The sequence below is a fragment of the Vigna radiata genome, unplaced genomic scaffold (assembly GCF_000741045.1).
Source record: "Vigna radiata var. radiata cultivar VC1973A unplaced genomic scaffold, Vradiata_ver6 scaffold_153, whole genome shotgun sequence".
NCBI lineage: Eukaryota > Viridiplantae > Streptophyta > Magnoliopsida > Fabales > Fabaceae > Vigna > Vigna radiata.
The window spans coordinates 19,708-89,840 of record NW_014542917.1 but is presented as its reverse complement, the minus strand read 5'-3'; the positions used below and the strand labels follow the sequence as shown (position 1 = coordinate 89,840).

General features: G+C 33.6%; 9 protein-coding genes across 18 annotated transcripts; 5 read left to right on the top strand and 4 right to left on the bottom strand.

The window, feature by feature from the left end:
* The first annotated feature begins 162 nt into the window (after positions 1–162).
* LOC106752624 (cell division control protein 2 homolog C) lies at positions 163–3,789 on the top strand. The gene is made up of 5 exons (XM_014634335.2): positions 163–307; positions 411–1,065; positions 2,217–2,286; positions 2,424–2,562; positions 3,324–3,789. The coding sequence occupies exons 2-5, from the start codon at positions 423–425 to the stop codon at positions 3,414–3,416; spliced, it is 945 nt and encodes a 314-aa protein (XP_014489821.1). The 5' UTR covers positions 163–307; positions 411–422; the 3' UTR covers positions 3,417–3,789.
* Positions 3,790–10,305: 6,516 nt separating this feature from the next.
* On the bottom strand, positions 10,306–20,394 carry LOC106752653 (T-complex protein 1 subunit theta). Of its 3 annotated transcripts, none has more exons than XM_022777205.1 (14): positions 20,176–20,394; positions 19,377–19,547; positions 18,765–19,027; positions 18,523–18,669; positions 18,275–18,436; positions 15,793–15,870; positions 14,841–14,974; positions 14,648–14,720; positions 14,493–14,570; positions 14,163–14,285; positions 13,661–13,755; positions 12,458–12,664; positions 12,138–12,195; positions 10,306–10,677 (listed from the first exon to the last, which is right to left on the bottom strand). In XM_022777205.1, the coding sequence occupies exons 2-14, from the start codon at positions 19,522–19,524 to the stop codon at positions 10,609–10,611; spliced, it is 1,635 nt and encodes a 544-aa protein (XP_022632926.1). In that variant the 5' UTR covers positions 19,525–19,547; positions 20,176–20,394; the 3' UTR covers positions 10,306–10,608. The 3 variants fall into 3 exon arrangements, with proteins under 3 accessions (XP_022632926.1, XP_014489865.1, XP_014489866.1); XM_014634379.2 differs by having other exon boundaries at positions 19,377–19,561; positions 20,176–20,393; XM_014634380.2 differs by having other exon boundaries at positions 19,377–19,556; positions 20,176–20,393.
* LOC106752596 (vegetative cell wall protein gp1-like) lies at positions 19,723–20,334 on the top strand. Its single transcript, XM_022777177.1, has 2 exons — positions 19,723–20,052; positions 20,158–20,334. Exons 1-2 carry the CDS (start codon positions 19,723–19,725, stop codon positions 20,332–20,334), a joined length of 507 nt encoding a protein of 168 aa, XP_022632898.1.
* Positions 20,395–21,075: 681 nt separating the features above from the next.
* LOC106752594 (aspartyl protease family protein At5g10770) lies at positions 21,076–23,411 on the bottom strand. The gene is made up of 2 exons (XM_014634307.2): positions 22,975–23,411; positions 21,076–22,645 (listed from the first exon to the last, which is right to left on the bottom strand). The coding sequence occupies exons 1-2, from the start codon at positions 23,138–23,140 to the stop codon at positions 21,378–21,380; spliced, it is 1,434 nt and encodes a 477-aa protein (XP_014489793.1). The 5' UTR covers positions 23,141–23,411; the 3' UTR covers positions 21,076–21,377.
* A 7,037-nt stretch (positions 23,412–30,448) lies between these two features.
* On the top strand, positions 30,449–33,496 carry LOC106752646. Of its 3 annotated transcripts, none has more exons than XM_014634363.2 (7): positions 30,449–30,743; positions 30,876–31,121; positions 31,223–31,396; positions 31,505–31,611; positions 31,702–32,024; positions 32,474–32,595; positions 32,788–33,496. In XM_014634363.2, the coding sequence occupies exons 1-7, from the start codon at positions 30,621–30,623 to the stop codon at positions 33,280–33,282; spliced, it is 1,590 nt and encodes a 529-aa protein (XP_014489849.1). In that variant the 5' UTR covers positions 30,449–30,620; the 3' UTR covers positions 33,283–33,496. The 3 variants fall into 3 exon arrangements, with proteins under 3 accessions (XP_014489849.1, XP_022632904.1, XP_014489848.1); XM_022777183.1 differs by having other exon boundaries at positions 32,746–33,496; XM_014634362.2 differs by having other exon boundaries at positions 32,474–33,496.
* Positions 33,497–33,647: 151 nt separating this feature from the next.
* LOC106752648 lies at positions 33,648–36,335 on the bottom strand. 4 transcript variants are annotated; one of them, XM_014634365.2, is made up of 4 exons: positions 36,198–36,335; positions 35,992–36,101; positions 34,207–34,586; positions 33,648–34,107 (listed from the first exon to the last, which is right to left on the bottom strand). In XM_014634365.2, the coding sequence occupies exons 2-4, from the start codon at positions 36,083–36,085 to the stop codon at positions 33,904–33,906; spliced, it is 678 nt and encodes a 225-aa protein (XP_014489851.1). In that variant the 5' UTR covers positions 36,086–36,101; positions 36,198–36,335; the 3' UTR covers positions 33,648–33,903. The 4 variants fall into 4 exon arrangements, with proteins under 4 accessions (XP_014489851.1, XP_022632905.1, XP_014489850.1 ...); XM_022777184.1 differs by having other exon boundaries at positions 34,207–34,550; positions 36,198–36,334; XM_014634364.2 differs by lacking the exon at positions 36,198–36,335 and having other exon boundaries at positions 35,992–36,191.
* Positions 36,336–38,539: 2,204 nt separating this feature from the next.
* LOC106752636 lies at positions 38,540–39,462 on the top strand. Its single transcript, XM_014634348.2, has 2 exons — positions 38,540–38,733; positions 39,044–39,462. The coding sequence occupies exons 1-2, from the start codon at positions 38,607–38,609 to the stop codon at positions 39,307–39,309; spliced, it is 393 nt and encodes a 130-aa protein (XP_014489834.1). The 5' UTR covers positions 38,540–38,606; the 3' UTR covers positions 39,310–39,462.
* Positions 39,463–41,561: 2,099 nt separating this feature from the next.
* On the bottom strand, positions 41,562–42,476 carry LOC106752595 (uncharacterized mitochondrial protein AtMg00810-like). The gene has a single exon (XM_014634309.1). The coding sequence runs from the start codon at positions 42,474–42,476 to the stop codon at positions 41,562–41,564; it is 915 nt and encodes a 304-aa protein (XP_014489795.1).
* Positions 42,477–46,076: 3,600 nt separating this feature from the next.
* Positions 46,077–54,014, top strand: LOC106752662 (probable protein phosphatase 2C 21). Of its 3 annotated transcripts, none has more exons than XM_014634393.2 (11): positions 46,077–46,221; positions 46,677–46,799; positions 47,477–47,540; positions 48,424–48,532; positions 49,230–49,383; positions 50,629–50,754; positions 52,137–52,260; positions 52,412–52,488; positions 52,987–53,039; positions 53,174–53,228; positions 53,345–54,014. In XM_014634393.2, exons 2-11 carry the CDS (start codon positions 46,683–46,685, stop codon positions 53,552–53,554), a joined length of 1,089 nt encoding a protein of 362 aa, XP_014489879.1. In that variant the 5' UTR covers positions 46,077–46,221; positions 46,677–46,682; the 3' UTR covers positions 53,555–54,014. The 3 variants fall into 3 exon arrangements, with proteins under 3 accessions (XP_014489879.1, XP_014489880.1, XP_014489878.1); XM_014634394.1 differs by having other exon boundaries at positions 46,088–46,229; XM_014634392.2 differs by having other exon boundaries at positions 46,089–46,225.
* The last annotated feature ends 16,119 nt before the right edge of the window (positions 54,015–70,133 follow it).

The following is a 70,133-nucleotide window of genomic DNA, read 5'->3' as shown; positions in this document are numbered from 1 at the left end:
ATGTTACAAAATTTAACTAATTTTCTAAAATATGTTTAAAATATCAAAATTAATTTTTAAAACAAAAATATAAAATTATCATTTTAAATATTATAGTTTTTTTTTATATTATATTGATGGAAAGATACAAATATGGTAAACTAAAAAAGAAAAAAAATTTGAAAATCAAAATGGCGCCTCTTAGACTGGATCTGGAACGTTACCTTACACCCTTTCACATTCAAATTTGCTTTTTCCCCAATCATCTACCCTAATCTGCTTCCGCGCCTCTCTCAAACTCTCTTATCATCATCAACAACACTCTCAGGTTTGTCCTCTCTCTCTCTCTCTCTCTATCTTTCGTCTCCATAGTTTCAATTTGCATATTCTGTGGATTATCTGTTTGATGAAATGCACGATCGATGATGAAGTGAGTAACCGAAATGGAGAAGTACGAGAAGCTTGAAAAGGTGGGGGAAGGAACGTATGGGAAAGTGTACAAGGCACGAGAGAAAGCGAGTGGCAACGTGGTGGCGCTGAAGAAGACGCGTCTGGAGATGGACGAAGAAGGTGTGCCTCCCACGGCTCTCCGAGAGGTCTCGCTTCTGCAACTTCTCTCCCAATCCATCTACATCGTGCGCCTCTTATCCGTAGAACACGTCGATAAGGTCCCCAAAGCCCAGAAGGCCTCTGCCAATCCACTCACCAAGCCCATCCTATACCTCGTTTTCGAGTACCTTGACACTGACCTCAAGAAGTTCATCGATTCCCATCGTAAGGGTCCTAACCCTAGGCCGCTCCCTCCCCAACTTGTTCAGAGCTTTCTCTTCCAGCTATGCAAGGGCGTGGCGCACTGCCACAGCCACGGTGTCCTCCATCGCGATCTCAAGCCCCAGAACCTTCTCCTCGATCAGCAGAAGGGTATTCTCAAGATCGCTGATCTGGGCCTCGGGCGTGCCTTCACGGTCCCTCTCAAGAGCTACACGCATGAGATTGTTACTCTGTGGTATCGAGCGCCTGAGGTTCTCCTTGGCTCCACGCATTACTCCACAGGGGTTGATATTTGGTCTGTTGGCTGCATCTTTGGTCAGTCCACAACACTTCCTCTCTCACTATCTTTATTCTAATTTGTTTTAGTTTGGATGAATGAGTGCTTGCAAAAGAGATTTTGAATTGGATTTTTGTTAATAAAATCTGACTTTTGTGAAGTAGTGTGCTAAATTATGGTTGTTTCAATGCTTTTTTTATGAAATACACAAGTTATCTAAGCTTTTTTAGTATGTAATTGTATTTGAAGATCTCGCAATCGACCATATCAACTTAGAAATAGATCAAATTATAGTATATAACTAGATGTTAGTTTCATTTTATTGAATTAAGTTAGGTTTCAATTCTACTATTATAGAAGTATTATAGGTACAAATTGTTAGAGGCAATTTCTCTCTAGGATTTAAATCTGTATTATCAATCGTCAATGCTAATGATATAGCTAATATTATGAGAGGAAGTATTCTTCTAGTGAACATGTTTGTTTGTATTTTTAAAAATGTTAAGTGTATTTCATTAAAACAATGGGGAAACAAAAAAGAAGAAGAAGAAGAAATGTCTAAAGGAAAAAGTGGGAAAGGGTAATTATTATAGAAAATAACATTCATTTTATGTGAATGCAGATACTCGTTCTTCATAATGGAAATGGGAAGTATGACAAACATAAGTAACTTGTATTATAAGGAATCAATTATTCCTGGAATTTTTTTTTCAAAGCTTGTAACAAACATAGTAATTTGGCATTCCTACGTTCACTCTTACGAGAATCTTTCTAGATACGTTGAAACAAACACAACCTTTTATTGGGTATTTTTCAAGTGCGTTTCGTTAAATTTGAATATTCTCTGGAATATTTCCTAAAATCTACAAGAATTGAAAACGGAAGTTAAATGTGCATTAGACTGTAACTTTTCATATTTTTATGGAAATTTCATATTGTATACTCATGGAATAGAAATATAAAATAAAGCGTGCTAATGTAACTTAGAGATGTACTTTTGGACAAACTTACTCAAAATAGAACTCCAATTAGTCACATCCGAAAATATGCAGAACCAAACACGTTTATTAGTTGCTCAATATTATGTTAACTAGTATTTCAATACGATGATTCTGGATTATCTAATGTAAATCCCAACACTCCTTTCTAAATTCCTCGACATTTTTTTTGTTTGTATGTTTCTATGCAGCTGAAATGGTGAAAAGGCAAGCGCTTTTTCCTGGGGATTCTGAGTTCCAGCAGCTAATTCACATATTCAAGTATGTCTGAAAACTTTTTTTTTTAGTGGAGTGGAATATTAGAACTTAGAAGCTAGTCACTTTTTTTATCTGTCTTTTCTTTTCATACCTTGTTTGTTGATTCAACTATGCTGTTTACTAATTATTGATCCCTCAAGGATGTTGGGGACTCCAACGGAGGAGCAATGGCCAGGAGTTACTTCTCTGCGCGATTGGCATGTGTACCCGCGGTGGGAACCTCAGAGTCTGGCAAGGAACGTACCTACCTTAGGACCCGATGGAGTGGACCTGTTATCGGTTAGTATTTGTATTTTTCCTCTCTTGAATTCTCTACCTTCTGAATTCATAACCATCCAGTCCTTCACATAAATATATATATATATACATATACATACATACATACATACATATATATATATATATATATATTTGTACAACATAACTTCCAGTCACGTAAATGCTTCCTGACGTGTTCTCTGTTCCGTAAAATCGAAATATGTCTGAGACAGTGACATAGGTGCTCTGCTTCATTTTTTTCTCAAAGTATCTTTTTCCTGGTGATGAAGTAATCTCGATGTAGTATGTATTGATAAAAAGAAAATTTACGTGCAATAGCAAGGAATGCTGTAAACCGAGGCGGGTTCCTCATGGGTACCAGGTGCCTATAAAGAAATTTTGAAGCCAATTAAGGTTGCCTTAATACTTAAAATAGCATAATTCCATTTTATTTTTGGGTGGCACGGTTTCTAGTCCTATAAAAGTGGATAGGAGTTCAAGAAAATTATTAAAAAAAACATTAAGTATATTTGAATTAGTTTTTAGAGTGATCTATGTAGCTTATCTCACATGGCTGGAGTTTGTTATTATCATACACTTAACGTGGCTTATCGCACTTGATTGGAGTTTCTTGTATACTATCACCTGATCCAGCTTTTAGATTCAGCTAGTTTGCATCTTATCGTGTTATGTTGCTAACCTCCCTCTCTTTAGTTTTTACGCACTACGTATACATATAGAAAACCCCCTTTTCAACAATATATATTTTCTCTCATCTGCAGAAAATGCTCAAGTACAACCCTTCTGAGAGAATATCTGCCAAGGCAGCACTTGATCATCCCTACTTTGACAGTCTCGACAAGTCTCAATTTTAGTTTTGCCTCTATGTCGAAAGTTTCCGTGCAAAAGTTCTCTTCATTCAGTATTATATAGCAGTCGATGAAAAGTATTCATGGCATGGAGCTTATATATATACATATCCAATTTAGTTTGTGTGTAATATTTCGTCATCATCTTGGTGATATATGAACAGTTCACTCTTAAGGGCAGTTCATGGTTGCCAAAGTCTTTGTAGGACCCTTGAAAAACTTAATGCTCCTGAAAAGTTGTAGTTTCTGTCGAAATTGAAAAGGATAGTCCATTATTATGGTATTAACTATCCCAGTGCTTAATGTCTAATCGTTTTAGGGTTGGTTGTATTTTCTGTTGAATTTGAAAGGAATAGACCATGACCATACTCTTCTTATACGTGTGTTTATGAAAGAATAAACCATTCGTTTCATTCTTCCTGAAGTCAAAAAGTTTATTAATTAACTTCCAAGACTAATTATGTTGTGTAGTTTTTAAAATTTTTAATAAAATCCTCAAATTATATTTTAGCACAACAAAAATATTTCAGAAGTTAGTGTTTAGAATATAAAATCGGTTGTTATTGTTTGATTGCTATTGTCCTGCAATGAAGTTGCCTGTTTCCACATGGAAAACCAAAATTAAAGGTTAGGTAATGAAACGTCAACACAAATATTTTATGGTCTACTTGCCCTACTTTTAAATATCATAATCGATACCTCACTTGTGTGATTGAATTGCAAAGAATGCGCAACTTCTTATTAAAATTTATTTTAGTTTTTTATAAAAAAAAAATTAATAAAACAATCTTAGTAATAAATCTCGTTTCTTTTTTTTTTTGTAATTTTTATGCACAAAAATATTAAAATAAAGTCATGATAAGGGCAAATGTTAATATAAGAACAAGGTTGTTGTAAAATCAACAATTTGTGATTTCAAACATTAGTGCGATTATATGTTCTTTTGGCATAGGAAAAATAATGGATATATTCTTTTTTTTTATTATTATTATTATACGTAGTTTTACTTGGACAGTTAAATACTGTTTTATAATTGAGACAAAATAGAAAGAATATTTAAGGCATTATTCATGTTTAATGGAAGGGTAATTATAATTTGACACTTAAAATTTGACAAAATTTTGACACGTCACATGTCAAATTCTGGGTGGTTCACGTGTTTAATGAAAAAAAAAAGAAGATGAAATGACTATAAAGTGGGAGGGATATGAAGGGTTGGTTTCATTTTCAGATTTGAAATTGACATTGAGAGAATTGGAACGAAAACCTTAGAGAAAAGCTCCCACTCCAGCGACAACAGCTCCCACGTCGTTTCCACCGTCACGCGCCGTTCAACGGTTACCGGACTACCATTCGTCGTTGTGCCATCGATTGAAAAGTGCTCAGCCACTGATTGAAAAGTGCTCAGCCCCCGAAAATGCCGATTGGAAAGTGCTCGCGTCTCTTCCCACCATTTAACGGAAACACATCGTCATTTGAATGTGCGGCGAAATGAAGTCTTGCAACATTTACGGTTGTTCTATTAGAATTGATAAAAAAAAAATGTATTGTTAACATTTATTAGTAATGTAATTTGAACATACGAATGATGATTGTGTTACATTTGGTAATCATTTTGACACGCTTCAATACAACAATGAGCATTATTTGCCTACAATCTTTGTTGCTTGCGCAATGTCCAGGATTTGTATTTCATAATGTGTGTTTGTGTGTTTAAGGTGCTTTTCACAGGTATTATTTTTTCACTTAAAATAAATATGTCCTTTTTGTGCAAAAAGTTAGCCTAAACTACTCACTTATATTGCCTAAACTACCACTTATATTGCTTTTGCTACCACTTATGTTTTTGCACCATCAATTTTAACAAAAAGGTTTCTTTGGGGATGAACTTGGATATAAATGTGTTATTAAATGATAAATAATGAATTTTATTCAATATAATTGGTTAACAATAAAGTGTGGAGTTGAAAATAAGTGGTTGATTCAAAGATATCCTCTTTGTGCAAAAAGTTAGCCTAAATTACCCACTTATATTGCCTTTGCTACCTCTTTTGTGCACCATCACTTTTAACAAAAACGTTTCCTTGGAGATGAACTTAGATATAAATGTGTTATTATATGATAAATAATGAATTTTATTCAATATAATTAGTTAACAATAATGTGTGGAGTTGAAAATAAGTGATTGATTCAAATATGTCCTCTTCGTGCAAAAAGTTAGCCTAAACTATCCACTTATATTACCATTTACCACTTTCGTTTATGCACCATCACTTTTAACAAAAATGTTTCCTTAAAGATGGACTTGGATATAAATGTGTTATTAAAGGATAAATAATGAATTTTATTCAATATAATTGATTAATAATAATATAATTGGTTAATAATAAAGTGTGGAGTTGAAAATAAGTAATATATTCAAATATATTCTTTTCTTGCAAAAAAATTAGCCTAAACTATCCATCATATTGCCTTTACTACTACTTATGTTTCTGCATCATTGTTTTTAACAAAAATATTTCCTTTTTAACAACATATTGCATGAACTTCTCCAAAGAAAAATTAATATCAAATTTTAACAACAGAAATAGTTCTTTTTTAAATAGTGATGATTACTTGTGTCTCTATTTTCTATTATTTTAAATTTTTGAAACTAAAATGTAACTTTGTTCTTTTTTACTACTTTCAATTCACATTTCTGTCTTCTTATTTTAAAATAAAATATTTTAGTTATATAATTTTCAAAATTGGTGATTTTTAAGCCAACAGTTAAAAATAAGATTTTCAAAATTTAAAATATTTTGGCACACTTTAACGAAATGTTTTTCTCTCTTTTTATTAATAAATAAAAGAAAAATAAATAGTGTGGAGATTCATGTTAAAAACACTACGGTCACCTTAAAATGTAATCATAGTTGTGTCAGATTTGAATCATCTAGTTACAAAACCAAAATTACTATTTCTTTTTTTTTTTTATTAGGATTAAGAATTTAATTTTAAAATAAGAAAAATATGCAAGGATCTAGAAGATGAGAAAGAGCAGTAATTATTTTTAATAGATGATTCTCGATTATATTTATTAATAACAGGTTGAAGTTATAAATGAATCTTTTATTAATAAAGTTTATTTTATAAAAATAATTATCTCTTTTGGAATTTTCTTATAAAATACTTATCTGCTTTTTGTTTAAAAATTCCAACTCTATTTTTATCCTTTTAAAAATAAAATAAAATCGTAGAATTAATCTTTGTAAAGAGTATTTTACAAATTACTATCATAAGTTCATTTTTTACTATTTTTCCTCTTGCATGTTACATTCTTTTATTGCATGTGACCTACATATACTCAATGTTGATGTGAATCTTTATCTGTGATCACAGTGTTACACTTTTAATATTGATCAATAGTTAAAATAACTTTAAGTATTGGAAATGGAGATGAAAACAGGTAAGGTCAAACACAAATAGTGTTCACTCATAATCCAATTTGCATGTTAAAAGGTGTATCAATTATCTGTTTCGTTATCTATTGGATACTTGTATCAAAAAATCCGTAAATTTTTACAACCCGTAAATACTAGATGGATACTCGTTTTTGACCCACAAATATTTAAAAATAATAATATTTTATGATATAAAAATAAAATAAAATTAAATTGAAAAAATTAAATAATATTTAAAACATACATCTAAGGTATAATGTATGAACAAAAATCAAAATGCATTTTTATAAGGTAATATATGAACAAAAATGAAAATTGAAAAGATAAATGAAAAAAAATATATATGAAAAAATAACGTGAAAATTGAATGAATGTCATTATGTCAATATTATCAAACTTTACTTGCAAGTTGCCATTATTATACACAAGATATTTTTCTTGTCATCACTTTAGAGATCACATTGCGGAACACATATGACATTAGTTTGGAAGAATTCAATGTGATATTTTTGAAAAATGTTACAGGATTTATATCAAAGAATTAAATGAGCATGATCATCTTTGTCACACCCCATTTAATACCCTCCTTAGTGGGGGACACTTGTCAAACCGTCTGGTCTTCCCTTGTAAGTGGGAGACCAACTCTGCCAAGCTTTAATTTCCCTTCCCTCGTGATCCGTGCAGTATCAGCATAGCAGTGAAACCCCAGGGAGTGGAAGTCAGGTGTCACGTTGGGAGTTGGCCGACCGTTGGATTGGAGGCAGTATATAAGGTAAGAATGAAACCTGACGCCACTTTTGCATGCAATCTTCTTCTTCTTCTTCCTCAAACTCAACTTTCTGAAATCTCAAATTCTCCTCCTTCTCTCTAAACCTCCCTACCTTCTCTCTAAAATTCTAACCAATCTACTGTTCCGATCACCCTTCAGATCACACCTGAAGACTCCTGGTGGTCTCCTCTTTCACTTGAACCGTCCGGTTTCGAGTTTGCACCTGACCTTGGGAAACTTAGAAGAATAGTTCATACCAACCTACTTTCCAAGACTTAGCTGGAATTAGAGGTAAGGGAAGCTTATAAAGTTTAATTTTAATTTCCCTGTATGGTTTGAATGTATGCCTGATTTAATGTATGTTTGATTTCTTATGATTGAAATATGGTATGTTGTTGTATGAGTTGTATGATAAGTATAAAACTATGAATTCTGCACTGATATGAGTATGTATGAAACTTAGAGAAAATATGAAATTGAGATCGAAGGTCATTAGGACCGTTCAGTCCTCCCTTTTCCGTTCGGTCTATTGAGACTGATCGACCTAGTGTGATTACTAAAATTTAGTTGGTTTCCTTTAATTGTTTTATTGATAGCTAATTAAGAATGCTGGTCATAAACCAAGTGTTCGGCCTTCCAAGTGTTCGGCCTTAGGTTGACACTTAAATTATAAAACTTGTAAATCTGATATTCTTCCTTTGAAACCGTCCGGTCACTTAAATGACTGAATGGTCTAGTGAGACTCTATTTATTGAAACGTCCGGTTTACTTGACTAAAGTCCTTCCTTTTAAAGAGTTTCTTCCTTCTCAATTCGTTCGGTCTGATGAGTGTTTGGTCATAGACCAACCTTCGACCATTATTAGTGCCTATTTTATAATACTCTTGCCAAACCGTTCGAATGACTATCACTTATAGTCAACCTTTGAGTTATGTCTCATTCTTTGCCAAACTATCCTATCAACCATTTGACATTTTCTGTTATTCAGCCTCACCTTTGATGTGACCGTCCGACCACTTACTTGAACTCTTGATACTCAGTTTTCCCTTTTGATTAACCTTTCGGTCACTATTAGTTATGATTCGGTCTTGGGTATTTGGTACTCTTCTCAACACCCTAACAGCTTGGAAGTAATAATGAACATTGGTTGAATTTGACTAAGTAAGAGAATTCCACTGGAGGAATAACTCATGAATTTGTGATGATTGGTAAAGTATGAACGTGGGAATGACTCAGGTGTCGTCCTGATCCTGACATTCCGTGAGGGCATTTTCCTCAGGTAGAGGAAGGTCACTCATGTGTGGGAATGGCAGGAGGTCCGCGGTTATATGAATAGATAATCGTTTGAGGACTAACCTCGGGTGGCAGCTGATAAGGAAATACAGTTACTACACCACACCGGGTGCTAGGGACGACCGAGCTACATATTCATACCGTCCGGACAGTGTCTTAGTGGTCAGTCATGATTTAAGGAATGTAGTATGCTTGTATTGAAATTGTATGCTTGCATGGTTGACTGGTTTGAGTTTGTATGTTTACTTGTATGACGAAATGGTAAATTAAATTTACATTAGCTTACCCTTATCTGTTCTGTTTTTATCTATGTTGTCGTCCGGTTTTCTCTTCGCTGCAATGATCATCCTTTTGGGTGTGAGTAGAGGGTACTTTGGAGGATACCTTAGAAGCCACTCTGGAAGATGCTGTGGAAGCCGTGCCCGAGAGTTATGCAGGACCGTCCGGTCCTTAATGTAGTTGTTCTCTTTGTCTTATATTTTGTAGATGTTCTGTATAAGAACCTCTTTTATGTTGGCCGTTAGGTTAACGAACCATATTCCAGACGTTCGGTCCATTTTGTAAACATTGTAATCTATATTCCAATTGTACAGTTTTAAACTCCAAGTATATTTTATACTCTAAGCTTATTCTTCACTGTTCTCACTTATTATTCATGTTAACTCCGAGCAATGAAGTGTAACTTATGTTATATATTTATTGAAATGTTACAATCTTTATAAAAAGAAATACCGAAAATGAGAATGAAACATTGAAATGAAACATAAAGGAAAAAGAACAAGAACAATGACAGAAGAAGAAACAAAAAGAAGTAAATAGTTATGTGTATCAAAATAATAAAGTTTCATATTTCATTGTGTTTCCAAATGAACATAATTTTTTCATTACTCTTAACGCTATTCACTTGATATTTAAAAATATTACATGTATAAGTTTCAATTATTTTTTATGAAACTCCTTTATTCTCTTTCTCTACACAAGATGTTAACTTTGTCTAACAAGTCTTGCATATGCCTTTAGCTTAGCCTTTTGTATGTCCAATTCCAAACACGGTTTTGTCCTCTCTCAATAATACAACTTCCTTTCATCAACCTAATTCTTAGATATATTTTTTCATATTCTCTTACCGTCTCTCTTATACATTATATCTAATATACCCAAATTATTATAAATACAAGATCCTGACAGGAAAATTCTTTTATATTTCTTAACTGACGAGAAGATTCTAATCTTATAAAATACCACGATTTCTGTAACTAGTCATAAAATTTTGCTAATAATCTCACAATGAAGAAATAAGGTACCACCATGAGATGGCAGTAGTTACACACAGAAGGCCACAACAACCTTTAGAGGAAGAACATAAATTTAGGCGCTGTTTGCTTTCACTATGAAAAACCCAATAAGTTTTCTTTCTCAATAATGGATAAATTTCAAGTGTAACAGCTTTGATACCCGAAAAACCTTACATACATGACATCTCAAACAAAGGCCAGGGTGATAATGATCAGTAAATTAATATCGCCACTCACACAACAAAACCTCTTTGTCATGGCAAAAACAAAATTCAAAATTTGGTGAAGAACACCACTACTAAAGTCTAAATAAAATAAAACATTGCCTAAGTCAAATTCGAGCCATCATGTTGAGATACAAACATGACCAAGATAATAATCAATTCGCATTTTTTAGACTTAATCTTCATCTGCGCCTGCAGGTTGCTCTCCTCTCCTTGGACCACCAGCTGGTTTTGCCATGATAATCTGAAGAAAAAAAAAATCATAACTCCCCAACTTTACACTGAGTTAAACAATGATATATGGAAACATCCATATTAAAAACACCTATTTGAAACCTCTAATTTCTCTCTATCTTGTAACATCATATCACTTCTCATATCTACATTTCAAAATTCTAACTTCTTTTCAAGAAAAAATAGACGAAAATATTACATTGAAATTCACATAAGCTGTATATGCATCTGTCAATAATCCTCATGGCATAGGCCTTATAGGCTCATCATCATTGCCATTTATTCCTTAATTGTTTCACTTTGTAAACCACAAGTTGTCATTACATTACATTCTTTATACTACTTAAACACAAGGACACTGCCAGCCTAAAATCCTTAGTACTGCTGTTAAAGCTTAACTGTGGAATTAAAAATCAATCCTTTGAATAAACGATAGTAACTAGTAGCACTCTATTTTGTTGAAATGATACCATACCCTATGGACAACTGTAAATAGCAAAGTATCGGGTGCTCGTGATGTATAAATCAACTTTTGCACTGAAAATTAATAATATTATGTTGAGTCTGGATAAAGTTTTCCACAAACACATACTAAGAAAATAAGATGAATCAAAGTAAAAAGAATCAAACTTCTCCCCAAGTTAAAATCAACATCTTAGAAAGTAAAAGTCTAGTTCAACCTAGTAAAATGAAGTTTCCATCCACTATAATTTGGAAAAAATGACAATCAATCTTCGTATACAGTACCTCACTTTCACTCTGGTTAAAGAAATAGGGTACCAAGGGAAAACCATGAATGTGACAGTGAAGTGTTGCATGCAGTGGGCCTAATAACTGATGAAACAATACTAAGCATTCCTGTCTTAAAGGAGACACTACTCGTTAAATGAAAATGGCGCTTGCTATGGTCATGATTGATCTGGAAGATTATGAGCTGGGTGAGAATCAGATAGTTTGATTCTGGAAATTATAGGTCAGAGAGACGATGGAAGAGACGGGAACTTCTAAATTAATGCGAAAAGCACAATCACCATCATAGCAGTACAAGATCAATCACAAAGAATTGAGGAAATGTGCCGATTATATCAGTACAAGAGGGTCATGCTAGAGGATGAAATGGATGAAGATTGCAATTGTTCAAGTCAATTCTCTAATCATACAACTCCAACTGCTGAACTATTATAACTAACTATCCCTATGTTAAACCTTGTGCATTTATGTAAGTACCAAACCAACATTGTTTCAATCTTCATTATTAGATCCCAGGTCAGAATATGGCATCATGGTACCCTATTCTTCATTTTAGTTGCTAGTATACAAAAGCTGCATACTATTAGCACTAGTTATATTTATTAACCATAAAAAACCTGTGTTTCAAAGCTTGTTTCCGTAATTAAAATATGCTTCTGAGGTACATGTGACAGGGGAATCTGGAAATGACCGGCAAAGACATTATCATTAGTTGATTACCTGGTCCACTCGTAGTACAGTGCATGCAGCATCTACAGCATATTTAAGAGCAAAGAGCCTGAACAGAAAAAACAATAAGATGAAACTGGTCTTTCAGGTGATATGAAGATAATTTCTGATTTCATATAATTGTTTCAATCTTAGAAGTTGAAAGAATGCATAAACTCCATCAACGATAGGAGCCCTTAATGTCTACAATTTTTTATTAGACAAAGCTTACCAAGGGAATCTACAAAACAATAGTGAAGAGACAGTTCATTATTCGCTCAAATTTTGGGGTTGCCACCGTATAAAACATGTTGTGTTAGAATATAGCTTACTTAGTCACATGGAGATCCCAAATGCTCAAGGTTGAAACATCCTTACAGCCACCTTCCAAATCAATGCCAACTTTGGCATTTCCAGATGCATGTTCTGCATATAGCGAAGATATGATCTCCATTGCATTTAACCCAGCATTCTCAGCNAAAGTTCTAGGAATCATTTCAAAACTTTCTGCAAATTTTGCTATGGCATACTGATCCAACCTACAGAGCCATTGCAAANGTTTAGTCAATTCCATTAAAATGTCAAATACCAAATAAGCAATGAACAAAATACTTGAGAAAGGAGAAAAAAAAATGTCTAAGAGATTAACTATCTTTTAGCTTATTCATTCACTTATATGGATTCTTCTATCGGTAAATTACAAAAAGATACAATGATCTCTACACATAGTGCCAGATAGGCAAACACAAAAAGATGAGTTCACCTATTCAAACAAGTTAACCCCTTCACAAATGTTAAACAATATTCCTGACGCATAAAGACATAGCAACTATACCCAGACATTATAACTATTTCCAAATAATAAACAGTAATTGCAGTATTACAAACATTTGGGCTCAAGATAGATTTTAGAACATATTTAATTTATGATAACCTCAATATTTCCTAATACCTCCAGTTAGAAAAGATATTGAAAAAATTGCATCATACAATATTGAAATAGAGCAAGATATATCCAAGAAGATAAAACATTAGTGGTGAATGATCCCAAAGGGCTAGTAGCCAATGAAATGCAAATATATAACAATGAACGTATGTTAAAGCATGTGGTATCTAGATGTAGACAATTTACTAAACAATCTGTCATGGATGTCGCACAAATTCTTTATAACCAGTTGCTCATGGAACTTAACACAATAAAACCTTACATTTATTTAAAACAAAAATTAGAAAAATAATAATAGTTTACAGTTCTTTTACCCACTCGTGCATCTCTTCAATATAGAACTTGTTTAGAGGTGCCTTAAAAGATACAAAGAATTCAGCAAATGATATAAAATCTTTAGAAAATAATAATAGGATATTTATAGCCCTATACGAGATAATTAATAGCATTACCAAAAGCCAAAGTCACACAAATAAATTCATCAGGTAATTAGTATGAANGGAAGAAGGATGTGTGTGAACAACCCACATAAATGNATCCCCANGAATTATAATCATTGTTTGAAAGTGAAAAGGAAAATAAAAAGTACCCTGTCTCCCCGAAGGAAAAATCTTTCACCCGTTTAGCTAACTCAATTTCTGTGGCTGCAGCGCCAGGTACAATTCTGCTATCCCTGCACATGGCCTGATACATAATTGCGTGGAAAAGGATTAATCCATATTCCGATAAGCTAAAGCATTCAATTGTTTTTAAAAAAGTGCCTCCAAACAATTAATCCATATTTCAATTAGCTCAAACATTAAATTGTTTTAAAAAGAAATGCCTCCAATAAGATGTAATAAGCAATATTAATCCTGAGTTTTGCAGGCATGCAGACTCGATTTTACAAGATTTATAGAAGGTCTTAAAAAAGTGTAATTTAAGTCCAACTCAACCTCAAAAAATTAGCTTATAAGGTGACATTTGCACCCACTTGTATTGTATGCTATAATTTGGTCTTATATCCACTTGATATGGGATTTCCATCATAGGGAAATAACAGAAAATTACTTCTTCAAAATCATGCAAAATTTCAGAACATTAGGAATTACCTTGTAAGTGTTCACTCCATCATCCACTGCTCTTTCAAGATCATCTAGTATACTTTCAGTACTTCCTCGTAGAACAACAGTGGCCACAGAATTTCCACCCTCTTCATTTTTGACAACAGTCACCTGCATATCAATATAAGAGGAAGTTGTCTGTCATACTTAGACATGGGAAGAACAAAAGAATCAAGCCAATCAATTAAGTGCACACCATAGTTGGAATAAACCAGTGTATTTTCCGTTGTCAGTGCATAGCATATTTTCTCATAAACTAATATAAACAAGAAACGTGGAACAAAGAAGACAGCAGAGCTCATTCAGGTTTGAACATACCCTGACACCACCAATTTCCTGAACTGAAACAGAATCCACATATCCAAGATCATCTGGATTCGGTTGGCTGAGTTTCAACTATAACAGGAAAATAAAATTGATTAGACAGAAAGTATAAAACATATTTACATAACCAAATAAGCANAAACACAAACCATAGCAACAGAACCAGTTGTTCTGCAAAATCGTCGTAGTTCAAACTTTGAGCTGATTTTCAGAACCATAAGCCTATATGCAATAATATTTAAGTTAGAAAACAATCTAGACTTGAATACTTATAATGTTCATATTAATTCAACAGCGAGAAACAACTAAAACAATCCAAAAGGGATAAAAGACTTCACACACTTGTAACGCTCACAGAAATGCAAAGCCATCTCTCCAACTGCTCCTCCACTGACAATCACTTTGGCACCAGAATCTGCTACTGCCTTGATGAGCTCCTCTATTTTAGCCTCTTCAGTTTTTGAATAATTTTCCAGCTATATAAATAAAAAAGAGAGAAAATCCATTTANCAAAGCGTCAAATAATATAGGAAAACAAAACATTAGAAAAATCAGGGTCTATAAAATCCCAAGGATCCTTTAGCAGTACAGCCTCAGGTATAATAAATAAAACCATTTCCTATTACAGAAGAAGTTGAGAATAAAAAAAAAAAACAGATTATCCTAAAAGTTACTGCCAAATTGTCTTACAGATTTAAATTTAAACATTAAATTGTTTCCAATAAAAAAATCTAGCCACAAATCACTTCAAAACATATCAGCATGAGAAAAATGGATGAAGGCACAATTTGAGAAACTCAATGCTAGTATGCATTAAGTTATAACAATTTGAATCAGGCATTGACCAAGTACAACAGACCTTTTAGGATTTTTATATGTTTTAAGTTATAACAATTAGAAGAATATGTAAAACCAATAAAGCATAACCAAACCCAAAAAATCATGATAAATTAACATAGAAAACTCAGCAGCAATGTGACCAAACAAAATCTACAAGACAATAATGACATGGCCCAAAATAATACCTTGTTAGAGCCTTCCAAATTATCAGCGGAGAAAACTTATACTTGGTAAAAAGAAACAATAACACAAGTTTACGGTTGTCATTACTGCATTAAGATTTAGCTATAGTACCCAACCAATATCCACTTCCAACCTTCTCATTTTGGACACAGTTAGATCTCCAGCTTATAACATTAGACACATTATATGCAAACAATTAAAAGAACATATCTACATAAAACAGTAAGTAGAAGACAGTGATCAAATCCAAACTCTAGTCATTTTGACATACCTGCTCCGCTGAATGTATGAGGACAGTTCCTTTAGTCTCAGTTGCTGATGTATCAACACCACCGGCAAACACAGCAACCTTAAACAATACAGATAAAAGAACTCAGCACAAGACAGTTTGAAAATTTGCCAATATTTTTTCATTGGGAAAAAAGGATTGATATCTTGTGTATATCAAATATACTCAATGTAGAAGATTATAGAAAAAGATCTTGCTACACGATGACAGGAAAATATGCATCTCAACAAAAAGTGAGAGAACAAATAACTTCATTGAAATTAGTAGAGCTTCAATGTTGAAGCATATAATTGCAACAGGCCTGACACAACCAATCATATTAGCAGGTAATACTCGGTTAAATAATCTCAAAATGAGCCACTCCATACTTACATTAAATCCCTTTTTAGAAAAGATAGCATGTGAAGCCTTTCAAAATTACAAACCCATATACAGTTTAAATTTTAAAGCCCGACATGATCCCAAAAGGGATATGACTATATACTATGTAGTCATAGGAGTTTTGTTCAATATGCCCTAGAACACTACTAAAGAAAGTGCTTTCATAAATTCACATTAAAGACCTGCCAAAACGTTTGGACAAAGTCAAAAACCATTCGAAGCTAAAAATAGCATTGAAAACTCCACACACAAATTTTAAACAATGCAGAATATAAAAAATATAAATCTAATTCTAAGACTTTTATAAATGCAGTAACAACTCAATAATTTAACCTCAAGTTATAGCAGTTCTTCCATCTTCTCAACTTGGCTTACTATGATGGTTTCTATTGTTGTTTCCTTTTTTAATTATTTTTAACATGTTAATAATGCTCAAGTCCTCTCACCCTATTTGTTTTCTCTTGGCCCTCGAACATTTAAACACCCAAACACTTAGCCCTTTTCATTAACAGATGCATCCAAATCCAATTCCACTAATAACTTTGTCAACACTGTCAATGACTCTGCCTTCTTGCCACTAATCTTATGGCATACAGACTTGATGTTCATAAAAATCAGGCTAATCTCAGGCAAGAGTATGCCTTGTACTGGAATGGAGAACCATTTTGTTTGGAGATATTGGAAAGGAGTATCATTAGTAGAGGAGATTCAAAACTGATATAAACATGAAGTTGGGGTGTGATGAACAGTGGCCTTCTAAACATTGAAGTAAGTCAAGTAGAGATGAGGTTTGGAGAAGTATGGATTCATTCATAGGAGATATGGATGAAGGAGGCTTCAGGTAGACCTCTATAGTAACATAATTGCATCTAAGACAAATATTTTGTTAGAATGAAAGGTAGTTGGGTTAATTTGGTCCTTGTTTCTTACCATAGAAGAAAAAAAACTCGTGCAATTTGCTACTTAGCACATACAATTTCAAATGCAGTATCTGTTTTCTGCTATCATGTTCAAATCAAATTCAATAATGCCCTCTTGTAGTGAAAATTATAAAACAAATGTAGCGACGGCAAATGAAAACAACAAAGATGAGTAAAATAAAAAAATGGAAAGGAAGGAAAACCATGTGGAGGCATCGTAATTAGACTTTGTTTCAAGATGTCAACAATGGCCTCTTTCAAAGATAGATTAGATCATTACACTTTAGTACAAGAGTGATTAAAATATTGTTTCATTTGATTATTGAATTCCACCGAAATACGACAGTCACACATAACCGTATCACTGTGCAAATCTATAACTTCTATGAAAAGATTTTCTAATGGAGATTGTGTTTTGAATTGCTGCAAAGGGCTTGATTGTGTAGTTCACAGCAGGGTTGGAATGGGTTGTTTATATCTACTATATGCGAGAAATTAGTTTTTCTGGTTCAATGAAATACCAATATTTCAATGGGTTTTCTGGTTTAACCCTCGAGTGTAGCACACCCCTGTTTCAAATTCTTTTGTCCTAGAATGGACAAATTGTTGAACATTCTAAAGAGGGAGATCAACATGAAACCATGTTAAGCTAAATTAGAAGACAACTTAACCTCATTAACAGAGCTATTAATTAGGGGTGTTAGAATGTTGCCTGGACCTAACAGAATTAACTTGTTAAACATTTTAAACTTTAAAGCGAGGACAAAAATAAAACAAAAAACCGTTGGAGAACAAAACCAAAACAAAAAATCGTGTCAGACAATTAAGGTACTAATTTCACCTTTTTTTTCTTGAAGTCATGCATAATTATGTGAGAGAATATGTTGAAGATGATAAAAATAGACTAAAGCTAAAATGAAGTCCTCGCATATTACTCAGGTCAGGCTAAAAGTATAGGCTTCGAACTAATCAAAATATCAAATTAAGGAACCAATGAAGAGCACACGCACAAGCAAACCTGAAAGCTTGGCTTAAAATCATCTAGCATAGAGTATGGAAAAATGGCAATGATAAGATAGTTTTGAAGGATCTAATTCACAACAAATGAATTTATAGGAGACTCACCGATAAAACAAAAAAAATTCAACACAGAGAAAGCTCACCTTTGCCTTCTCTGCTTGCTTTACAGTCCCAACAGCATCACTCTTCAACACCATTCCTCGAACTACTGTGCTGTTATGCAAGCCCCCTCCCAAGAGCTTTGCAACGCGAATGTTGTCCACATTAAAGTTTGCTGGGTTTTTCGGACATACTTGGATGCATGCCTATTTTCCAAACGAAGGTCAGACTGTAAACAGTATTATCCTACCAAAGCAATTTATCATAGTAAAATGGATTCGGATGCACTCACATCAGCAACAAGTGAGCATATGGTATTTTCTAGACCAAACTGCTTGCTAGCAACCGCTGCTTTCATTCGAGAAACAATTTGCTCCTTATCACGAACATCCATAGTCTCTGAACCTTCCTCAACCAGATCATCCAATATTTGAACAGTCTGAAACATGACAAGGAATTAGAGCGAGAGAAAGCAGCAACATCAATACAATATTTAAAGAAGAATCACTATAGCTCCCATCAAAACCAAAAAACCTTGTTGATTGCTTTAGTGTATCCACTGATTATCTCGCTCGGATGCAAACCCATCCTGATAAGTTCCTCAGCACCCTGNAGGAGCTCCCCAGCAAATGAAATAGTTAAGTTAGCTCCATCCCCAATCTCCTCTTGTTGAGCCTTCCCAGCCAAAACCAAAATCTTGGCAGCAGGATGCTGTACTTCAAGTTCGTTCACAATTGTCGCAGCGTCATTCGTGACAAAAAGCTTGTCCAAATGATTTATAACCATCTTATTCATACCTGAAGCAGATCAAACAAAATAGTACAAACAATATAAATCTATCCAGTCAAACCCTTCCTTCAGTTAACAACAACCAGCAACAGGTTCATACACGAACAAACAAAAAACTTTCCCCGAATCCAAAATGAAAATCTCCTTAGTAAACGAAAAACAGAAACTTCTCTTTCTCAAGCCACCTCGTTACATTTACTCTTAGCACGGCATCCGCATAAACGCTAGATCCACAACCATGAAAACGTACACATACCCACATCATAAAAATCCAAACTTTTGGAATCTGGAGGTACAACACCCATTCGGGGTCAGTTAAAAAACGTAAAAACGAAAAATGGTAAGCGCGATCGTTACCATTGGGACCAAGGGAAGTTCGAGTTATAGTGGATAGTTGTTTGCAGGCGTCGATGTTCTTGAGAACCGCCTCATCTAGACCAGAAAGGTGTTTGTGGCCTTCCTTGAGCATGGATTGAATCCCATAGGGTTGAATGTTAAAACCCATGTTCTTGCAATTTGAGGGGCAAACTGCACTATCTACACTGTATTATAACCAATTATAGTTAATTATATATTAATTCAAGGAAACTGAATTGAACTAAAAATGTAGTTAACAGAAACTTAATTGAACTTAATTTTAGTTCAATTACACTGCCATACAGTAAACTATTTTAGTTCAAAGCCACACTCTTCATCCCACGCAATGCCTTCCTCGACCGTCCTCCGCTGGATCCCCCTCCTACTCCACTATCCCGTCGTCCCCCAGCGCCTCCCCTTCTCCGACCTCCTCCTCCTCCCCCGCCGCACCCGCCTCCCTACCCTCCTCGCCGCCAAAACCATCTCCGTCACCACAACTCCCCCGCCAACTTCTCCCTCGACTACACCCCCCTCACCCACTCCGACCTCTTCTTCACCCTCTCCCTCGCCATCCATGGCGTCTAGTCCTTCCTCGACTACTCCCTCTTCGGCGACGGCCTCCCGCCCTCGCCCTCTCCCCCCGCCGGCAACTCCATCGACTCCTTCTGGAACTCAGGTGCGACCTCCTCCGGCTCCCGCCTCAACGACGTCGTTTTGCCCCCCTCTTCTCCTTCGTTTTTCCATAGCTACTATGCCAAGGTTTTTCAATCTCTTTTGAAAGGGAAAGGGAAAAACGTACCTTTGGGTTGCAGATTTGCTTCTCTTTCCAGCGAAAAGTGTTCTCAGAACCTTCGACAATGGTGGAAGAGCCTTCAACAGTTCGGCAACGGCAGAATGTGGAAAAGCCTTCGACAGCGAACAACAGCGAGTCTTCGACAACAGTGGCGGCAACCTTTAAGAGAGATAGGAAATACGAAAATAGGAAATTGTGACAGGAAATAGAAAAACCTAACTGAGACTGAGAAAGTAAATAGGAAAACTGAAACCACAGTTAAGTATACTCAAAAGAAAATAAAATAGTTTAATATTTTTAAACTCAACTGTTAATATGTATAATTAGTTTTTAATAGAAATAGTTTAAGTTTTTTAAGTTTAAAAAAGTAGAAATAAATTATAGTTTAAATTTTTTAAGTTAAGTGTGTCCTGCCTAGCCTAGTAATTACGTAAGTTGGAAATTTGGTAATATATTGATAAAGGGAAATTGGGAATTTGTTCAATAAAAGATTTTTTCTTTTTGGGTATTTTAAAAGAAAGTTATTTGTTTATTATGAAAACGTTAAAACTTTTAGAAAAAGCTGTTTCCCAGTAAGTTGTGAAACTATCAATTTATTCCTAATTATTTTTTTAATCTTTAGTGTTTTGTTGCTTGTTAAGAATCTTAAAGTTAAGCAAGTCAGATTTTCTAGAAAAAATGCTGTAAAAACCTGTGTTTAATAATTTTTGGAAACAGTCATGGATATTTAAAGAGGTCTAATATCCTTTATACATTACGTAATAATTATAAATATTTTACAAAACTTTCCAAGAATTTTGTTTCACTAAAACACCAGTTTGGAATCACTGATTTGGTGAAGAATGAAGAGCTTCTTACCAGTCTAATTTGGAACAACATTGTTTGTTTTGAAAACTCTAACGAATGTAAGGATCAATGGAGACAAGGCTTCATTTCCTGATGAAGTGCAGCATTACAATATCCTTTATACCAATGGAATGTATGAATGCATTTACAATTCAAACTTTCCTTTGTTTCATAAATTAAAGTTTAAAATACAATGATCATATATCATTGGTAAACCCTCATAAATGTCACTCTTGATGCTGGCGATTGTTTATATGAAAATGTTAAAAAAGAAAAAGGTTTTGCTGAGGATAATGCTCAAGTCTGCATTGAGGAATTGCATCCTCCATAATAACATCTATTATGGTATCAAATTTCACTATTCAAGAGAAACTGCATTGTTCCCCAGCAAATCCCACTCTGGATTCTTTGGTATCATAGATTACCCTTTGGTTTCTTTGCTGATAATTTCCAATAATAGCAGTGTCATATTCATCAGAAAGACTTGCAATGGCCAAACAAACTTGTGAAGCATCCTCTTTTACCACATAGAATGTGCCAGTTTCATCCACCTTCAGCTCAGCATTGACCTCAAAATGAAGATTTATAGTGGGTGTGATCACTTCATCATACCCAGTGAGATTGAAACAGGTATCCAAAATTGAAAACCCTGGTGCTGAAGGGAAGCCAGTGAACTGTTTCAAGAACTCTGCCTTCAAAGCCTTGTACACTGATGGGGGCAGTCTTGTGATCACTGTGCCAGAATCAATCAAAACCCCATAACTTCCAAAGCTTGGAGCCTGCAAAGCCACTCCACCAATCTCTATGCCAGTGAGATTGAGAATGTAGAAGTTGGTAAGCTGTGGATTTGGAAGCATTCTGGTGTAACTGATGGGAGTTACATTCTTGAAAAGTGAAGACTCATTGCCCAAAACTAATGACCCAGATGAACCTGCTTCTATAGTTGGTAAACAGTATGAGAAAACTCCTCCAAATGTGGCATTGGTTTGAGAAACAAATGATAGGTAACTTCTTCCTAACCCCATAAGGCCAGAGACTCCTCCAAATAGACCTTTGTTGTTCCTACCACAACCAAACACAAAATCACTCACTGAAACACCTCCAATACTAAGTTTTTCAACACCTAGTTCTCCATTTGTGTAGGATCCATCACCATAGTTAACCACATAGTTGCAAGTTGATTTATTACTTCCACATGCTCCTGTGTTTCCTGTGGCAGTTTGAAGAGATAGGCATGTTGATGAATTGCATGAAACTGATTGGTAGGAAGAGGAAGTAGATGGTTTGAACATTGGTCCTTGTTGATTGTAACATGACATGCAAGGCTCACATTGGACCCATGTCAAGTCGCTTCCGGTGTCAATTATCACAGTCATGTTCATCCTTCCCAATTCCATTGTCACAATGTAGTTTAAGGTTTGCAAGTTTATACCAGAAGCTAATGGAATTTGTGTTTGTGAAGCTTCTATCTTTTTGCTTGAGACTAGTTTTCTTATCCTGTTTTGCATTGAACGAACTCGAAGATCATCTAATATTAACTGCTTCTGAAGCCTTCTGTTCCAATCAATTTTCTTCTTTGAGCAGTGGCCTGTGTCCTTCATTTCCAGCACAATAGAACCTTTCTCTCGTCCTGAGAATTCATATCAGAAAGGGTTTCATTTCTGAACTGATATAACAAAAAAGGCTTAAACTTTATCAAAAGAAAGTATGATATAATATAAATCCAAAGTGATGTTAAAGTCAAGGTATGCTTTGTCAAAGGTGGTAAACCTCTTTAAGACCAAACTTGACAGGGAAAGAGAGAGACCAATGATAGTTTCTCTTTTCTCTTTTACTTAGATTCTAACAGTAAAAAAGATCGGTAGTTTTCGTTAAATGTTATTAATAGATCCAAAGTGAAACATGACATAAAGTTCAGAAAAACAAAACCTAGGAACTTCTCATTCCCACTAAACTCACTTGATTCAGGAAGGAGACAACCTTGGTTACCATGTTGCTGTTTCTTCTGGAACATTTGCACGTTGAACATCTTCTTCTCTTCCAAAGAACAGACTTCGTTTGCACTGATGATGCAGAGAGAAACAAGGGAGAGAAAGAATGGCAACATTGGTGTTGCCATAGCCATTGATGAGGGGTGATGGTGGGGAATGGTAAAGAAAGATAAACTTGGAAAGAATGTTGAAAAAGTTTAAGGGAAGCAAGGGAGAAGAAACATTGAGAGAGAGAGAGTGTTGAAATTGAAGGCCTAATGGAGGAAATTGTGATTTGTGAGTGGTGTATTTTGGCATGAGAACAAAAGAGGAAGTGGTGGCTTTTAGACCCCACTTGTGCATGAGGAATTATTGGGGTTTCACGTGCAGATAATCAAAAAAGAAAACCAGTGTTCTGTTTGGTGGGTGGTGAAGTGGGTCGAGGGACTTTGGATTTTCAATCATCTTATTGGCCTCTTAAGAAGCCCTTTTGGATAAGACCAGCTGCCCTTCAAGGTTACCTCAAACCACACAACATGTAAGAAAAAGTTTTCTCATTTAACAACTTTACTTCATCAAAAATCTCAACTTAGTTTCTCCTTTTCTGTAACAAGCTTTTGTTCATAAAAGTTATTCAAACATGGCCTTAGTACGTCCTGTGCAATGTCTCTTACTGATATGTCTTTGTTGAATCTGCAAGACATGACATGTTCCAATGTCTACTAGCTGGCTTTATTCTTTTTCTACGAGAAAACTGAAAACGTACACTGTAATCAGTCTTCAGAAAACGATACATGAAGCAGTTCCACTTCAAAGCAATCAACTTAGTGTCATTTCTTATGGATTTTATGGTAAAAATTGACCTCTTATATTTTGTTTTTCCGCGACAGAAATTAATTTTCCAGTTTGCTGCATTCCAACAAAAACAATTTAATATTGCTACCTTTACATTTCTCTAGCATGGTTCTCTTATTTCCCTATAAAATACCCTGTGGCACTTTTTGTACCAATACATATATACATACATACATATATATATATATATACACACACTCGTACATAGATATAATGACTTGGTCAAATTGCTTACAGATAGTATTAGTAACAGAAAGTTTAGTTTTTTGAAAAAGGGTAGAGTATTTCCTGTCTGAAATGAAAGTTGGTCTTTTCACATTGATATAAGGAAAGGCTTTGTGTTTCACATTGAAAAATGCAGAATATTTCAGAGTTTTTCTTCTAAAACTTTTGTTCCACATACACAAGAAGTTGATAATAGAAATTAGTGGATACGCGTAGAATTTTCATATTATTATTTCAAGAACTAATCAATAAGTACATGTTTAAAGTTTTATTTATCTAATATGATATATTTTAGATGCACAAAACATTCTATTTTTTCTGCTATAAGTGTTTTTTTGACACCCTCTTTTATCTATAGTACACAACAGATATAATTGGTTATTGGAGCAGGTGCAGGCCATGTCTTTAAGATTCAGCAACGAAAAAGAGATGGAAACTCCCACGAAAAGTGTTGTAGTAGTGTTAGAAAAGTTGCACTCCTTGGATCTGTAATTGAAGTATGGCATAACTAGTTCGTTGTTTAGTAGTATGCTTTATTTTTCTACTGATTTATACCAGTACCATGTTTAGCATAGTGGTGATAATGAGTGTAGTGAAAACTATAAGTATTGGTGATAATCATGTGTACTATATGAAATATACCGATCAAAGTTAATCATAATGATCAAGTATTAATGGGTCAAATTGCCTTACGCTTTACAAATATACGGTATTAATAATTGGGTTTGATTACCTAAAAATATACTACATTAATAATTAATCAATGGGTTTGTCTTATAAATATACTAATGATGCTCAGGTAAACACATCTTTTTCTATCTTAATTAAATATAGACCTCTTTATGAAACATAACTTGAACTTTGGAGTATTTTCTGCATGTCAACAACTCATCGGAGTGGAATGCGTTCTTGAAGAAGATTGAACGATCGAAAAAGAACAAAGCAAGGAACAACGACTGATTCTCAGACAAATTCAACCGAAACATCATGTAAACCAGAATTTGCAATCTAAAGTTCCTATCAAGGGAGGGAATATAAGACTCTTGAATTGCCTTAAATCGAAAGTGAATATAGGTGGCAATATCATTCAAGTAATGCATGTACTTTTGTTAACATCTTTTTGATTTATTGCTGCTCGTCCAATTAGTCCAATTATGTAGTTAAATGGTCACAACTTATATAGTATCAATCTGAAATGCAATAAAAAATTGCTGCCATGGAAGGGAGAAGGAGACATTTGAATTGTAAGATACATATATTTTAACTGTTACGAAAATGACTAATGGAAAACTCTTTTTTAAGGACTAGTAGATTATGGATCTTTTTCTATATGGGTATTTGAAGTAGGATTTATTGGAGATAGTCAGCAATAGTAAGATATGAATCCAAATTTATATAAGAAATTAACATTGTAATTTAAGATCTTAAAACAATAAATTTATGAACTTTTCTTTTTATACTTTTTATATAGTGTTTAATTTTTTTTTTTTTCGATGTGTAACTTAATTTCCAAATTTTATTACTGTAAAAAAACTTCAACCATATTTTATTTCTTGTTTTTGTAGTAAATAACTCGGTATCGATTTTTCAATAAAAAACCCTTAAAAAAGAAAATTTTAGAAAAATCATTTCTAAAAAAATTATATATTTTAAAATAATAAAACTTATTTATAACTATACTATTTATGTTAAAAAAATTAATATTAAAAATAACTTTCCGATTGTGATTTGGGAATAGATGTATTAAAACTTATATGATTGATGGAGTTGATGGTGCTTAAATGTGGAGACAAAATCCTTGGTGCAAGAAAATGGTTGTTGTTTGTGTGAGAATTTGGGTGTTTCTATAAAGGGTGATGCCACAACCTGTTGGTGTTTTTGTTTATTTAACTACATTCCATCCAGAGAAAATAAATTAAGATCATCATACATTATAATATATACTTTGACAACATTTTAATTTTATTTATCTATAATTATGTGATTAATTCAAAATTATTTCATAATTAATAATAATTATTATAAAAAATAACTATATATCAATAATAAAATGACAAACAGATAATATTAAAATATTATTAAAAAAAATATTATTATAGTATCATTATCCAATAAATTATAAGGTATAAAGAGAAATACATAAAAAAGATAAGTAAAAGTTAAAAATATTAAAAAGAAAAACAAGTGGGAAAAAACAGTGCAATAGATCTTATCATTTTAAATTAATTAGATCAAATTGAACTTCTAATTTTTCATTTTAAAATACCTATCATTTTAATTGTGTAATATTTTATTATCCAATTGTGCCGTTGTACCCCTTATTAAATTGACGTTTTTTTAGATAGATGAGATTGATTGATAATATGGTTTGAAACATATAATTTATGGAATAGGAAGAAGATTACTAATATGTGAGTGATCCAACAATATCATAACTTTATATATATATATATATATATATATATATATATATATATATATATATATATATATATATAAAAATATATAAAAATCCCACATATATAATAAATGAAGAATCAAAATTACAATCAAGTTAAATTATTTTTACTTTCCTTTTCAATACAAAATAATACAAATTACTTTTGTCTTTTTCCCATTTCCTTTATAAACAATGGGTAAAAGAAGGATTGAAACATTGTTCTTATGATAGATCTATCATATATCATATTTTTTTAGATAGATCTTGGTTCCCATCTAGGTCTAATGTCATTTTGAGTTAGGTAATGGTGGCTAATTCTTTAATCCAATTTGGTAAGCTTTGAGTAAGTATTATTATTATTTGGCTAAATGTTTTCTCCAACACTTTATCATCCATCTCTTTCAACTACAAAAACATGTTTTCTTACTTTATTTTTATCTGAACAAAAGAATCAATATTAAATTAATTATACTATATTTCATAAATCATAAAAGCATGTAAAGAATAAACTCAATCCATCTTTGTAGGTACATTTACCTTTCACCTACCTTTGTCTGTTTGCCAAAGGGTCTTTTCCTAAAAAAAGGTTTGGTACAATGACACGTGTTAATTACATTTAAATGACACTGTTTTTTTTTTATTTTTATTTTCAAAACTATCCTTTTTCTTTTAAAAAATATTTAAAATGGTGAGATTTACCATTTCATGTCAATGTCAACAATAAATTATCGTGTCAAATAATGACTTTTGAAAAAAATAATTACTTTTTTTCTTATTTTTTTAATTTTTTGTTTTATACCTAAATATATCTCATAAACATATCTCTTTAGTATTCTTGTCTAATTAAAGTTATCCACTTTGATTGAGGAAAAAGCATATGAAAAATGCAAATGCAAGTATGCAACCATATATTCTTCTTACTTTGGACTTCCATCACCATCTACTTAAGATATCATATTTTGGAGTTGGAAGACTTTCAGATGTGACCCATTGGAACAGCATAAATCAATATCTTTGCTTCTTTTTTTTTATGGTAATGCTGTAAAGGTGGTTCATTCCAAGTTTGATGGGTTCATTTTACTATTAAATTGAAATGAAGTGGAATCATGTGAAGTTATAGTACAAGTATGAGTAGATATATGTATGTATCGCATTAAGATTCTTTAACATATATTAATTAATTATACATGTATATATATAATCTTACCATATTATAAATGTGTTAATTGCAAAATAGAATATGATAAGAACATCTCTATGTGACTGGTTATTTGGATTAATTAACACCTATTTGCTCATAAGATATGCTTTAAAAAATTGTCCACGTGTTTGCACATATTTTTTCATAATAATAATATTTTAATATTATTTATGTGTTTTATAATTGGATCAATGTTATTATTTATGATTATTGTTATTAATTATGAAATAATTTTGTCAATCACAAAAATAACTTAAAATGTTGTGAAAAGAAAATTGTTAAAGCATCTTTTCTCAAATTCACCATTAAGCGATTAAATTTTCTTCCAACTTTTCTTCATAAATGACCAACTCTCTCTCTCTCTCTCTCTCTCTCTCTTTGTTTTAGTTATTATTTTTGAAATATGAGTTCAGTCGTATAAGATGATATAATACTATTTTCAATATAAAACGTTAAAATTTTAATATTATATTTTTTATTTATATATTGCTTATTTTACTAATTTTTAATTAATATAAGAGTTTTCAATTTATCTTAAATTCTTAATATATTTTGAATTAGTTATTTATATCATTTAACATGTTCTAATTTAAACATCAATTTAAAATATTATTTTAGAAATAAAAAAATTAATACTGTTAAATTAAAAGAAGTATATCTATTTATTTTTAAAGTTAAAAAAGCAAAATTTAAATAATTTTTATTTTATGTCTAAATTTAGAAAGTAAAACCCTAATTTATATAGATTGAGTAATAATTTATTTTTATACATTACTAAAATTAACTTAATTAAATGATATTAAAATTAACTTAATTATTAAACCTGTAAACAAACAGCAGGAGAACTACTCCCATATTTAAGATTATGTTGTAAATGATTAATGGAGGTATGGAAAGAAAGATGATGTCCCTCCATACAAAACATCACACACTATCACTCATCTGCTTCTTTGTCTCTGTTAACATCATTACATTGCAGATGGATTTTCATCACAAACATCTTCAATCATTCTCTTACTACTTTCATTCTAAATTCTCATCCTCTTCTCTAATCCATCACTTCATAATTTCTTCAACTATTTTAAGAGATCTATTCAAAACATACAACATTATTAACACACCACTTTAATATATAAATATATTTATACTTTCTTATAAGATATTTAATTTTCTTATTTCAAAAACATATCCATCTTTTAATTCATAACTTTAAATAATAAATTTAGAGTTAAGTATATTTTTTCTTTTTAATTTTAAATGAAAATTAAAATTAGTTTTTGTTTGAAATTATAAGCTAATTTAATCATTTAGTTTTAAAATTATTTAAATTTAATTCTTTTAATCAAATTCTATTAAGTTTAATTAAGGTTTTGAACATGTTTCAATTAATACTGAAAAAAAAAATATGTCAAACAATTCAGATATTATCATAAAATATATTTAAAAACATTAAATAAATTTAATAAAATTTAATTAAAAAACTAAATTCATACATTTTTAAGTTAAATAATTAAATTAGACTTAATTTCACTTTTCACTTTAAAATTAAAAAAATATTAATTCATAAATTTATAACTTTTTTAAATATTACATCCTTATAAGACTTAGAATCATAATTTAAATTAACCAATCTCATCTTACTTAAGAACTTTGAATTTTATATATACAGGGTCTATTTTGATTAATGAGGAATTGTGAATTTTTAATATTTTTTCAAAACAAAAAATATTGAAACTAGGAATTTGAATCCAGCAATATTCTTGAAGAGCATGCATGATATGAAGTCGGCTAGGAATTCTCAAACTTTAGCTAACCTCTTTCGGCAACTTGCTCCACTTGGATTTATTCACTTAATTTTACCACATTTTTTCTTCTTTTAGTCATAACAAAATATATAAATTTTTTCAACAAATTAAATTCACACACTAATAATATTATAATTAGAAGAGGAAAATTTCCATTTCGGATTGCTTTGACCATTTTCATAGTCTTTGTCATTCTTCTTTAGGACACTCTCTTCATTTCTCACATGTTTAATTTTCTATTTTACCATTCAAAATTTTAAGCACGTTTACCCTTAAAACAAGGACCTTGTCTCTTAATTTTTTCACCATAGTTTTATTTATTTTATTTTTTCAAAATTAGTAGGTTAGAACATTTAAAGGGTATGACTATTCCCACATCACTTTTTCTCCCACTCACTTACCCAACTTTATATATATATTTTTTAATTTTAAAATGAAGCAAATTGAAGTGTTTTGTAAAAGCAGAAAGACAAGTAGATGAACATGGTTTAGTTTTTGGAGGCTGAAGTTTATCCATTAGCATAAAGCAAAAGCAAAAGCATAATAATAATAATAATAATAAAAATAAATAATAATAATTAACAAATTACTTACATTATCCATAAAAGCATATATGGTGGGACCCATCTCTCCAGCTTACGTGTTCAACCCTCCCACCAGATCCTTCCACCTGTCCATCCAACTCCACCACGCAACTATAACCAAGAAGGTTCATGAACCGGGACCCACATTTTATCCATTAACATCACGTGATGCCACGTGCCTTCCAGACGGCACCACGCACCGCCGTTTCCCACCGCAAACGGAAATTCTCAATCTACCCACGCTACACGACATAAAAGGCCCATGCTTTTCTTTTCAAGTCAAGGGTGTGTTTGTAATTTCGTCTCCCGCTTGACCCAGCTGTCGTGTTTTAAATACGGCGTCGTTTCGTACGCGGCACGTGACAGTCAGCCATTGAAGAAAGAGACGAAACATTGGTTTTCCTCAGCGCCCGCCGTTGCATTGCTGAAGTGTTGCTAAAGGATATCTCATTTCTTGTTCTGAAATTCGGAGTCAAACTCTGCTCGTCTTGTTTGTCATAGCTTCTGTTTGTTTGAATCAGCGGCATGGTTCAGCTTATGAGGTCTGATACAGATAATCAATGTCTGAAAAAGGTGAAGATGGAGGTTCAAGATGAAATTCCCCCTCTTCACACCCACAAGCGACCCAAATTGGAAACACCCCCTAAGGTTTAATTTTTTTCCTTAAAATAGCTTTTTTTTGTCCAATTTTCTGATGCCCATCACCAATTTTGTCTATGGGTAGTTTGTTTCTGTTTTGTTTTCTCTTGATTGAATTTTTTTTCTTTGGGTTTGAAACAGTGTGATTCTAGTGATGATTCCCTTTCGATTCCACCAACTTCGTATAATCCCTTGGATGAGCCAAGCCCTTTGGGTTTGCGTCTCAAGAAGAGTCCTTCCCTGTTGGATTTGATTCAGATGAGGCTCTCCCAACAAGAGGAGTCCAAGAAGAAAGATTACAAGGTTTCTGCTGCCTCTGCTGCGGCGGATTCTAAACTCAAAGCCTCCAATTTTCCTGGAACCATTTTGAAAATCGGGACCTGGGAGGTATTCTTGGAATTTTGTTGAATAGCATGTAATATGATTACTACAATACAAACAGACATGATGTGATATTGTGATTGATGTGCATATGGTGAATCGTGCAGTACAAATCTAGATACGAAGGAGACTTGGTGGCGAAATGTTACTTTGCAAAGCATAAGCTGGTATGGGAAGTCCTTGATGGTTGTCTGAAGAATAAAATTGAAATCCCTTGGTCTGATATCATGGCTCTCAAGGCAAATTACCCTGAGGATGGACCAGGCACGCTCGAAGTAGTGGTAAACCATAAACGATCTCCTTTGCTTTTATTTTGATTGTTATGTTAATTTGACTTGGCATCACAATTATCTGTGGCACTAAGTTGGTGTTCCTTTTGTTGGTTGTAGCTGGCAAGAAGACCTCTGTTTTTTAGAGAGATCAATCCACAGCCAAGGAAGCATACCTTGTGGCAGGCAACATCAGACTTTACTGGTGGACAAGCCAGCCTGAACAGGTACGGTTATATTTTGTATTTGGTCTTCTTTTGGCGGTTTGTTACGTTGACTCCTCGGTGATGGCGATGCAATTCTCTTTATTGTTACAGGAGACATTTCCTGCAGTGTCCACAAGGATTGCTAGGCAAGCATTTTGAGAAGCTCATTCAGTGTGATCCACGTCTCAACTGTCTGAGCCAGCAGCCGGATTTGGTGTTGGATTCTCCATATTTTGATCCCGGAACAAGTTCAATTCACGATCACATTGAAACAAGTGATGGTTTTGATAGAAAAAGCGAGGAGAGAGGTGGGATTTTTGCACTGCAGGATGTAGAGTCAGGATCTGCAGTTCAATCGTCTTCCTCAAAAAGTGAACCTAATCTTGGTAAAGCTGTGGAAAATGTTTCCCAAGAAATTACCTCACCTAGCCCAGGTAATTGCTGCTCAAATTTTTAATACCATTTCAATTCAGTATAATGGTAAATTAACTTTTTTGTTTATCCTGTGCTATCCATTAAACTTACACCATATATATGTTACCCTTATCAATGCGGGTACAAACTTATAGGGTTTTTCTCATGGTAAAAAGTAAAAAATTCACAAAGTGTAGACTACTTAATGGCTACATTTATCTCAACACTACACAAACAAAAATATCTGAGTTATATTTTATGCTATAACATACGTCTCTTTTTAATATTATGTTCAGCCCCCTCCCTATCATATGTAGTACTATAATGATATAAAGAATATGTAGTACTATAATGATATAAAGAATATGGTACGTGTTAGTAAACTGTGAATCATATTTTATATTCATTCTGCATGCCTCATGTTATCATCATGCAAATATTATATTAATGCCGTTTGTATCATGTGCAGTGATGAACATCCATGCAATGAAGGATTTCAGGAGTAGAGGAGCTGAAACTTTGAAGTTTCTTAGTAATTTGGATCAGATCAAATTGCCTGGACTTCACCCCTCGATGTCAATGGACGATTTGGTAAGCCACATTGGACATTGCATTTCAGAACAGATGGGATCTGACAATCCCAATTTTGCTGGTGATGGCCAGTATAGCAGATCTATTCTGGAAGAATTTACTCAATACTTGTTCAATGACTCTCAACATGCAACTACCTCTGATGAACAGCGTGTGATGTCAAGGGTGAACTCACTGTATTGTCTTCTGCAGAAGGACCCTTCTACAGCAGAAGACGCGAACACAATGGCCAAAAATGGCAATGGTTTGAGAGATGCAAATGTGATGTCAAGGGTGAATTCACTATACTCTCTTCTGCAGTGTGCAGAGGACACAATGACTAGAAATGGTAATGGTCCGAGAGATGCAGATGTTCTGTCTAGGGTGAACTCACTGTACTGTCTCCTGCAGAAGGATACTGCAGCAGCAGAAGACTCAAACACAATGACCAGAAATGCCAATGGTCTTGATGCAGATGACAGTGGAAAAGTTGGTGTGAGCAACTCCAACTCCACTCAATTGTCCCCAGGCAAAGCTAAAGTAGCTGATTTGGAAAGTCAACCTGATGATGCTTCTTGCAAGCAGGGGGGGACTGGCATGTCCAGAAAGGAATCATCTGGCGATTTGCTTCTCAATCTTCCAAGGATCGCATCTCTGCCTCAGTTTTTGTTTCACATGTCTGAGGATTCTGTTCATAAAGTTAGATAATTACAATCTACCTGAACTTGCTAGTTGCAAGAAACCCAAAAGCTATATTATATATATAGTTTTCAACCGTGTGAATATTGTATCTGCTGTATTTTGCATGGATTCAGAAATTTACATTGATGATGAATCCTGACAGATGACGGCACATCATGGTATTTTCAGCTAAAAAAAAAGAAGAAGTACAAAATAGAATATGTGGAAATTACGCGTGTAACAAAATTCGTCGCCACCTTGTTGGTTTTGTTGATAAATTGTAGCGTAAAATGTTGATGGTAACATGCTCGCAGATGAAAAAAGTAATCACTGATCTTTATTGAACTGAGATCTTTATTTAACTAAGCCACTTTATGAACTAGGCAAGTATATAAATTACAATAAATTACAATGCTTTTTTATAGTTTAAAAGAGTAACAAGATATAAATTAACAACCACACAGTCACTACAAAGATTTACAATTTTTTCTTTTTTGAGATAAACGAATAGTTTGCTCATTGCGATTTGATCTATTTGCCCCCAAATATTACTATATGCACTCTAATAACTGCATAGACACCATGACGAAAAAAACCTACAAAAAGAATTTGACACACACAAGCACACATAATGTACTATGGTAAACTTCAAGGTTCATCCTGGCCTTCCTCTCCCATTTGTTCTGCCTCTTGTAACATGTTCATCAGCATGTTCACTTGTTCTTGAAGCATCGCATTCTCTCGTTCAACTCGAGCACGTTTGCTTCGTTCATCCACAAGCTGAAGTTGCAAGTGCTCCAAGCAACGTGAGTCCTCCTCCAGTTGTTCATTTAGTCCATCAATTTCCCTGTCCTGTAACAACAACAACAATAGCAGAAAGTGAGCAAGTGGCTTGAGTGTTAATAATTGTGTCTTGGCTTGGAAATTAAGGGAGCTGAAGAAACTTTGAACCTTTCTGTTCATTTCTTGGATGGCAATCCTTCGCATGCTTTCAACAACATCTACATTGACAAGCTTTCGTTTCTTTCCAATCAACCAGCCCTTAGGATAGTTTGCAGATTCAAAGTCAGGGGGAGGAAGTAAAGACTCAGCCGAGGGTCGTCGGCCATTAACATTCTTTATAGGTTCTAATGGTTCAAACAAGGCCTTTCGACGCTCAGAAATTGGAGTTGTGTTCTGCACCTCCTCACTAGAAGAAGAAGAAGGAGGAGGAGGAGTAGGAGTAGGAGTATCTTCCTGCTTGCTGGGTGGTGTATTAGCAGTATCTTCTGATACCTCTAAATTCCTCCCGCTAGCTGTGGGCAACAAGTTACCATTTTTGTTTTTGGCAGCTCATCATTTACAATGCACGACAAAGTCAAACGTATGGAAAATCTCGTTTGCCAAAGTACTCATGTTCATTGCACTCAACAAACACATCTAATGATATGATGCTAATTACTACATGAATGTTATCCGAGAAATTATTAGGTAGTTGTTACAGAAGATAATAAACTTATCACTCTATATATATAATATAATGATTTGTGATTGAACTAACAGTATGAATCTATTTTCTGCATAAAGAACAGAGTCCTTTTTTCTCTGCAGACTTTTGGATTGGCTTTGATATAGTTGAATAGGTATACCAAAGGAAGATGCCTACTTAAATGCTAACACAAACACATTCAGAACAAAAGAAAAATTACAAAAAGGTAACACTGACAAGCTTAAACGTCCCATCGGTGACAAGAGGTGCATCAACTTGAAATTCAGATATGCAAGGAAAGGAAACCATAATTAAGGCTATTTTGTTACTGTGTAGAGGGTTGGTTGGAGGGTGAGCTGTCATACAGAGAAACCAATGATATGATATGACTACATAATCTCAACAGCCACATACATTTTCTATTTCCCCTTTTTCCCTACCCTTCACAGAATGCAATAAATCATCAGTATTTATATCATCACGGATAAAGCTGTTTACCAAGATGCATAAACTTAGGTGAAATTTATAGAGTTAGTTCTTAATTATGAGGTACTAATCAGCTAACAATTTGCGTAACAGTTTTGATCCTTTCATCTTGTTGAATCTGTAATTTTAATATTCCATTCTCAAACAAGCTCATTTAGTTTTTGGTGTTCAAAAATCAATTCTTTTTACTTAGTAATTTAAGCATAAAATTTATTATTTTATTTAATAAAAAAAACATTATTTTTAGAAGTAAGGAACTAATTGTTATTATTATTACTATCATGATATTTAAAAATAGGATAGCACAGTAGGGGACCAAAGTTGAACTTTACCCTAAAAAACAACAAGGTAACATAAAAGTCACACCAAAGTTTAAAACCCATTTTACGCTTCCTCTATCTGAAACAGTGGCCAATTTTGCAGAAATCACAGAAACCATAATCAAATAAGGAACTACCATCAGTTCCAAATCATGTAAATACACAAATTTTCCTACTTTATTTTCTTTTCTGTGAAAAAATAAAAGTTAAGAATTGACAGAGGGCATGTAAATATCGAAAATCCCATGCAAAAATCAACAAAACCATTGAATTCTATTTCCAAATCTGAGCAACATGAGATGAAAATGGCACAGAAGAGAAAGTAAAGTGCAGCAATTACAAAATTGTTTGGAACAACACTAAGTAACAGACAAGGTAAATTAGAGATGAGTGAAGTTAATTGAGAAAGAAAGAGTTTTTAAATAAATAAATATATGTGTATGTATAAATAAATAGATATACCTGATCTTCTTCGGGATTTCCAGTAAATGGTAGTTGTGGATACAGGTGAGAAGGCGTTCAAAGCATCATCTATGGCCATCTTCATGTTTTCCATTCAAGAACAAGATATGCTTCAAAATCAGAATTTCAACACATAGTAAGAGAAAGAGAAGCAAAGAAATTTTATGTTGTTGTGTTGTTTGTTGGAGGGGCTGTTTGGTTTTTACCTTAATCTTCCCACCATCTAAAAGTCTCGTTTTCCTTGTCCCAAACAACTTACACGGAGATGCTGATAATTGTATGGGACCATCACGATGAGATTCAGCTTTTTCAACGGTTCAGATTTCTTGTTTTGGTGGAAATTTTTATGTCCAAGACTTGACCTTTATATTATTTATTTTATTTATTTATTTATGGTGTGTACCCTTTCTTCACTCATTGTCTTTATTATTTATGTTTTAAAAAAAATAAAATCAAAATTAGTATAACCCTTGGAGGAACCGTGATATTATAAAACATGAATATTTTATAAGCAAGTTACTGATGGAAAATAAATAAAAAAGATTTATATTTTAAGTCCACGTGACGGTGGCGCGTGGCACAAGCTTTCGGAAGATCCAAAGTTTGATGTGTAATGAGGTACGATGAACGTGTCGCTCACGCTGGGTAGGTGTGTATGCTGGGAGAAAGACACGAAGAGGGAAAAAATAACACGTGAAAAATAAACAAAATGGAATTTAATAAAGGGTTAAATATGTTTTTAGTTCCTATATTTTGGAGCGATTTTGGTTTTAGTCTCTCTTTCAAACTAAGGTATAATTTAGTCCTTCAACTTTAGAAAACTCTGGTTTTAGTCCTTCTTACCAAATTTTTTTAACTTTATTTACTGTTTTAAACGCATTTCTCAGTTAACATTGAAGCAAAAATGTGTCAAACAATGTAAACAATCCAAACATTATAATGAAACGTACTTGAAACAACAAATAAAATTAAAAAAATTTGGTAAAAAAAACTAAAACCAGAGTTCTATAAAGTTGAAAGACTAAATTGTACTTTAGTTTGAAAAATGGATTAAAACCAAAATCGTTCCAAAGTATAAGGACTAAAAACATATTTAACCCTTTAATAAATGAGTAGAAATGAAATAAAAGAGAAAATAAATATCTACATCAATAATTTCTGTTTATATCGATGCCACCTAGGAATGCTGAGAATATTCTGCATAGATGCTGAGTACAAATTACAAGAGATACTTTTTTTTTAACTACTTACAAGAAATAAAGAAATAATTATCGTGAAAAATAAATATTTGGTGTTATTTAAGTGTAAAATAAATACTGATTACCAGTTCTTGTACTGGCAATGTCTGTACTTTCAATTTTAATGAACCGAAAGTATAGTAATCAATGAACCGAAAGTATAGCAGTTAACATGGTAATCTTATAAAGCTGTAAAATTCTACGCAAATTTAATTTCTTTCAACTCCCATTTTGTTCTGTTAAATATATTTATTTAAAAAAATAAAAATATAAAAATATATTTTCAATTAATTTTTAAAATTTTTAAACTTTAATTTCAACAAAAAGATAAAAAATATAATGACAAAAGTGATAATAAAACAGTCTATTTTATTTTTAATCTTTTGTATGAGTCTAAATGTTCAAAGTTTGTATATATCATTATCTTATTCTTTATTTTTTACTCTTCACAAAACAGTATTTGACTGGGCTTATCGATTTTACATACTGGGTCTTCTTTTTTCTTCCTGCAGCTCTAATTTCTAACTGCACTATGAACTTTTACAAAAAAAAATATAAATCTGAAAATTCATATCTTATGGTTATATTTCAATACTTTTTTCTTTTGACTTCATCAAACTCTTTTTCTCATGAAAAAACATTTTTTTAAATACTTAAAATCCATTTAAGCAAAAAATTAATTATAAGTATAATTATTTATAATAAAAATAAATAATTATAATCATAATTTACTTTTAAAATAAACCAGTTTTCAAAATTTTGTACATCACACACTTGTTGTACCTATTATTCTCTTGTCAAATCCTTGTTTCCACTTTATTGCAAAGCATTTTGCCTAATCAAGAACTTAAGAAATCTATGAATAAATTGTCCAAACCCCACCAGAGTTACAGCTTAATTTCACCATTAAAACAAAAGAAACCTGTTCATACTGGTGCAGTAGGTTTGAATAATGAGCACTTATATTTTCTACTGCAACCTTGAAATTTTCCTTTATAAATAAAAGGTAAACAAAAATAACCTACAAAATTATTTTTATAACTGCACCCTGCAATTCTTTTCCAACTGCAGAGAATCCTAGCCACTGAGTAACCTTATCTGTATGCACACTTTAATTCAAATTGAGACTTTTTCTTATTCTGTCTGCAGAAAATAGTTCTTTTCTCACATCTTACTTCTCAATCTCTTTTCCAAAAGTATTCTTTTTAAGAGAATCTTTTTCAAAACATTACCAGACATTAAATATTTAGAAATTCAAATTCAAACCTCAATATGTGATGTTCTAGTTCTTTCTATAAATACCTTAACCTTCTCAAAGCAACATAACTAAAAACCTATAGTGCTAAGCTTTGAACATTGTTCAACAAAAATCACAAGATGAAGGTGAGATTTTTTGCTTTGTTCTTACTCATTTCAGGTATTCAAGCCATATCAACCTCAAACTTCAACACTTCCGAAGATAAGGGCCTCATCCAGAGCAATGGAGAAGCACAAAAACTTCTTGGTATTGTTCTTCTCTCTTTCAAACAACCATAAACTGATGTGATTCAGCCATTTTTTCCTTTCACTTTTTATACTAATGTTAATGTTATTGAGTGCTGTTAGAAGAATGACAGCACTTAGAATAATCTGAATTTGCTTCTGTGTGTTATCTTTATAGACTTACTCCTTAATTTTTCATCTTCAAAGTCATAAACTCCTCCATTAAAACACTATTATATTAAACTACTTACCCCTTATACAGAATTCTTAAACAAATAAACCATTCTTTTAATCCTATTACATTTAAGTTTATGCTAACAAGTGCTATACAGGAAAGTTGCATGAAAGCATAAAAGAATCAACAAGTGTGAAATACCAAGTTGAAGATAGGAAAGAAGAAGCAATTGATACTACAAGAAGAACACAAGGTGGAGGAAGTTCAGGAAGTAGCGGAAAACCAGGAAATGGAGGCAGTGCAGATGTTACTCGCAGACCACGTCCAAGTTCTGCGACATCACAACCTCATTTTTGTGTCTCAGTGTTTATTCTTTCTGTAAATTTGGCTTCTGTCATATTGTTCTTCTTCCACTATGTCTGATTTGATGTAATCCATGCCAAGTAATTAAGTTGATGCTGATATGGAAAGGTTGAAAATCTCAGCTTTTGCTGATAAGTGGGAATAAATAATGTAACTGATTTCACTTTTTTCATTTTGGAATTACAAACTGTTTACTGAATTCATCAATGTTAATTGCTGATTAATATTCTATTATGATGAATTCTAGAAGCTGAATCAAAAGTTTATGTACATTAACACTTGCTAGCTATTCTGTTGAAATGAAATAACATGATGGAGAATATTAATGTTGGAGAACAACATTACTTTATTCCAGATTCTTGCTAACACTAAATGAAATTGTGCATCTTTTTCCACTGTCTTCCAAAACTTTGCCATAAAAATTAGATCTGCACTTCACTTTCAAAATTGTGAAAGTAAAAAGGGAACATATACCTTTTGTCTTTGACAGCAAGGAGTATAGTATATGTACCTTATTAAAAGGTTGTTACTTTTTAAAATATAAAATTTAAATATATGTTAATAATGTACATAATAATAGTTAACCTTTTAATTTCTATTTTTAGTTATTACCAAGGTTATCAAACTCGCGAGTTTATGTAAACTCGTGAGAGTTGAGTAAACTCGATTCGTAAACTCGTAAGAGTTTATTTCAAATGAAAAATACTATATAAATAATTTCTTAATTCAAATAAGTCTACAAAATTATATAATTTTAAATAAATAAAATTTATAAATATATAGTTCATAAAAATAAATATTGTAAAACATAAATACTTGGATTATTGTCATTAATTTTGATGCATTTCATTAAATATATAATAAAAAAAGACCAACCTTTTTTTCTTAATTTCCCCCCTTTCAAGTTCGTAGCGATTCTACACGATCCTACTGATTTCACAATTAATTCTACCGAGTTTACGCGGAAAAGAGTTTACTTCCGAATTAACTCAAAAACCATGTATGGAAACGTAAACTCGTAAGAGTTTAAGAGTTAACTCGAGAGTTTGATAACCATGGTTATTATTGTTAATAAGATACTATAAATTATAAGTTAATTAAGTTTCAAGTACATTTTCAGTTGAATCACTATAAAATCCTTTTTATTTACTGTGTATTTATATTGATTTTCATTAATTTTGCATTTAATTTTACGTGTATGATGTACCCTTAATAATTAAAACGGTTACATATATATCTTCTATGTTTTACAGAGATAATCCTTAGCTTTAAAAATTATTACACATGAATCTCAGTTTTTTTATAAATGTCATAGAAGTTAATATGTATTATCACATAACATTCACTATATTTTACAAAGCGAACTGAGCGTCTCATTTTCTTGCTACAAACTCCCTAAACCCTAATGTCTATCTTTGAATTTATTTTACAAATTTCTAGAAATTCATTATATTGATTACATTTGTAAGTTTAATTCAGTATATTTAAACGTTTTAGTCAATTAGATTAGTGTTAATACTAGAAGTAGTGAAACTCATTACCGAGAAAGGTCCAACACTGTGCACTTGAGTGTGCGACCCAAAACATGATGGCCCGAGAAAGAAATAATATCTCTTATACACGTCAGAACACTCACTTCAGCAGAAACATCAATGTGTGAGAGGAGAGAGAAGAGAGCTCGAGAAGCTTCTGCCAGGTTATGGAGGAGGACGTCCGACGGCCTTAGAAGTGGTGGACGACAACGACCAAGAAGACAAAAATGAAGAGGGCAGCGAGAAGGGTAAGAAAAATGTTCTCTTTACTCATTTCTGTAAACTGTATTTTTATTCATGTATTCACACTTTTACAAAGGGAAAGGGAAGGCTCTATATATAGAGCCTTAAGGGGTTAACTGGAAAACAAAATAAAACGGGAAAAACAAAATACTGTCCATATGACAGTAACGAATCTATAAGATTCTTAACAGCCTCCCCTCAAGCTGGACGGTGTATACTCACCAGTCCAAGCTTGGGTACAATCGACTTGAATCTGACGCGATGGAGGAATTTGGTGAAGATGTCGGCCAACTGCTCGTCATATCGAACGGGAAGGAGATTCAGAAGACGTTCTTGAACTTTCTCACGAACAACATGGCAGTCAAGCTCAATATGCTTGGTCCGTTCGTAAAAGCTCTAGTTATGAGCTATATGCCTTGCAGACTTGTTATCGCAATATAAGGTCGAGGTCCCTGACTCTTCAATTTGTAGGTCTTCACATACAGTGGCTGCAAGCGCTCTATATTCAGCTTCAGTAGAGGATCTAGACACAGTTCTCTACTTCTTAGACTTCCAGGAAATGAGAGAGGATCCAAGGAAGATACAGAGCCCTGTTGTGGATCTTCTGGTGTTGGGACATGTTGCCCAGTCAGAATCACTAAAGGCTTTTAGTTGCATAGGGGAGTCAGTAGCAAAAAATAGCCCTTCGGATGGCTTGGATTTAATATACCTGAGAATATGCTTAATGGCCCGACAATGATAGTCAGTAGGTGATTGCATGAATTGACTAAGAAGATTAATTGAAAAGCATAAATCGAGTCTAGTATTGGTAAGATAGAGTAACTTCCCTATTAGCTTTCTGTAAGGACCTGGATCATCAAGATAGTTGTCGAATTTGTATAATGGGCTGATGTCACTTAGGAAAGGAGTAGAAGAAGGCTTACATCCTAACATTCCAGTTTCCTCAAGTATGTCCAAAGCATACTTCCTTTGACATAGATGGATACCCTTTTTAGATATGGCCACTTCCAATCCTAGGAAATATTTGAGTTCTCCAAGGTTTTTTATTCGGAATTTGTTGTGTAGGAGTTCCTTTATGCAATTGATTTCCATCATAGAGTTTTTTGTTAACACTATATCATCCATATATACAAGTAAAGCAATAAAGCTTGTAGGTGTTTTTCTAATGAACAATGAGTGATCAGATTTAGATTGGATATAATTGGCAGATATTAGAAAAGAAGATACTTTTTCAAACCATTGCCTGCTGGCTTGTTTCAAACCATATAAAGACTTGGTTAACCTGCAAATTTGTCCTTCATTGTGAATTTTCAGACCTGGAGGTGGCTCCATGTAAACCTCGTCATTAAGATCTCCGTGTAGGAAAGCATTATCAACATCTAGTTGATGTAGGAACCAATTGTTAGAAGCAGCTAAAGCAATTAGTAACGTAACCGTGGTAAGTTTAGCCATAGGGGAAAAGGTGTCTAGATAATCAATTCCCTCCTGCTGTGTGTATCCTTTAGCCACTAATCGGGCTTTGAACCTTTCAATGCTACCATCAACTTTGAAATGAATTTGTATCAACTTTGTATTATTGTCTTGCAAGGCTTTGATTTCTCTCTACATGGCCTCTACCCATTCATTCATGCCCTTGGCCTCATTGTAAGATCTGGGTTCTTTATTTCCAATAACAGCTAAGGTGTACCTTAAATGTTTTTCTGAAAGATTATCACAACACAACAGATTAGAAATCGGATATGGGGTTTTAAAACCATTTTTAACAGTTAAGGATTGATTGACCTGATGAACATAATCCTTTAGATATTCAGGAGCCTTTTTCGGTCTGTCAGATATTTTGTGTCTCTGATTCTCTTGATTGTTTCCTGTGCTGTCATTGTTGCCTCCATTATCAGAGGCCTGTTGTACCTCTTCTTGGTTAGTATGATCTAACTCAATGTGTACATCATTATTAATGGGATAGTGATCTCCTAGGAGATCATTAAGAGAATCGGCCTTTATTATTCATTAGAAAAACCCATGTATGTCTACTATAGTCATCTACTATGGTGAGAAAATACTTATGACCATGAATAAAGATAGTATTAAGAGGGCCCCGTATATCACTGTGGACAATTTCAAAGCATTCAGTAGTAGCAGAAACACTCTTAGAAAAAGACAATTTTCGTTGTTTAGCATAATGGCAAGTATCATAAACAATATTAGTACTTATTTTTACATAGGAAAACTTCTCACATATCTGTTTTACAACTTTTGTGTCCTGAGTGGCCTAATCTATAGTGCCACATATTAATATCAACATTCTTAAAAGAAAAAACAGACTTTGAAATGTATCTTTGATCGGGTTTAGGAAAGTCTTGCAGATAATAGAGCCCTTTCCAAGAGTTAACACATCCAATCATCTTCAATGTATGATTCTCCCTTATCTGACAAGTCTTAGAAGAAAAAGTTAGGTTGCAATCCAAGTCTTTAATAAAATTTGTAACAGAAATTAGATTAAAGCAAAAATCAGGAATATACAGTGAGTGTAGTATTATTTGGCAGTTTAATAGAGATAGATTTGATTTTATACGGTCTGTAGCACCAGTGTCAATTATCCAAGAAAGATTACCTTGCTTACTTTCAGTTTCATTCCTTTGAACTTGATTGATTTTGTGAGTGCGCTCCTCAACTTTGTCTATCATTCTGAGAAGCTTTTGCATTTGTTTAGCTGTGAAAGAATTGAAAATATTACTATTATTGGCATGTTGTGTGATCTGAGTCCCTTCTGGTTCAATGTTGTTCTGGCAAACATTGGCAAAACTCCAGTCATTTCTTTTTTCTTGATTGTTGTCTCCCTTATTATACCAAGGTGGATACCCGTGCTTAGAATATCACCTATCTATGGTGTGATTCATTTTGTTGTAATATGAGCATTGTTTGCCATAGTTAGGATTTCTTCCTCTTCCTCTTCCTTGACCACGAAATCCAGAACCCCGTCCTTGGCTTTTTCATTGACTGTTTTTGTCAGCAACATTGGCCAGAACTTTGATATCAGCAGAACCTTGTTTTTCTTGTCTCTCTTTTTGCATAATAAGAGAGAAAACACTATTGATATTGGGTAGAGGATCCATCAGAAGAATATGTGTTCTAATAGTGTTGTAGGAATCGTTTAAGCCCTTTAAGAAACATATTACATGTTCCATCTCTCTATACTTCAAGGAAATTCTTGATATGGTCCATCTCTCTATACTTCAAGGAAATTCTTGAAAGATCATAGTTGCATGGAACCTGACATGTGCAGGTCGGTATAGGTCTGAGGAATTCTAACTCCTCCCACAGGATCTTCAAATCTGTAAAGAACTGGCTGACTCCCCTTTCTCCTTATTTGATAAAGTGTATGTCTTGAAGTAAGTCTGAAATCTTGAAGTAATCACCTTTAGAGAATCGTTCTTTCAGCTCATCCCATAATTCCTTTGCTTCTTCAACATATATAACGCTTTCAGCAAATTGTGGGGAAAAGTCTTTGTTATCCAAGATAGAATCATCATATTGCATCTCTCCCAGGCATCAATCAGTGTGTCAGTTTTCTGAGGTTTCTTTATAGACTCATCTATGAATTTTATCTTATTCTTGGAAAGCAGAGCTCTCCTCATGCTTCTGCTCCAAGAAGAGTAGTTGTTCTCGTTCAAAACCTGTGTAATGAGTGTGAGACCTGGGTTCTCACCTGGGTGTAGATAGTAAGGACTGGATGGGTTGGAAGATTGATCTGTTTGCTCCATGAAAAGAAATAAGAACCAACCCACGAAGATATCAAGATTAGCAGCAAAGGTAGCGGAAGCAGAGCAGGTACTAGACCTGCTCTGATACCATACCGAGAAAGGCCCAACACTGTGCACTTGAGTGTGCGGCCCAAAACATGATGGCCCGAGAAAGAGATAATATCTCTTGTACACGTCAGAACATTCACTTCAGCAAAAACATCAATGTGTGAGAGGAGAGATAAGAGAGCTCGAGAAGCTTCTGCCAGGTTATGGAGGAGGACGTCCGACGACCTTAGAAGTGGTGGACGACAACGACCAAGAAGACAAAAATGAAGAGGGTAGCAAGAAGGATAAGAAAAACGTTCTCTTTACTCATTTCTATAAACTGTATTTTTATTCATATATTCACACTTATACAAAGGAAAAAGAAAGACTCTGTATATAGAGCCTTCAGAAGTTAATCGGAAAACAGAATAAAACAGAAAAAATAAAATACTGGACAGTAACAAATCTATAAGATTCTTAACACTCGGATAACTAATATATTAGTTTGTACTCTAATTACATATATTATGAATAGTGATTGTATTATTTTACTGAAATCAAATATTACGTTCTTACTAATCATGCTAATCACATCTTAACAAAAATATTATAATCTAAGTTAACAGTGCATTTCACGGGTAAAAAAAAAAGCTAATACTTAACAAGAAAAGGTAAAAGAAAAAGCTAATGTTTAACAAGAAAAGGTGCGACATGCTTAAAATATTTTATAATAAACTACCCTACACTTGGTGTTAATCACATGATTATCCTAAAAAAAAGCAACTTTATCCTTAAAAACAGCAACTTCACAAGTATAGAGGCAATAAGTTAGATCTGTCCACCATTCTTAATTGTATTATAATAAATTATGTAAAAATTAGAATAATCAGGAGAAGATTAAATGGATTAATCTGAGTGATAAAAAATAAATTTAGAAGCCAAGTTGCACTAGTCTTTTTGAAATTAGATCTTTGATTACTTTATTGATGCCCATCCTCATAATGATGCAGTCTTATTATATTTTATGGTAAATAAAGCAAAGGCACATTTGAAAGATTACAAAAATAGTAGCAATTTATTTATGTGTTTGGGCAGTGAGTTACATTATTGATTGAAAAAGGAAGCTTCCTCCTTGGGATGAGGATAAAGAGTAAATATTAAAAAATAAAGAAATTAATAAATTAATAAAAAATTAATAATTTAAAAATAAAAGAGGTGGTGACAGGAAAGGCGCGTGGCAGCCGCTTCCTATACCAGAGGCAACGGAAAAAGGATCCTTTCTGCTTCTTTCTTTTCTTCCACACAAATAATACATAATTTCTCTCTCTCATTCTCTCTCTTCCTATTCGCACGTACACACACAACACGCTCGCTCTCTCATCTTTTCCGATTCCACTTTGCGGACACGAGTGAGTGAGTACTGTTCCGTCAAACCCTTATTCTCTGTTAATTTTCTGTTTTGCTATTTCATTTTGCGTGCTTCCTATCGTCGCTGCCGATCGCGATAATGGTTGTTAATGATCACCATTTCAATTGTTTGATTTTCATTTCTTGCACTGTTAATTTCATTCCTTCATTGGTTTCAACTTTATCTTGAATCTTGATGCATTCCGATTCGATGCATCCGCTGCTCTCCAATTACATTGCATGCCTTTTACTCGCTTGAAGCATTTCATTTTTGCATGTTGCGCCGCATGCTAGCGGACAGATGTGGTTAGATTGACTTCTTGGCATGCTAGCGGACAGATGTTTGGGATTGAAATGTGCCTTACTGTGATGTGGTGTGATGTGATGTGATGATGCGTCGTTGTAGTGTTCTTTGTGATTCAAATTTTTTTGTGTATGTGTGTGTGTGTGATTGTAGTTTGAGATGGGGATATATCTCAGCGCTCCCAAAACAGAGAAGGCCTCTGAAGATGGCGAGAACGACAAGCTGCGGTTTGGTTTGTCTTCCATGCAGGGTTGGCGGGCTTCCATGGAAGATGCTGTAAGTAATCACCTTCTTCTTTTTCTGCGTTTTGTGTCATTTGCTTCCGCTTGGTTTTTATGTTGTCATCGACAGGTGTCGTGTTCGCTGTTTTTTTTTTTTTTTTACGCAATAGGACATTTGATGCTTTGGTTGCCTTCGGAGGGGAGTTATATTAAAAGAGTAGTTTGAGTTCATTGACTGTGCTAATTTGGAAACGAAGTTTAACGAATATCCTATGCTAGATTGACGGTATAGATATTGACGTGATGGTGAGTCGAGTGGTGGCTGACGAGTTAAATTTGATATTTGCGCAATTGACTGAGAAATTTGTTAAAAGAGCAGTATCTTGTGTTCAATGTAGCTTATAGACTAAAAAGTTTCACTGTTAATCTTCTACAGTGAAGAGAACAAGACTTCACTTATTTTTGAACTTCAATTAAAGTTATTTCCGCGCCTATTGATGTGATTGTGCAAATGTAACTCAGTTTTTCTTATTTTCAGAGGAATAAATTTCCATCCTCTAGAGTAGTTTTAGTGATGAGAAACTGCTTCTCTTTGGAAGTGAATTTCATATGTATGACGTAGATGCTTTGTGTACCTGATGCTTTTCTCCTACAGTCTTCAGTAGCTCATTATTATATTACATCCCATTCCATGGTGTATACAAGTTTTAATTCTCTTACATTGCTTGCCAGCATGCAGCTATCCCATATTTGGACGAGTCTACATCCTACTTTGGCGTTTATGATGGTCATGGAGGTCGGTATCAGCTCTTTATGTTTTCAATTGTATTTATCTAATGTGTCCATACCCATTTTCTTAAGCAAGGAGGAAATGATTTCTTACTGATTCTTTTAAATTTAAATTAATTTTGATCTGTATCTCACCATTAGAAATGTCCCTCTAAACTATTTACAAGAAAATGTATTTCATTACTTACGAAGTGGTTTCACATTTCAAATATTTGATATGGCTCGAAGATTTTTACATTGAAACTCCCTTCGGAACTCACCTTAGCATGGGTGGGTTTTACTGGCTAATATGGTGTTTCCTTTTTTTGGTCATTGATTGGGATTTCATTTTCTTTTTTGACCAATGTCACTCAAAATGTGAATAACAGCATTATAGGAATTACAATTCTTTCAAACTTATCATTTGACATAAATACTGTATAAGTTTTCTTTTTCCCCTTTTCTAATACTTGCCTCGTTGCAGGGTTGCTTACGTAATTTAATATGTGGTTCACAATTTTCACTATCGACAAACCAAACAAAACCCTTAACCTTAAACATTTTTGGCATACTATATCTTTTTAGATTCAAGTGATATCGGATTTATTGCCCCCATATTTTTGTTTATTTATTTATTTATTTGGAACTTTGTTCTGCAGCCTATGTTAAAGGAGAAAAAGGGGAGGGGGGAATATTGTTTTATGGTGTGTGTGTGTTCTTTATCTATATTAGAGTATTAGCCATTCAGACTCAAGAATATTGATCATGATTCATAGTTCACTTGAGGACTTTGAGAAATTTGTAAATCTTAAATTATTTCAAAATGAAGGTAATGGCCTAGGGTGCTGACATTTATCACTTATTTTCTACTTCTGTTTTATAATCCTCAACATGGTCTTATGGAATTACAGGCAAAGCAGTTTCTAAATTTTGTGCCAAGTATCTACACCAGCAGGTGCTGAAGAGTGAATCTTACCGAGCTGGAGATATAAGCACATCTTTACAAAAATCTTTTCTTAGGTATTCATGTTTGTTTTTCTTTAGGGCTTTCATTAATCTTATTGGATGCCAATAAAAGTCAGGAGATGGTACAGTAGGTAGATGTTCTTTACATGTAAAAGCCAATTTGGCTTAGGCTCAACCTGTGGTATGTGGTCAACTTTTGCACCAAATGATTTACCCCATCTGTCTACTGTATATTCCCCAGGGGAGATGTGGACTAAGAAAAATATAGCTGTGAACTAAGTTATGGAAACATAAAAATAATATTGAAACAATTTTCTTCTCCTATCTTTTTCCTCCTATTCTTATGTGTTACTGATGTTTTAAAACATCTCTTATCATCTCTCCATTTTGTTTGTAGCCTTTATTATACTTGTTAAAAGTAGATTTTAAACCTAACACAAACTCTCATAAACCGGTGTTGTAAGATTATAGTTATACCTACTTATATATTATAATTTAGTCATATCTCAAGTCGTGATGGGATCTCAACAACAGATTAGGAATGTCACTGCCTGTTATGGAAGTCATTTTCTAATTAGTGTTTGTTTTTAGTTATATTTCTTTTCTTACACAATTAAAATCATTTGCACATTTGGGGCTTTATAGTTCCGTAGGTTTCATGCCCATAAATGGAAATGGAGATATGACATTTAGATGAAACTGCTTCTATCAAAATTATGTCACTTTTTTATATTTTCCTTCATATTGGCAGAATGGATGACATGATGCGTGGACAAAGAGGGTGGAGGGAATTAGCTGTCTTGGGGGATAAAATAGAAAAGTTATCTGGTATGTTAGAAGGCTTTATTTGGTCTCCCAGGGGCAGTGAAGCAAATGACAACGACGATGATTGGGCATTTGAGGAGGTAACAACTTATACAAAATTTTTGCATCATCATTGCTTTCTTTTCTAACTTATTCCGATGTTCTAAATGTACGTTGCCGAGGTTTCTTGTATGAAGTTTAAGCTTGTAGTAAATATATTGGAAGTTTTTCAAATTAAAGCTTAGCATTTTTTGCTTTTGGGTAATTATTTAAATGTAAATCTAGTATTTAAAAATTCGTTTAACATACTTTCGTATGGGTTAGTGTATACATTAAAGTTGACAAGTTATTTGTTCAACTTTCTTTTGCTTAAACTGCATATAAACTTTTATACAGCATTCGTCAGTTATGAATTACCACTTTCTTAAACCTTACTGTGATACTTTGCTTGTGTATGTTAGAATTTCATGATTTTAGGTTTGTTTCATGTGTTCTGTATCTTTGTCTACCTCATACTTACAGTACTTGCTTGTTCACTATGAGAGTGATAAACTTGTGTACAAATCAACATACACATTAAAAGTCAATTCTTGTAAGATGTTATGATGTATGTCACAGTTTTGACTGTGACAGAGGGTCCTTTCTGATTTGGTGATTACAGCTACACATTATAAGGTTTAGTTTTTGAGGATATCTTATCCTATAGCTTTATATCTTTCCTTTCTTTCTGAATAACCTGGGAAAATTGCACTCACCTTTTCTTAGATGACATCCATATTTTATTTTGTAGAAAACCCAACCTCTCCTAGATAGGCATCAAAGGTTAACCCTTTAAACTTTGGTGTTCTTCGTTTATTTTGCTCTAATATCAAATTTTCTCCCAAAAATATCGGGTAAAATTGAAAAGAACACGAGAGGAACATGAAGAAAGAGCGAGCATTTTGCTAGTAGTATGTAGCAAAATTATGGAGAAGTTGGAGGTGGTTTGTCTTTCTCTTCAACGAACAATTGCTTTTGCATTCTTAAGAATAGTCAATCATGGGGTGTATTGTGAATGAAGTCTTGTGGATGCCTCTTATCAGTGGAGTATTGTCTGTTATTTGGCAGGGGGTGTCACTTGATTAAACACAAATAAGGGAGTGTGTCACACTTAATTAAGCCTATAAGGCATCTAGGTGTTTGTTTAATTGAGAAGACCTTGTTTGAAATGAGTGTAATTTCACATAATAAATTTTGTTTGTCAATAAAAAAACTACAAGTTGTGAGGTCTGATGTTGAGCATACAAGTTTTGAATCCTACTGTAGATAGTTTTATTCTGAATTGAGAATGTTATGGTGTAAATTAGGGACCCCATTCTGATTTTACTGGACCAAACTCTGGAAGCACAGCTTGTGTAGCTGTTATCCGAGGAAACAAACTTGTTGTTGGTAATGCTGGAGATTCTAGATGCGTTTTGTCAAGGAAAGGCCAGGTATTCTCACCTTCTTGATGCAGTTTTTTTATCTTCTCTAGTTTCAGCAGGCGTGCGATGTTAAGCTTATACGGTGCAGATATATGATAATAAAGGGTTCTAATTGTGGCTATAATTTTATTTTCAGAGATGGATATTTCGGTACAGACATTTTAATTCACTGTACTCTGTTTTTGACATAAAAGATCTGTTTACATTTGAAGGGAAATAGAGAGGAAAGAACCAGGAAGAATGGGAATAGAAAAAGAAATAGAATAGGAAAATGTTGTTTGGATAGATAGAAGAAGAAAAAGAATAAAAGTCTCTGTATTTGTTTGGATTAAGGTGTGTATGACCAGTCCAATCGCACTAACCCGGCTAGACGCAATTGATGGGTGTTATAAACATGCCATTGCGGCCTATGGCCCATCCATTGGGGGCCTTGTTCACAAATTGCCTATGATGATGGTGGTTGGCAAGAAATTGGCCACGCCATTCTGCCATGTGGCCACTATATCTAACTGTTCTGATTTGCAGTAAAACTTTATCAAGCAAATGAATAACTTGTAAACATGATATTTATTTATTTATTTTGAAATATACAGTATAAAATATATTTTTATTGAACTAAATAATAAAAGATGTTAATATGAGTATATTATATTAGTAAATCATATTCTTGTCTCCTTATCTCAAGTTGTTTAGGGATGAAGATAAACTCAACCTCCCTTTTCTCATGCTCATCCCCTAGCTTGGATGCTAGGAAGAGTATGTAGAAATAAATGAATGTATTATATAACAAGTTTGTTTTTTTTTTTTGTTTTTCTTTTATGATAAATACAAAACGTTAAATTTAGCAAAAGATGTAAACTTTGTAATGCATTATATTTTTGTTAACATTCAAATTATAATTTTTTTATCTTCTTTTGTTATGAAAAGTTATTTAATTTTTAAAAAACGGAAAAGAAATGATCAAATGCAGAAAACATTTGCCCCAACTTTAGGATGATTTTTTTTTTTTTTTTTTTTTTTTTTTTTTTTTTTTTAATTCAAGATCCTTCAACAAACCAAATTTCTTTTTACTTTTCTCTTTTTCCTTCCTTTTTATTTACACAAGCAAACATAGGGTTTGAGGTAGAGGGACTAAGTAAGGACATTGATATTTTAACACTTTGGGATTGTATTGATATCACAAAAACTAATTTTGGCATCTAAATGCATCCTTCCAAAGTCTAAATTTCTCCTGTACCTGTCAACACATGTTTCTGACAAATTTTCCAAAAATTATGAATTTACTTAGATTTAATGAATTAGTGTCTGTGAATAGATACCTTCTGTGCATGGGACAGCCATTGTTTGACAATACTCATACTCACAGTTATGTATTGAATATTTATTTGCAGGCACACAATTTATCTAAGGATCACAAGCCTGATCTTGAGGCTGAGAAAGACAGGATTCTAAAAGCTGGTGGTTTCATCCAAGTTGGACGGGTCAATGGAAGTTTAAACCTGGCTAGAGCAATTGGTAGTAGAAATTAATTTTTGTTATAAGTTTTTAATGTAAAGCAAAATGTGAGGGTTTATTGTTTCCTGAATTTTTATAGTGCTGCCATGATATTTTTTATTTCCTTCACCAGTACATAGTGTTTTGTAATGTCAATTTCTTTCTATTCCAGGAGATATGGAGTTCAAGCAGAATAAGTATTTGCCTGCGGAAAAGCAGATCGTGACTGCTGATCCGGACGTAACTTCAGTATGTATTGCCAGATGTATTATTTTATTTTATAATTAATTTAATATTTATGGATTGCCTCTTTCTTGGACCTTTGTTATTTGTGATGTTGTACAAAAATATGTTGGAATAAATATAAGAGAAATAGAGGAGAAAATATATGATGATTGAATGGATAGAAATAAAAGACGGAGAGAAGTGAAAAAAGAGTCTCTGCCTGTTTGTATGAGTAGAAACTATAGTGAAAAAAATAAATAAGTTATTTTAAAATATTTTTACTGTAATTAAAAATTAATTTTTAATACATTATTTTTTCTTAACATAATTATTCTTTATTTTTTATATTATAATATAAAATATTTAAAAATTAAATTAAAAATGAGAGATTATTTTCCTGCTACTATTTCTTTCTACTTCATTTTACACCCAACAAAGGGGCTAAAGCGAGATGCTCTTTTTTAGTGCTGTTTTCTACTTTTTTGCTCCAATTCAAATTTATGCGTATACTCTATGTAACAGGTTGAACTTTGTGATGATGATGAATTCCTTGTGATAGCCTGTGATGGAATATGGTAGGTTACTTGGCTACTTAAATTTCCTCTACAAGCACCATCGCTATTACCAAATTTATATAGATGGCAAAAAAATCCTTATTCTTTATTTTGTAATTCACCACATAATTTACTTTTATATATAAACTCTGCAGGGATTGCATGTCTAGCCAACAGCTTGTGGACTTTATACATCAACAGTTAAAGACAGTAAGTTTTTTATGGCTACCTTTTATTTACTGATACAAAATGTTTTGGATACGAAATTCACATTGTTGTAATTGCAAAACTGGAGGTTTCATTTATGAAAAATCATGAATACGCAGGAGAATAAACTTTCTGCGGTTTGTGAGAAAGTATTTGATAGGTGCTTGGCACCAACCGCTGGTGGTGAGGGGTGTGATAACATGACCATGATCTTGATTCAGTTCAAAAAACCTTCCAGCCCTGATGTTTCTGTCACGAACCAGCCCCAATCGTCTGCTCAACCACCTGAAACCGATAAAAGTTCAGAGAAAAAAGTAGAATCGAAGTGAGAGAATTTCGAACATGACTTGATAGTCATCAGTATCTCTGCGTGTTGAAGCATTTGTAAGCGGAGGAGGTGTTCTTGGGTAACCATTTTATATCCAAATTTCAGGGTGTTAATTCTCAATAGGGGATTGATTGTAAATTTGTGACAAACTAATCCATGGGGCCAATATTGGTTTTGTACATAAGTGTGAGGTTTCTAGCATATGAATGAAAAGAAAAAAAAGAATCAGAAAGCATAGTGATATATACTGGATGACTAAAATCACCTTTTGCAAACTTACCACTGCCAATGAGTGTTGACCGGCAGAATGCGTAGAAAGAACGTGTTTGGATTCTCAAGTTATTTCATGATCCATGATCAGTAGCAGTTCCTTAAGGATTTTGTGCCATATAGGCCTTTCTGGGCTCTTCTACCAGTGTTGCTAATTTCTTTTTACAAATTATAAATTCTCATTGCTTTTCTTTTTGGCTTCTATTTATTGAAATTTAAATTAATACTGTGAATTCTACTTTTCACGCAATGATGTTTTCTTTGTATATCACGGCACTCCTTTTTCATTTTACCTTCTTTTTAAAGGTTCATATTAACTCCTATTGAGTTTTTTTAACTAAATGTGTGAGTATATAAATAACGATAAAATGTATGCTAAAAGATATTTAAGTAACGTCTAATTTAATAGAATGGAGAAAAAAAAAAATAAAACACTTTAAAATATGAATTTTAATTTATAAATACATATATAAGATTATATTTTTTGACATATTTTACAATTGTGTTTGCGATCAATTATTGTAATATTCCTATGAATTTATTATTTCATTAAATATATTAGAAATATAGTGATATAATTTCGTTTGAAAAATAGCTGTAACTTTTTGGAAAACTCAAACATTTATTTTACTTACTATGTTTTTATTATTTAAAATAGGCTTAATATCTATTTTGATCCTTCGAAAGAGGGGTTTTGTTCAAAAGCATCCTACCTTTTTTAAAATGTAACAAGTAGTCCCACTTCTTGAAAAAATTGTGCACGTCAGTCCTTTTGGCTAACTTCGTTAAAAACTTAACGTTAAAGCTGCCACCCTAATCCAAGGCTCATTACGTGTCACTGGCACTCTGGTCCAAGGCTTATTATGTGTCACTTTTAAGTGAATTGGTGGCACTGTGAAATTAAAATAAATTTGAATTTGGGGTTAAAATATAATTTATTTTTTACGTGTGAAATTAAAATCAAAATGTTATCTTATTTTTGGGGTTAGGTTAAAATGAATTTGTGGTTTCTTAAAAACTGAAGTTAAAAAGAGGGGTTAGGTTACAAGGTGAAGAACCAAAATCGCGAATTGGGAGTAAGCTGCTGGTGCAAGGTTCGTAAATTTGGCTGTCATTGAAGGTGAAGAACAAATAGCGAAACAGAGGTTAGTATGTGTTTTAGTATTATATTTTGTTAATTTCTATGATTGTTTGTTTATGATCGTTGTCAGTTTTTGGGGGAATTTAAGTATGGGTTAAAGTGTTTTGTGGGAAAAGTTGTCGGTCATGGTTGATAGTGGTCCCATAGGTTGTTCTTTAAGTTAATGTAGTGGTCCCCGTTTGCATTTGCAGTGTTAGGGTTGGGATGTCTGATGACAGGCTTCACGTAGTGGTCCACCATGGTGGGACCCTGATAAAAGACTTGCCATTTAAGTATGTAGGTGGTGAGATAGCACATTGGGATGTTGACCCCGACAAATGGTGTTATTTTGGAGTAGTAGGTTCCCTTAAGCAGATGGGTTACATTAAAGTAGAAGAGTTATATTACAACGTTCAGCATGTATTACACAATTTGTGTGATGATAAAGGGGCTATGAACATGATGAAGGTGGCTCATTATTTGGGGAAAGTAAACCTGTATGTTGTACATGGGGTAGACAATCCAGAGTTAGTAGAAAATGATGATGATGATATGCTTTACTTATGTGAAGGACTCGCAGACAATGGTGAGGGTAGTGGGGTTGGGGTTGAAGAAGTCGAACAAGACAAGGCTGTTGAGGATGGATTGGATGTTGAGAATCAAGGTGGAGTTGAGGTTGATACTGAGGGTGCAGTGGAGGTTGAGAATGGGGGTGTTCAGGCTGGAGTTGAGGTTGATACTGAGGCTGCAGTGGAGGTTTTGAATGAGGGTGTTCAGGTTGCAGTTGAGGTTCATATTGACGAAGCAGTGGAGGTTGAAAATGAAGGTGGAATGGAGATTGAGAATGAGGCTCGAGTTTAGGTTCATACTGAGAGTGTTGAGGTTGGAGTTGAGGTTGAGAATGACTGTGTTGACGGTCGAGTTGAGGTTGAGAATGAGGAAGTGGTAGTTGACAGTGATGTTGGAGTTGACAGTGAAAAAGAACATGACAGTGAAGAAGTGATTGATAGTGAAGAAGAAGAATTTGACAGTGAAGAAGGAGAAGTTGAGAGTGAAGAAGAAGAAATTCAGAGTGAAGAAGAAGTGGAAGTGGACAATGTTGTTGAAGCACAAGAACAAGGAAGGGGTTTATCAGACGGTGAATGGGAGTCTGATGTGCTATTAATGCCAGAAAACAGTGGAAGTGAGGAGGATGAAATTGATGGTAGAGTATTTGGTGGTCCCTTTTTGAAGTATGCACAACAGAAGTCAATGAAAGATTATAGGTGAGAAGTGGGCACGATATTTAGCTCAAAAGATGAGTTTAAGGATGCCATAAGAAGGTATGTGGTTCATGCTGGGAGGGGTCTAAAATTTGTGAAAAATGATAACCGTAGGGTTAGGGTCAGATGCACGGGTGCCCAATGTAAGTGCCCATGGCTAGCTTACTGTGGGTATTTTCCATCATGCAAAATTTGGCAACTGAGGAAGATAATAGACACCCATACTTACAGTAGGCAACTAAATATTAAACTAATGAATGCTAAATGGTTGAGTCAGGAGCTAGATAAGTCTTTAGTTGACAATCCAAATTTAAAGGTAAAAGAGATACGCAGTAAAACGTTAAGGAAGTGGAATACAGATGTGACAATTTCGAAGGCAAGAAGAGCTAAGTTAATTGCATCAAGACAACTTGAAGGAGATTTCAAGGATTAATTTAAAAGGATCCATGATTATGGACATGAGTTGTTGAGGAGTAACCCAGGGTCAACAATGAAGGTTTAAGTTGACCCAGCTAATGGTGACCCAATCTTCGAAAGAATATACGTTTGTCTCAAAGCTTGTAAAAGCAGTTTCATTAGCTGTAGACCCATTATTTGTTTAGATGGTTGCTTCTTGAAAGGTCAGTTCAAGGGGGAGGTGCTTACTGCTGTGGGTAGGGACCCAAACGAGCAAATGCTACCCCTTGCCTATGCAGTTGTAGAAGTGGAAAACAAAGACAATTGGAGTTGGTTTTTGCAGTTATTAATTGAAGACCTAGGGGGAAATGAAGTGTGTGGAAGGTGCACATGGATGTCGGACCAGCAAAAGGTAAATGAGATCCTTAATTTACTATATAATTTATGCTTTTTTAATTGTAACCCTTTTCAATATTAAAGAATAGAGATTAGTTAATTGTAACCCTTTGTGCACAGGGATTAGTGCCAGCAATCTAGGAGCTTCTTCCTGGGGCAAAACAGAGATTCTGCTTGCGGCACTTGTATGCCAATTTTAGAAAAAGGTTTGGTGGTCAAATATTAAAGAATCTCATGTGGAGGACTGCCACATCCACATATCCCCAAGCTTGGGAGAGAGAGATGCTGAAAATTAAAGAAGTCAATGTTGAAGCATACAAGTACCTGATAGCCATTCCCCCAAGGTAACTCATTGCCCATTGCATGCATATTTCAGTCATGCATGTTACGTAACCTATTTTGGATATTTTTGTGCAACAGATTTTGGTCAAGATCTTGCTTCACAGGTCAAGCAATGTGTGACACCCTAGATAACAACATCAGTGAAGCTTTCAACAGTGTTCTTGCTAATGCCAGAGGAAAACCAATTATCACGATGCTGGAAGAAATTAGAGTTTATCTCATGAAACGATGGGCCACTAACAGGGGCAAGGTGGCATCTATGGATTTCACAATATGCCCAAAAATAAAAAAGAGACTTCAAAAGGAATCAACTTTATCAAGATTTTGGGTCCCAAGGTAATTTCCTCATTTGTGTTCATATACATCTATGTTCATATGCAATTGTTGACGACATTAATTTATTCCAGCTGGTCTGTGAGAAAGATTTTTGAGGTTAGTCACACTTCATCCTTTTGCAACAAGTTCACTGTGGACCTAGACACTAAAGACTGTAGCTGCAGAAAGTGGATGATAACTGTCATCCCATGCTGTCATGCAATTGCAGCAATTAACCACTCCAGTCAAGACCCAGAGGATTTTATACCCACTTGCTTTAGAAGATCCACATATGAAGAGGCGTATGCATCCTTAATTTTTCCAGTCAATGGCCACTTGCTATGAGAAAGAACACCCTACCTTGATGTTCTACCACCAGTTATAAGGAAGTTGCTAGGGAGGCCAAAGAAAAAAAAGAGGTTGGAGCCATGGGAGCTAACTAAAAATGACACCCAAATGCATGTTGGAGAGCACAGGAAAAAATGCAGCATATGCCGTCAGAGGGGCCACAACAAAAACAATTGCCCTTTTTGTCCCCAGCCAGTAGAGACAACAGACCAAACTCAATCATCACAGCCACCTCCGAGTAGCCAATCTCCTGCACCATCACAAGCACCACCAACTACCCAATCTCCTGCAGCATCAGAGGCACCACCAATTACCCAATCTCCTGTAGCATCACAGGCACCACCAAGTACCCAATCTCCTGTAGCATCACAGCCACCACCAAGTACCCAATCTCATGCAGCATCACAGGCACCACCAACGCTGAGAAAAAAAATAGATTGTAGAAGAAAACATACTTAGTTACTCATAATGATCTATTTTGGTTGACTTTGATGGTAAAAAACATTGTTGGAACAACTTTATTTAAGTAGTTTGCTTATGTACTCTCATAATGATCTATTTTGGTTGACTTTGATGGTCAAAAACACTGCTGGAACAACTTTATTTACGTAGTTTGCTTATGTACTCTCTTAATGATCTATTTTGGTTGACTTTGATGGTCAAAAACACTTTGCTTATGTATTGTTATAATGTAAGTACTTTATTTAAGACTATATTTTGCTTATGTACTGTGGTGGAACAACATTATTTATGTATTTTGGTTAACAGCCCTGTCATCATCATCATAAACAATAAGGACTATTTTGAAAAATTTTAAAGCAAATTAGGGATTTATTCAAACATGAAACACTGAATAACTGACATTAAAATTGGCACTGTTCAATGGTAAATAATACACTGCACGACTGAACCAAAACATGAAGCATTACATGAACCAAAACATACACGACCAATGGTGAATGGTATCTATTAACGTACACATACACGCCCACTTTGCCCACCTAACCACATCATCCTAAACAGAACCTCAACATCACAAGGTTCAGTACAAAAGAAACAAATAAATCTACAACTACAAATTTCATCTTTTTCTGCAAACCCTTCACTACATTTTCCAGATCAGTAATTATCCTCCTTTGCCTTGCAATTGTACAGTCTTTTTCATCAACGTCTTCTTTAGAACACCATTTGAAAAAGTTACACGAGCTCCCACTTGAACAACCAGCCTGTTATTCACCAAGTGAGGGAATCTATCAACAAATACATAGAGTGGAGGGAACATAAACTGAAAAAGGAATACTTCAAACCTTGTAATGAGGACATCCCCAAAAACTTATGCCACCATTTTTGATAGTTCTCGCAACTTTGGTTACAACAATGTCACCATAATAACAAATAGGGATCAATCCACCTCCCCTCCAACCACAACCATAAGAGGAACGTGGAGGCCCTTTGCTCAATCTATTCGAACAAGATGAACACCTTTGAGAACAAGCCATCCCCCTCTCCTAACAAACCCTAACCCCTCTTTTTAACTTCTGTAAAAAGAAACTCCAAATTTGTTTTAACCTAACCCCAAAAATTGGATAACGTTATGATTTTAATTTCACACGTAAAAAAGAAAAAGAAACAGACACCATAGTGCCACCAATTCACTTAAAAGTGACACGTAATGAGCCTTGGACCAGGGTGCTAGTGACACATAATGAGTCTTGGATCAGGGTGGCAGCTTTGACGTTAAGTTTCTAACGGAGTTAGCCAAAAAGACTAACGTGCATAATTTTTTCAAGAAGTGAGACTACTTGTTATATTTAAAAAAGGTAGGATGTTTTTGAACAAAACTCCTCTTTCGAGGAGCCAAAATAGGTATTAAGCTTTTAAAATAAAAATAGGATAAATTCTAAGGGATGCAATCTCATCACAAATAAATCAGATTAAAAAGAAAACAGTTGATGACAAAGGTTCGTATCACGTGTTAATTATTTTTATTTTATTTTATTTTTAATATTTCTTCAACACATCTCTTAATTCTAAACATTAGTTTAACTTAATAAAAAAACATACAAGACACAGCTAGTAGCTTTTGTTCAAACCCAAGAATAAATTTTGTGGACCCATTTCTAAACATTGCATGTGTAAGGAAAAAAATATATATTGAAGTTATAAAACATAATTTAATAAGAAATTATTATATACGTTTTGTTGCTAATTTATTTAACAAATATTAAAAATATCGTATTAATAATAATTTTTACATAATTAATAATATAATACATTGTATGTGCATCAAAATTAAACTCAACAAGTAAAAGTTGTTTAGAACTAAAGAGGGATAGTTATATGTAAATTTACGTGAATAATAGCGATACTTATTCACTTTGGGTTTAAAGCAATTATCCAGTCTTACCTCTTCTCTTGACAGCAAATTTAGATTGCATTTTGTTTTCTTCAGTTATGCTAATTAACATAAGAACTGGATTACTCACACGTACGTGTTTTAAGGAATAATTAGTAGACATTGATTACAAAAAGTAATTAAGACTAAAGACATGCTAATGATTTTCACCACTTTTAAATATGATATTGAACTAAATCAGTGCCAATCATGTCTAAACAAAGAGATCCTAGGTGTTCTTTTCTAACACTGCAACATTTCTTAGGGAATTTACACGTTTTCTGGAAATCGTGTTTATGAAGGCTTGGCCTGCTCCAATAACTAGATCATATGTTCAAAGCCATAAAATGATTTTGAATTCGTACAACTTTTTTATATATAATCTATGTTAAAGGAAATTTAACTTTAAGGTAGATTTTTTTTAATACATTTTCCTATTATTTACATGCATATTAGGTTAAATTACATTATATACTGTTTAGATTCAATATTGCCCTTCGTTTTCTGAATTTAATTTATATTTTTTCCTCTTAAAATGGTTGAATTTTCATCTTTTTCTATTAAGAGTTGACGATGTTAATAATTTTAAACATAATGAAAATTGAAAACCATGACAAAATAACTTTTCACATTTAACCGTTTCCCTATTCGCTTGATTAACAAAAATGATACTTTTAATTGGGATAATAATATCTTAAGAATATAATGTTTTTTATGTTGGTTTTTTCTTGTATTAAATTTAAACGAGGGGGGTTTTATTATCGATTGATGAATTCAAATAAAATTATTTTAAATTTGAAACAAATTAATGCATAAATTAAAAGAATTATATATATATATATATATATATATATATATATATATATATATATATATATATATGTATACGCTTCTTATTTTTATAAAAATGACCAAAATCAAAGAGTAACACAAAGTTATATTTGTACAACTAGGGAATGGAATCAAAAGATGTCTTGGTCCCAACATATATTCTTATAATCATGTCCTCCCACTTGAAGGGAAGCCATGTTCAACCAACTAAACCACTAAATATCCCATCAAATTTGAGTCACTCAACCAATGATTTTGTTTCAATTTGTTTCTATTATATCCCAATTGAGATTTGTTATACCAGCAACAACAAGCTGAGTAGGGTTCATGATCATTCAAAATATATATGATGGAGCAAGACAAGGTATGAGATTGAGATTACCACAATTACAAAACACACATAGTTCAAGAGCACATTCAACATGTTAAAACATGGCTATGTTAAAGCCAAAATGACATGGCCCTCACAATAGGACAAGAAGAAGAGGAAAAGAAGATTGGTTCATATAATTGAAGTTCCAAAAGGTGATAGGGTTTAGACAAAGAATTGCCATAAAGAAAGAGGGGTAACACATGGAAGCACAAAAGAAGGCTGGAATGAGGGGACTGCCATAAATGCTTTGTTGTTTTTGTTTTTCTTCAAAACATTGTTTCACATATAAATGTGGTGACTTTTTAAACCTAAGTTTGTGTTTTTCTAGGTCTTTGAAGTCTAGATTCACTTTCATATCTGAAAAATAGAAGTTATTTAAACAAGTTTAAATTTAAATTTGAATTATGAATATACATACATGTGTTATACCTCTATGTCAGATTGTATGTTAAGTTTTAGTTTTAGCTCCCGTTTTTATGTTTTTTCTCTTATATCTCCCTTTGTAATCACTTATTCCCTTTTTAATGATTTTTTTTTTTATCTCTTCTTCTTTCTTTTGAGTTTGATTTATGTAATATGATCCGAAGCATGGGTTAGAGCTTATTGTATCAAAATTTGATATTTTTTTGGGTCAATTATATAATCTTTATCAGATCATTCATTAATGTTTAGTTCTACGATCGAGATGTATATATCTTGACATAAGGGAGTGTATTAGAAGTCTCACATCAACTAAAGATCAGACCAATTTAGGATCAACTAAAGATAAGACCAATTTAAAATATGTCAGTGTGTGCTTGTTACTAGTATTTCTCACATTACTATTAATAGGTAAAAGAACAATCTAAATTAATTGTGTGTGTGACATCTTAACAATGGTACATATTTAATTTCAATAGAAAAAAGAACAATTTGTTACTAATATTTCTCAAATTACTATTAATAGCTAAAAGAATAATCTAAATTAATAAAAAGTTGATTTGATAGGTAATAGAAAAATTAATATCTTTTAACTTCAAATTTATTTAGATAGCATTATTATGGTTGATTAACCTCTTCGAGGTATTGGTTGTTATGAAGCTTACCATTTTGTTACCATTTTATTTTTGGAAAAAACATTTTAAATGGTTTAGGGAGGAAAGTATATATATATATATATATATATATATATTTTGTCGCAACCGGAATCGCGACCGGACGATGATCCAAAAAAGAAACGAGTTTAGAAAAAGTTTTTGAGTTGTCATCATAGTTTATTCTGGAAAACTACGGAAAAATCATAAAATGATAAAGCACGGTCCACGAAAACCAAAGATTGGGTTCGGGAGTCGGTTACATGTAGGGAAGGTATTAGCACCCTACAACGCCTGCCCGAAGGCAGTACCTTTAATTAAAATACGTGAATAAAAATGTGGTTTGCAAAATGTTTAACTATCCCAAAAAATAAAACTCTAAAGAAAAAAAATATATTTTTTATTTTTTGTGTCCGACAAGGATTAACCTTGCTCCTACGTATTCTCAAAGTCAGAAATCAGGGTTACGTAGTTCTAGCTGAGAGATTGTTTGTTTGTTTGAAAATGTTTTTAGTTTTTTAAGATTTTATATTTTTTATATATAAAAAAGGGGAAAGGTTTTTTGGCACAAGGCCTACACGAACGGTCGCACATGTGCTTTAAACACTTTGAAATAATTTTGTTAATTTTTGAAAGAAGAAAAAAAAAGGTTTTTAGCACAAGGCAGACAGAATGGTCGCACGTGTGCTTAAACCTTTTAAAATAATGTTTTGTTGATTTTTTTTGAAAGGAGAAGAAAAAGATTTTCAGCACAAGGCCGATAGAATGGTCGCACATGTGCTTAAACCCTTTAAAATAATTTTTGTTGATTTTTTTTGAAAAAAGAAGAAAAAAGTTTTCAGTACAAGACCGACAGAATGGTCACACCTATACTAAAACCTTTTAAAATAAATTTTTGATAGTTTTTTTTTTTTTTAAAAAAGAAGAAAAAGGTTTTCAGTACAAGGCCGACAGAATGGTCGCACCTGTACTAAAACCTTTTAAAATAAATTTGTGATAGTTTTTGAAAGAAGAAGAGAAAGGTTTTCAGCACAAGGTCGACAGAATGGTCGCACATGTACTAAAACCTTTTAAAATAAATTTTTAATAGTCCTTGAGAAAAGACTACCTTTTTCCAAAAGTTCAATTTTGTCCCACCTTTTGAAAAAAGTGTACAATCAAGTCCTTTTGGGTCACGGCGTTAAAAATTTAACGTTTGACCTGTGTTCTGTGCAACGTGGCAGTTTATTGATCAGAACTTTGAAGGGTAAAGTTGGGATTTTAGAAGAATTCACTTGGTTAAGAAGTAAAAGGGGTTAGGGTTTGGTTTCCACCCAATTAGTCTTTGAGATTTGGAAAGTGTTCGTGGAGAAATAGGAATGGCTTCCCAAGGGTGTTCTTCGGTTTCGAAAAGTTGGGCCAAAGGGTGTTCTTCTCGTTCGTCCCATGGTGGTGCTTGTAGGGGAGGTGGGTTAATCCCAACGTGTTATTGTGGAGATATTGCAGTAATCAAAGTGGCCAGAACTACGAAGAATGCTGGGAGAAATTTTTGGGGTTGTCCTCGTTACAAGGTTTGAAGTTCTCAGCTAATCTTTTCTTCATTTGACTTGATGCATTTTATCGTTGAATAACATGGTGGATAACAGGGTGGATCTTCATTTGGGAGCTGCTGTAAATTTTTTAAGTGGTGTTGTGAAGACAACGTTGATGAAAAAGATTGCACAATTCTGAAGAGGATAAGCGAGCTGGAAAATGCAATGAAGGATTTGCAGAAAATGCAGAAAAGGATGAAGATGTTAGTTGTAGCTTTGTGTGTGTGTATTGTGGTTGTCCTTGTCATATTCTGGTTGTGTTTAGGTTGATTTACTTAGATCGTGAATTTAGATCGTGAATTTGGTAGGTTGTGTTTAGGTTGATTTACTTAATGTAATGTATTTGGATGAATGAAAAAAGTTGGTTCGCAACGTGAACATGTTTTGGTTGTTATACAATCAGTTATGAAATGCAATCTATTCATCTAAATTCAGTTTTTTCATATTCAGTCCCCCATTTGGTTTAAAAATTCATTATCTGAAGTTAAAATCAGTGGCCAATTGGAAATATCAGTCCCTCATTTGGTTTAAAAATATTGAAATAGTACACATATGAGTAATGGAAGTACAAAGTTTCATTCATTAAAGACAGACAGTACATAAGATGTCCATATCAGTTCACCGAAATAGAAGACAGTGTCACCAAAATAAAAGACAATACATATCTGTCACCAATAAGTAAAGACAGTAGATATGAGTTCACTTTCTCACCAAATTAAACACAGTACAGACCAAATTAAAAGACATTACATATAAACCAAATTTCAACTAACTAAAGACACTTTGTCATCAATCTATCCATCTCTTCTTCTGACATTTAATTTTGTTCGACGGGATGATTGGGGACTTGGTGGCTGTGATGGTAGAGGGGTTGGGGAAGTTGGAGGTGGTTGTGATGGTTGTGTTGTTTCTACTGACTGAGTTGGTGGTGCTGGTTGTGTTGTTTCTGTTGACTGGGTTGGTTGTGTTGTTTCTGTTGACTGGGTTGGTTGTGTTGTTTCTACTGACTGGGTTGGTGGTGGCTGGGGTGCTTCTGTTGGTTGGGGTCGTAAAGGGCACTTATTCTTGTTGTGCCCCCTCTGACGGCAAATGGTGCACTTTTTCCTATGCCCTCCAACACACATTTGAGTGTCGTCCTTTGTTAACTCTCATGCCTCCAACCTCCTTTTTTTCTTTGGCCTCCCAGGCATCTTCCTCATTAGTGGTGGTAGTACATCATTGTAAGGTGTGGTTTCCCATAGTTGAGGACCATTTAGTGGGAAAATTATGGACGCATAGACCTCCTGATATGTGGATCTACTAAAGCAAGTGGGTATAAAACTGTCTGGATCAACATTGGAGTAGTTCATTGCTGCAATTGCATGACAGCATGGGATGCCCGTGATGGTCCACTTTTTGCAGCTGCACTCTTTAGTGTCCAAGTCCAGTGTGAACTTGTTCCCAACGGATGAACTATGCCTAACCTCAAAAATCTTTCTAGCAGACCAACTGAAAGAAATCAAGCACAGACAATGAAGTCCAACCAATGAATGCAATGTATATAAAAAGAAATGAAATGAAATGAACAATGTACCTTGGCAACCAAAATCTAGACATATTACTTTCCTTCTGAAGTCTGGTCTTTATCTTTGGACATATGGTGAAGTCCATAGATGCCACCTTGGTTCTGTTGTTGGCCCACCTTTTCATGACATACACTCTAATATCCTCCATCATTGTGATTAATGGTTTTCCTCTTGCATGTATAAGAACACTATTAAAAGCTTCAGTGATGTTGTTATCTAGGGTATCACACAATGCTTGACCTATGAAGCGTGATCTTGACCAAAACCTATTGCACAAAACAATTCTCAAATGGGTTACAATTCATCTGTGACAATAAACCTGATATAATGGGTAAGGGGTTACCTTGGTGCAATGCCTATGAGGTATTTATAGGCTTCAATATTGACTTCTTTAATTTTGAGCATTTCTCTTTCCCAAGCCTGGGGGTATGTGCTGGTTGCAGCCCTCCAAATCATATTTTTTAATACCTGCCCACCAAACTTTTTCCTAAAGTTTGCATAAAGGTGTCTCACACAGTATCTTTGTTCTGCCCGAGGTAGAAGCTCCTCAATGGCTAGGACCAAGCCCTGCACAATTAAAAGTAGTTCATTATAATGAAAGCACTATATAAAAGTAGTTCACTATAATAAAAGTAGTTCATTATACCTTCTGCTGGTCTGACATCCATGTGCACCCTCTACATACTTCACTGCCACCGAGGTCTTCAATTAACAATTGCAAAAACCATGTCCAGCTGTCTTTGTTCTCTACTTCTACTACTGCATAGGCAATGGGTAACATTTGTTCGTTTGGGTCCCTACCAACAGCAGTCAGCAACTCCCCCTTGTAAACACCTTTTAAGAAACATCCATCTAGACATATAATGCGCCTACAACTTTTGAAACTTTCCTTACAAGCTTTCAGACAAATATACATTCTTTGAAAGATTGGGTCACCATTATGAGAATCAACTTTAATCTGCACAGTTGACCCTGGGTTACACCTTAAAAGCTCATGTCCATAGTCGTAAACCCTTTTATACTGTTCTTTGAAATCTCCTTCAACTTGTCTTGTGGCAATTAACTTTGCCCTTCTTGCCTTGGATATTGACACATTAGTATTCCATTTTCTTAATGCTTTGGTACGAATATCATTCACCTTTAAATTAGGATTGTCAACTATAGATCTATCTATTTCNTGACTTAACCACTTAGCATTCATCAGTTTAATATTAAGTTGCCTACTACAACTATGAGTATCAATTATCTTCCTCAATTGCCAAATTTTGCGTGTAGGCAGATAACCACAATAAGCTATCCATGGGCACTTCCCTTGCCCACCCATGCATGCCACCCTAACCCTACGGTTATCATTTTTTTATAAATTTTAGATCCCTCCCAGCATGAACAACATATCTTCTAATAGCATCCTTAAACTCTTCCCTGTCAGTAAAAATAGTCCCCACTTCCCACTTATAATCTGCCATGGACTTCTGCTTTGCATATTTTGAGTAAGGACCTACACAGGTTGTATCATCGTTGTCATCCTCCTCACTTTCACTATTTTCAGGAGTTAAAAGCTTATCAGACTCCCAATCATCATCTGGCAAACCCCTACATTCTTGGGTTTCTTTTTCAGTGTCTTCATCCACGTATTCATCACCACTGAGTCCATCCATTCCTGCTTCATCATCACTGTCCACATCCACTTCCACTTCCACTTCCACTTCTTCTTCAATATCAACCTCCCCTGCATCCTCAATCTCCACGTCAACTAAATCTTCACTTACATCCTCAACTTCATCATCATTGTCAATCTCCACATCAACCTCAACATCTTCTGCATCCTCCTTGTCATCCTCATTATCCACTAAATCCTCCTTCTCAACTTCCAATGCATCATCATTCTCATCATCCCGTGCATCCTCATTGTCAACATCCACTGCATAGTCATTCTCAACCTCCACTACACCCTCCACTACATGACTAATTCCTTCATCACCACCCTCAACATGTGCTTCTCCACCAAGGCCACTACCCTCACCACTCTCTGCAGGACCTTCACATAGGTACAAAATCTCATTCTCATCATTTTCTAATATAGTTGCTTCGTCCACCCCATGCACAACATACAGGTTCACTTTCCCCAAATACTTAGCCACATTCATCATGTTCATAGCTCCTTTATCATCATCAANCTTATGNAAAACNTGTTGTACATTGTAAAATAATTCTTNTACTTGCATGTAACCCATGTGTTTAAGTGAACCTAATACTCCAAAATAACACCACATATCGGGGTCTACGTCCCAANAAACTATTTCCCCTCCAATATATTTAAAAGGGACTTCTTTGATCAAGGTCCCACCATGGTGGACCACTACCCGAAACCTGTCATCACCCATCCCTACCCGAANCCTNCAAATGCAAATGGGGACCACTAATTTAAGTTAAAGTAACAACTATGGGACCACTGTCATGCATCAAAAGAAGACAACTTTTCTCAAAAAAATTTCACCCATAGTTAAACCCCATCAAACCCGACAACCATCTAAACACATACAATACCTCAATTTCACAAAATAAGCAAACGTAAAACCTAACCTGTGAAGCGGAATAAGATTTAACCTTCAAGATCATCGAAATTTGAAGATCGATCCTGCAAATGGCTGAACCCCAAATCGCTGAACCCCAAATCGCGTTTTCTGCAACCCTAACTCTCAGATTTTTTTACATCTAAACAAGGTCAATTTTTTTTAACCAAATCCATTTACTTCAAATCCCAACTTTACCCTTCAAAGTTCTAATCAATAAACTGCCACGTTGCATAAAACACAGGTCAAGCGTTAAATTTTTAACTCCGTGACCCAAAAGGACTTGATTGTACACTTTTTTCAAAAGGTGGGACAAAATTGAACTTTTGAAAAAAGATAGGACGCAATTGAACATTCACCTCCAAAAGAGGGACCAAAAGAGGTATTAAGCCTTTTTTTAAATACTTTTTATTGAACATTTATTGTTTCTTTCAAAAATTGAGAATGCAACAAAAAATAAAACAACATGATAATAAAGACTAAAAGAAACAAAATACAATAGCAATAAATAAAACAAAACAATCAGTAAGTAAAGGATTGATATAAAAACTAGGGATGAGTACAACACGAAACCCTTTTCTTTCTGTTCCCTTACGTTCTCTTTTCGAAATTGGATTTTTCTCTTCCTCTCTTTTTTATTTGTTCCTTTATGCTCTCTTCTTGAAATTGAATTTTCTCTCTCTCTCTCTCTCTCTCTTTTTTTTTTTTTTTTTTTTTGTTCCCTTATGCTCTCTTCTTGAAATTCAAACCTCCACCCCTTTCTTTTTTACAAAGTGCATATTTATATACACACATTTGTAATATTATTGTTGTGATCTTGCCTTAATGGCGAATTAATTGTCAATTAGTAAAATAGGGAAATAAATGGTCTTGATTGAAGAAAAACAAATCAAATTAAACTCACATTTTTTTTTCTTTAGGAAGAAATTGAATACAACAATCAATATATTATTTTGAATTATTCTTTGCAATGATTTTCATAATGTTGATTCGAATTATTACCAAATAAAACAAAATTTCAAAAATATTCTAAAGTGATCTTTCCTGCATTAATATTAATTGCTTATGGGTCTGCTACACCATTTTTCCAAGAAAATCACATGGAATACCTATCTCATTTAATCACCATTCTTTTCTTTTCATTTTATTCACGTGCACTCCTTTTTTTCTTTTTTCCTTCCTTCTTTTTTTCCTTTTGTTTTTCTTTTTCCTTTTTTCTTCTTTTGTTTTTTTTTCTTTTATTCTTTTTCTCTTTTTTTTCTTTTTTTATATCTCTTTTTTCCTCTTCTTCCTTTTTTTTATTTCTCTTTTTTTCCGTTTTTCATATTCTTTTTTTTCTTTTCTTTTTCCTTTTTTTTTCTTTTTTTTTCTTTTAAAAATTTTTTGCTTTTTTTTATTCTTTCTTCGATTCTTTTTTTTTGTAATTATTTTTTTTTAAATTAAACAAAATATTAAAATAAAATTAAGAACAACAAAATAACATAAAATAAAATAAATAATAAAAAAATGAAAGAAAATAAATGAAATAGGACAACAATAAAAACCAAGTCTCATTATTTAGTCACCCGGACGAAATTGAGTGTTGACATATATATATATATATAAATTTTTCCTAGTCTCGATTCTTAAGCAATATAAGGTTATTAGATATATCGAAAAAATATTTTATCTCCAATTTTGTTGAGATAACATCGTTATTGTCAATCACTACATTTAAGATATTGTCTGCTTTGAAGTTTAAAGTTTCATT

Bases quoted from the DNA above. Each gene is read 5' to 3' on its own strand.
- LOC106752624 (XM_014634335.2), top strand. From the start codon at position 423: ATGGAGAAGTACGAGAAGCTTGAAAAGGTGGGGGAAGGAACGTATGGG. The intron at 2,287-2,423 runs GTATGTCTGAAA...TGATCCCTCAAG, and splicing joins CAGCTAATTCACATATTCAA to GATGTTGGGGACTCCAACGG. The intron at 2,563-3,323 runs GTTAGTATTTGT...TCTCATCTGCAG, and splicing joins ATGGAGTGGACCTGTTATCG to AAAATGCTCAAGTACAACCC.
- LOC106752596 (XM_022777177.1), top strand. From the start codon at position 19,723: ATGCCTTCCTCGACCGTCCTCCGCTGGATCCCCCTCCTACTCCACTAT. The intron at 20,053-20,157 runs GTGCGACCTCCT...CTCTTTTGAAAG, and splicing joins CGACTCCTTCTGGAACTCAG to GGAAAGGGAAAAACGTACCT.
- LOC106752594 (XM_014634307.2), bottom strand. From the start codon at position 23,140: ATGGCTATGGCAACACCAATGTTGCCATTCTTTCTCTCCCTTGTTTCT. The intron at 22,646-22,974 runs GTGAGTTTAGTG...ATGAATTCTCAG, and splicing joins TTGTCTCCTTCCTGAATCAA to GACGAGAGAAAGGTTCTATT.
- LOC106752646 (XM_014634362.2), top strand. From the start codon at position 30,621: ATGGTTCAGCTTATGAGGTCTGATACAGATAATCAATGTCTGAAAAAG. The intron at 30,744-30,875 runs GTTTAATTTTTT...GGTTTGAAACAG, and splicing joins AATTGGAAACACCCCCTAAG to TGTGATTCTAGTGATGATTC. The intron at 31,122-31,222 runs GTATTCTTGGAA...TGAATCGTGCAG, and splicing joins TGAAAATCGGGACCTGGGAG to TACAAATCTAGATACGAAGG.
- LOC106752648 (XM_014634365.2), bottom strand. From the start codon at position 36,085: ATGGAAAACATGAAGATGGCCATAGATGATGCTTTGAACGCCTTCTCA. The intron at 34,587-35,991 runs GTATATCTATTT...GTAAATGATGAG, and splicing joins GAAATCCCGAAGAAGATCAG to CTGCCAAAAACAAAAATGGT. The intron at 34,108-34,206 runs GTTCAAAGTTTC...TTGTTGTTACAG, and splicing joins TCCAAGAAATGAACAGAAAG to GACAGGGAAATTGATGGACT.
- LOC106752636 (XM_014634348.2), top strand. From the start codon at position 38,607: ATGAAGGTGAGATTTTTTGCTTTGTTCTTACTCATTTCAGGTATTCAA. The intron at 38,734-39,043 runs GTATTGTTCTTC...AGTGCTATACAG, and splicing joins AGAAGCACAAAAACTTCTTG to GAAAGTTGCATGAAAGCATA.
- LOC106752595 (XM_014634309.1), bottom strand. From the start codon at position 42,476: ATGGCTAAACTTACCACGGTTACGTTACTAATTGCTTTAGCTGCTTCT.
- LOC106752662 (XM_014634393.2), top strand. From the start codon at position 46,683: ATGGGGATATATCTCAGCGCTCCCAAAACAGAGAAGGCCTCTGAAGAT. The intron at 48,533-49,229 runs GTATTCATGTTT...TCATATTGGCAG, and splicing joins TTACAAAAATCTTTTCTTAG to AATGGATGACATGATGCGTG. The intron at 50,755-52,136 runs GTATTCTCACCT...ATTTATTTGCAG, and splicing joins TTTTGTCAAGGAAAGGCCAG to GCACACAATTTATCTAAGGA.